At 50.0% G+C, this 72,089-nt stretch overlaps 1 protein-coding gene and 1 pseudogene across 1 annotated transcript; both read right to left on the bottom strand.

Moving 5' to 3' along the window:
- Nucleotides 1–17,172: 17,172 nt before the first annotated feature.
- On the bottom strand, nt 17,173–60,329 carry LOC139264038 (fucolectin-4-like). Its single transcript, XM_070880137.1, has 5 exons — nt 60,227–60,329; nt 40,742–40,809; nt 31,090–31,375; nt 29,257–29,433; nt 17,173–17,406 (listed from the first exon to the last, which is right to left on the bottom strand). Exons 2-4 carry the CDS (start codon nt 40,806–40,808, stop codon nt 29,280–29,282), a joined length of 507 nt encoding a protein of 168 aa, XP_070736238.1. The 5' UTR covers nt 40,809; nt 60,227–60,329; the 3' UTR covers nt 17,173–17,406; nt 29,257–29,279.
- On the bottom strand, nt 36,018–36,136 carry LOC139264849 (5S ribosomal RNA; annotated as a pseudogene).
- Nucleotides 60,330–72,089: the final 11,760 nt, after the last annotated feature.

The raw sequence follows: 72,089 nt of genomic DNA, 5'->3' as shown, positions 1-72,089 counted from the left end.
CTTAACTATCAAAAGGATTGGTAAGCATAAGTCCCTGTCTGCCCTGGAGTCTAACCGAGCTCGAATTAGGTATTGGGAGGTGGGAGGTATAATTTTACTGCAACCCCCTTTGAATGTGTAGTGTATGGTACTTTATTGAGTGATTATAAGTTTGACCTTGTACCTTTCCTTGTATTGTTCTTTGTTAGAGTGATTGTAAGTTTGGCCTTGTATTTTCTTACTAGAGTAATAAGCCTGTATTACCCTGACTGTAATAAAACCAAAGTTCTTTGCATCAAACCAGCGTCCTCTGCACTTTTGTCACACCCCACAAATAAATCCAGAGTACAGAATCCAAGGGAGGGGGAGCGATTCGAAACCGCTCAAGTTGGTCAGAAGGGAACCTGACCCCCTCATAGAGACACACAACCACCCCCCTTACAAAATGGCGACCGCAGCAGGACTCTGTACACGGGGTGTGATGTGGGGAGTGCTGGTTTGGAGCAAAGAACCAAAATGGAAGAGAGGATTTCCTCCTATATGTATAAGAAATTGAATGTAACTAAGGAATGGGTGCTTAGTCTATTGCGAGCTGAGCGTCCGGCTGACGCTGCAGCCCAGTGGACAGCAAGTAAAGATCACAAAGAAGCAGGAGAGAAAGCAATTTGGTTGGTCTGTCTACAGCGACAGGTCCAACTGCTAGACAGACTGAATGAAACATTACAGGCAGAGTTATGGGAATGTGCAGAGAACTATCAGGAAAGGGTTATTTCAGAAGAAAGATTATCAGGAGAACTCCGTAAGCTAAAACAAGAAAGGACCCAAATAATGGAAAGGTTTAAAACCAGTCAGGACTATTTTCAATGTCAGGTTACCAAGGCCAAAAGTAATGAAAAGTTACTGAGGGAGGAAAGCACTCGCCTCACCCTACAAGTAAAAGAGCTCCAGGAAAGATTAAAAGATGTGCAAGCAGCTTATAAAGTAGCTAGCACGAATGGGTTTGAATCGGGAGATCACAGTCCCTGCCAGCAACAAATTAAAAGTTTAAACCTTGCTCTGTCCAAGGCAAAAGGCATAGTATGCCTAATAAGCCCGGGTACACCCCAGGTAAACCTGGAAGAGAAGGAAGAAACTACCTGGCCACCACCTGTGGCACCGGTGACTGCACCAGTTCAGCAGCAGGAGGGGCAAATCAGTTGCAAGGATAGTGAACCACCACCACCACCTGTGGCATCAAGTTTCAGCTCGGCTTGGCCGCAGGGAGGAGAGGGAGGCGAGCCAGAACAGGGAGAGACAGAACCAGGGCCAATGTGCCTGGTCCGGCAACAGAAGTTTGGCCCGCCCACCCTTAACGGGGGTCCAGGGCCCCTGGCAAGTCAGTTTGTGGTCCCCCACACTCCCCACCAGCTTAGGGCTATGATAAGCCACCTGGGAAAGCTAACTCCAAAGGGAGACCCCTCGGTTCACTTTGTGGAAGTGGAACAGGCAGGGGATATTAATGGGTGCGATGATGCAGAAATGGCAAAGATGCTTCTCCTATCTCCAGACAGCAAACTGTACCAGTCCCTCTCTACTGAGAGCAAAAGAGGACAGAAAACACTTGCTGCCGTCCAAAAGGACATTTTAGAAGCTATGGGCTGCAATGACGGGAGTCCCTTCTCTCGAGTAGAGAAAACGGTGCAGCTCACAGGGGAAACCCCACAGGCTTTCACAGACCGACTGTGGCCGGGGTACAAAAGCGCCTGTAGTGGGGACATCGACCGAGATCACTTAAACCCGGACGAATTAGCACACTGGCTCCGAAGCCTAGTAGCTAACAGTTTACCCAGAATAAGAACCAAGGCTGAGACCTGGTTCGACCCCAGAGATCCCCAAGCCACAGAACAGGGAGTGCTTAGGCAGCAGACCCTAGCTTACAGAAACAGCAGAGGGACAGAAGAGCACCCACAAAAGGGAAGGGTTCACGAAATCCAAGACAAGATGGAATGGCGCCGCGAGGCGGGCAACTTCTCTGATACAAAACGTACCTGCTTTGGGTGCAGAAAGAGTGGGCACTGGAGAAAGGATTGTAAAAATCCTTGGAAGAATAGCGCAGGAAAGAATTCTCCAGCCCCTGCCCAAAAGACCGAGACAGATAAGCCAGTCCCTCTCCGCTCATTTGAGACCTTTTTAACTGCGCTCCGAGCCATGTTAGATGGCCCAGGGAAGGTAGCCACCACCTCCGGTACCGAAATCCCATCTGGCCCTCCCAACCTAAACCGTGACTAGGACAGGCACAGACTGTCCACCTGTGTACCCTCGAGTATGATGTGAGGAGGAGACCGACCATACAGATGGAAGTGGAAAAGGTGAAAGGGACTTACCTGCAAGACACCGGTGCCTCAAGCACCCTTGTCTATGCAGCTAACCCCGCCGCCTCACCTCTGTCTAACGGGGTCCCCTACAGCTTGGTGGGTTTCACAGGCACTGAACAGGCTGGCTCATTCTTCATTCCGTTCTCTATTCATTTAGGTACACTCCACACTAAGTGGACTTGTGTCCTGATGAAGTGGGATCAGGAAGGAGAGGGATCCTGGGGGCTGACTTCATCCTAGGCCACGGCATCCTAGTGGATTGAAGAAACCACTGTCTTTGGGGGTCAGCCTGTACAGGACAGGAGAGTGAGGTGATGGTTATCCCGTGAAAACAGGGAAAAGGGAAAGTGTGCACCATGAAACCAAAGGAGGGTTACGACCTTGAATCACTGGTCAGTAACACCTCTGTAGAATATCAAGATTATGTGAGGAAAAACCTTGCAGCTTTTGCCACTCACAAACACGATTGCTGGAGAATAAATGGGGTCGAGGTTAGCATAGATGGGGACCCCATGACCCAACCGCAGAAACAGTACAACTTCCCCAGGGAGGCGGAGGCAGACATGGAAACAGTCTTGGGTTCGCTGGTTAAACAGGGGTTATTGAGACCAATAGCTACCCATGTGAACTCTCCATTGTGGCCGGTTAAGAAACCGGACAACTCCTGGAGGGCCATGGTGGACTATCGAGTCCTCAACCGTAGCCTGTGCACCACTGTTGCCGACCTCATTGGAAGTATCCCAGCCTCCGCGACCACCTTCACGGTGCTGGATATTTCCAACGGGTTCTGGTCCATACCTTTAAGAAGAGAAGATCAGTACAAGTTTGCTTTTACCTTTAAAGGACAGCAATACACTTGGAACTGTCTCCTTCAGGGCTTCCACAACAGCCCCAGTATTTTCCATCAGTGTATGGCCAACTGTTTAAAGAGTTTCAGCAGACCCCAGCAATTAGTACAGTATGTAAATGACCTGTTCATGTTCACCGATAAGGGGGATGAGCATGGCCCACTGCTGGCTGAACTTCTGGAGCTGCTGAAAGAAGAGGGATTTAAAGTAAACCCCAAGGCGGCGCAGATCGGCCTGAAGGAAGTAAAATTCCTGGGGCTGGCTGTGCACGTTGGGGAGAGAGCCATTGACAAAGCTAGAAGGGAAGCAGTGCAGAAGTTACCCGCCCCCAACACAGTGACAGGAAAAAGATCTTTTCTAGGGCTGACCGGGTACTGCAGAGATTTCATTGAGGATTATGCAGCCACAGCAGCCCCTCTGCTCCGACTCCTACACAAGGGAGTGAAGTGGGAATGGGACAAAGGTTGCGAGGCAGCATTTATCCAACTCAAGAAAGACCTGCAGACCGCGCCAGCTCTAGGAGCCATAGATGGGGGTAAAGAGTTTTTCCTGGAGGAAGCAGCCAGTGGAGACAGCCTGAGCGCAGTACTGCTCCAAGAGCGGCATGGCCGGCTGAGACCAGTGGTCTACTCCTCCAGGGTACTCCCGGACATGGAGAAGGAATACTCCAACTGTGAGCGGCGCCTCCAAGCTACTCACTCACTGGGCTGTGAAAAGATCACTGATCTTCACAGGGGGCTCCCCTATCACACTCCTTACCCATCATATGCCCACCCAAATGCTCCTGGACAGGAGAATCAAGGACGGGACAGTGAGCAGTGCCCGCATTGCTCGCTGGACCCTGCTCCTCTCTCAAGTGGACCTAAGGGTAAAAGCTATCTGCGAGTCAAGACTCGCAGCCAACATGATTTATCAAGGGACAGCCCACTGGTGTTCCATAGAAGGGGTATGAGAAATTAACATAGGCTTTCGGGCTGGGTTACACCCCACAGGCTGAGAGATCGACGTGGACGGTTCAAGCACCGTATCTGCGGGTGAACGGCTCACAGGCTACGGAGTTTATGACCCCGAGGCAGGCATTGCCCTGGCGATTAAATTCCCCAGTACTATGAGTGCCCAGCACGCTGAACTGTCTGCGGTGGTGTATGTAGTCACACACCCCAAAGAATTCCCTACCCCATACATGATTTGCTCGGACAGTATGTTCACATACAATTCGTGTACGGAGTACCTGGCTATCTGGTCCCACCGCGGATACACATCCGTAGACGGGAGACCCCTGGCAATTAAGCCCCGACTGGAAAAGATCATGAAAGCCGTAGGGGAGGAAGGGAATATCTACATACATAAGGTGAAGGCACATTCCGCCACAGAACACCGTAGCAAGGGAAACCAGCAGTGTGACATGCTAGCCAAGCAAGGGGTCCGCACAGGCAAGCTCTGGGATCCGTACAACCCAGGACCCATCGTAGCAGTCAGGGGCAGGATAGGGACGGCAGGGAAGGCAGGGATAGCTTTGCCCCCGGACCTAAAAATAGTCCAGACCCAAGACCCCATCCTCAAAACTATGATGAACACGCTAGCTAAAGGGAAAAGGGTAGACGGTCCGTACGGCACCGCAGCAATTACCATTAAAGAAGGCATGCTGTTCAGGGGGGAGCAATGGGTAGTACCGCAACAACACCGGAGGGAATTCCTCCAGCTGGCCCACAAGGATCCAGGAGCAGGACACCCCGGACCGGAGACCACTTGGCAACGAGTGGAACAGGCAGGGTGGTGGCCAGGACTCAAGGAAGACGTCCGCGAGTTCTGTGCTAGCTATCTGGTGTACGCGGCCAACAACCCCGACCCCCAGAAAAGAAAGGTGTCTATGGGACATATCAGGAGGGTAGAGGGACCCTGGCAGTCGATCCAAATCGATTACATCGGGCCCCTACCCACTGCCCAGGGAGGTTACAAGTACTGCCTAGTATTAGTGGATGTATTCACCAAATGGGTGGAAGCCTTCCCATGCCGAACAGCCACTGCTCTGGGAACAGCTAGGATCCTGGTCAGAGAAGTGTTCTCCCGATGGGGACTACCACAACACGTGGAGTCCGACCAAGGGAGTCACTTCACCGGGCAGGTGATGCAGGAGACCCTTAAGGTACTCGGCATCAAAGGAAAATGGCATGTCACCCACAACCCACAGTCATCCGGGCCTGTGGAGCGTTTAAACCACACCATCAAAGAAAGGCTGTGCAAAGAGTCAGGGGACTCACCAAGGGTGGGTAGAGGTCCTACCACTGGTCCTCATAGGGATCCGGGCCAGCCAGTCAAAGAGCACAGGATACTACCCGTATGAACTCATGACCGGCAGAGCCATGCGAACCCTCACCCATGTGTTAGCCCCGGTACTCATGGAAGGTCAGCTTAGGGAAGCGAACCGGGACAGTTTTGTCAGGAATCTGTTTGAACAACTTAAATAGATTCACTGGCAGGCTGCTAACAATCTGGGAAAACAGCATCGGAGCAACCGACTGCTGCTAGAACCCCGCAAGCACCACGAGTGGGAGATAGGGGACCAGGTTATGGTGAGGAACTACGCTAGAGTAGGGGTCTTTGAGGCACTGTACGTGGGACCGTACCACATTATCGATAAGGCAAGCCCCATGGTCTATGCCATAAAACTGCCCCGCCGAACAAAGTGGTTCCACATAAATCAGTGCAAACTTTTCAACCCAGAGGCAGCAGCTAAACGTAAGGGACAGCCAAAAACTGTAAACCGCACTAAAGACAGGGAACCCCAGCCAAAAGCTCCCGACTGTGGAAATCCCACAGGGCACGTGGCAGACCCACAGATTGTACCTCGGGGAGCGGTGACCTGTGTTACCGGAGGAGCTGTCCCCCCCAATCATTTGGGACTCGGACGCACCCCCAGCAGCCGGAGCCTTAAGAAGGACTCCCCGCACACCACGGCCAAAGACACCGTGGTCACCAGCGCTCCAATTTGAATGGTTCAGCCCCGGGAGAGGGACCAGTCACAAAAGGGCACCTAAGGTCAGAGACCAGCCCGTGAGCAGGGACACCCAACCGGTAGCCTCGGGCAACGAGGGACCCTCAGAAGAGATAGCGGTGGACCAGCCACCAAGTCAGAGTCCCCAGCCCGTAGCCCTCAGCCAGGCAGAACCCCCAGGGGAAGAAACGAACCAGGCAGCCACCCCCAAAGGAGCGGTGTGCTGCAGCACCGGAGGGGACGTCCCCCCGATAGTGTATGACTCAAACCCACGTCCGGTCAGGGTACTTAGGGTTAGACGGTGCAGACCGATCTATCACCTACCTCACTGGACACCCAGCGGGAGAAGAAGAAAGAGAAAACAGGAATTAACCTGGCCACACGGAGACGGGTGGCAGACGTACATATATAGCGATGTGAATTTAAGGATGTTTAGCAATATGAATTTAAGAATGTTTAGTGAATACGTTTAGAATAGTGTAAGATTTATCTGTGTAATGATTAAGTATATATGTATTAATTACCGGGGTAAGGAAAAGAATCTACCTGTGCAGCTGTTAAAAGAAGCACAGGCCGGGTAACACCCGGGAGTAAGAAGAATCTACCGGTATGGCTATTAAGGAAGCACCGGTAAGATAACAAGCAAAACGGCTATGAGATAAAGTTAAAAGCAGGAATCAGTCCACAAAGAACTGAAGAAGACAGCCAGTCAATTAAAGACTATGAGCCCAACTTGGAACTCAGTCACCTTTGTCAAGCCAGAGAGCTTTCTCAGGGCTAGACAATCTGTTTCATGTGCCCCTACAGGAAAGAGGTCAGCATGAGAAGGATCCCGTTCCTGCTCGCCCTGATAAGGATGAGCAGCAGTGACCGAGGAGACGTGGAAGAATCCCTCATCTATGGGTGTTCAGGAGGGAAAGCACCGATCGTAACCGCCGGGGATGGCCCCCGAGACGTGGAAGAACTCGCTGATTACGCCCACGAGGGAAGATGGCCAGGGTGGCTGGGATCTAATTCTACCCGCTACTCCAGCCAGGAAGGCTTTACCGATGGGGAGGCCTCAGTTCCATGTCCCCGGATATGGATCATCGCTGCCCAAGTCAGTGTTGCAGAGGGAAAACGTGTGTGTTTGACTTGCAAAGGAAACATTCCCCTGGAAAGATGGTGGTGGCTCAGAAAACTCAGCAAGGACGCATGGGACCCGGAATCGGACTGGGAAAGACTTGGTAATGATACGTACCGCACCATCACGGAGACACGGGGAGGAGCAAAAGTGTGTTGGGACAAATGGTGGGAATCCCAGCAAGGAATTTATGTTTGCATGTGGGGATCAGAGAGTATTTGTCCCGCAGGCATATCGATCGCCTTCGCCAGGCAATGGCAAGATGAAGGGGAAGGGATGGGGTGGGATTCTAGCTTACACGGTGCGCGGTCCCACACTCCCCACTCCCAATTAACGCCACCGAACTAAGAACACACATGAAGAAACCCCTACCCACAACCCCGCCAATACGCACGCCAATGCCACCACCAAGGGACCTGGGAACGGATTAGTATTGGTACCGAACAAAAAGGTGTTATATCAGGGGGTACATTGTGCAGTAGCTTCAGTAATATTAAACCTTACCGAGGTACACCTGCCTGCATGGTGTCCGAAGGAAACAGAGCTGCTATACCAGGCCCTACTTAGAGACATGTTCAAGAAATTTTATGAGTTAGACTTTGGAAATGTAGACAAAGTAGACCTTTACCTGCTGTAAACCGCAACATCGCGAGTGTTGTAAGAGTGTTACTTAAATGTTTTGACTATGTACCTTTATTTTACTGAACATAAAACGTGTTTGACTATGGACCTTTTATGCGATTTGAGAATGTGTTACTATATGTTTTTATTTTACTTTACTTAAAGTTGTGTATGACTGTATACCGTCATGTTACTGTAAAAACCGAGTATCAACTCGGGGACTGCGGAGAGCAACATTCACCAGAACCCCCCACTGTGTTTGGGATCATTCGAAAGGAAATTTAATTTGGGACTATCTACCGAAAAGTTTGGAACTCTAAAGTGCTTATGAACATTAATAGAATTATGAACTTTTACAAGACAAATTCAAGCCTGTGGGCGGATCTCGGGAACAAAAGATGCCCACTTGATTATTGGAACTGTCTGGGAATGAGGACTGAGTTAACCTGTCTGGTAGAATGAGTATTTGGAAATCTTCCTCCACAAGAGACATTACCATCACAAAATCACCTAGAGGTAGCTCCCCATCAACATGGGTCTGGACAAACCATTTCAGCATATACATCACAAAGAGGCCCAATCCAGCCTGTATGCGAAAGACTAAGCACAAAAGGACATTGCAATTACCAAACTAATATTTCCATCAGGCAACAGTTTTCGAAGATCAACCCACCCAAGACATATCAACTTTAATGAGCCCGACAAAATATTACAAAGAAGAACGAAGCCCGCCAAAATTATACAAAAGATTGTGAACAGATTGGGTGGCAAGATTAGAACACTGAAATCGTATAACTGCCCCTGTTTTCAACAGAGGTTAGTGAGGGGAGAGAGGTGGTTGCTACTACCTCATCAAGACAAGGAGAGAAACCAACGGGACAGTTGTAAACTAACCTCTCCAGCCTCGAAGTCTTGAAGTCCTGAAGGATGGAAGAACATCACCATCTACCATTAACTAGCAAAAGGATTGGAAAGCATAAGTCCCTGCCTGCCCTGAAGTCTAACCTAGCTAGAATTAGGTATTGGGAGGTGGGAGGTATAATTTTACTGCAACGCCCTTTTGAATGTGTAGTGTATGGTACTTTATTGGATTGATTTTAAGTTTGACCTTGTACCTTTCCTTCTATTGTTCTTTATTAGAGTCATTGTAAGTTTGGCCTTGTATTTTCTTACTATAATAATAAGCCTGTATTACCTTGACTGTAATAAAAACAAAGTTATTTGCACCAAACCAGTGTCCTTTGCACTTTTGTCACCCCCCCGCCCCACAAATAAATCCAGAGTACAGAACCCAAGGGAGGGGGAGTGATTCGAAACCGCTCAAGTTGGTCAGAAGAACATTTGCAGTTTTCCACACCCCTTACAATCTGCAAAATTTTTGCCCACTCACTTAGCCTGTCTATATCCTTTTGCAGATTTTTTGTGTCCTTCTCACAATTTGCTTTCCCACCCATCTTTGTATCATCGGTAAACTTGGCTACATTACACTCGGTCCCTTCATCCAAGTCATTAATATAGATTGTAAATAGTTGGGGTCCCAGCACTGATCCCTGCGGCACCCCACTAGTTACTGGTTGCCAACCAGAGAATGAACCATTTATCCCGACTCTCTGTTTTCTGTTAGTTAGCTAATTCTCTATCCATGCTAATATATTACCCCCAACCCCCTGAACCTTACCTTTTATGTGGCACCTTATTGAATGCCTTCTGGAAATCCAAATACACCACATCCACTGGTTCCCCTTTATCCACCGTTCGTTACATCCTCAAAGAATTCCAGCAAATTTGTCAAACATGACTTCCCTTTCATAAATCCAAGCTGACTCTGCCTGACCGAAATATGTTTTTCCAAATGTCCTGCTACTGCTTCTTTAATAATGGACTCCAGCATTTTCCCAACCACAGATGTTACTCTACCTGGTCTGTACTTTTCTGCTTTCTGTCTGTCTCCTTTTTTAAATAGGGGCATTACATTTGCAGTTTTCCAATCTGCTGGGACCACCCCAGAATCCAGGAAATTTGGCTGATCATGCAACTTCAGTACCCCATTCCTGCTTTCTCTCCATATCCTTTGATCCCTTTAGCTGTAATCATAGGCAGTCCCTCGGAATCGAGGAGGACCTGCTTCCACTCCCAAAGTGAGTTCTTTGATGGCTGAACAGTCCGATACGAGAGCCACAGACTCTGTCACATGTGGGACAGACATTTGTCGAGGGAAGGGGTCGGTGGGGCTGGTTTGCCGTGAGCTCCTTCCGCTGCCTCTTCATGCTCCTTGCGTCGAGACTCGAAGAGCTCAACGCCCTCCCGGATGTACTTTCTCCACCTCGGGCGGTCTTTGGCCAGGGTCTCCCAGGTGTCAGTGGTGATGTCGCACTTTACCAGGGAGGCTTTGAGGGTGTCCTTATAACGTTTCCACTGCCCACCTTTGGCTCGTTTATCATGAAGGAGCTCCGCATAAAGCATTTGCTTCGGGAGTCTTGTATCTGGCATGCGAACTATGTGGCCTGCCCAGCAAAGCTGATCGAGTGTGGTCAGTGCTTCAATACTGGGGATGTTAGCCTGGTCGAGGACACTGATGTTGATCCACCTGTCCTCCCAGGGGATTTGCAGGATCTTGCGGAGACATCGTTGGTGATATATCTCCAGCCACTTGAGGTGCCTTCTGTACATTGTCCATGCCTCAGATCCATACAGGAGGGCAGGTATTACTACAGCCCTGTAGACCATGAGCTTGGTGGTAGATTTGAGGGTCTGATCTTCAAACACTCTTTTCCTCAGACGGCCGAAGGCTGCACTAGCGCACTGGAGGCGATGTTGAATCCCCGCATCAATGTCTGCCTTTGTTGATAAGAGGCTCCCGAGGTATGGGAAATGGTCCACGTTGTCCAGGGCCGCGCCGTGGATCTTGATGACTGGGGGGCAGTGCTGAGCGGCGGTGACAGGCTGGTGGAGGACCTTTGTCTTACGGATATTAAGCGTAAGGCCCGTGCTTTCATATGCCTCAGTGAATACATCGACTATATCCTGGAGTCCAGCCTCAGAATGTGCGCAGACACAGGCATCGTCCGTGTACTATAGTTCAACGACAGAGGTTGGGGTGATCTTGGACCTGACCTGGAGGCGGCGAAGGTTAAACAGCTTCCCACTGGTTCTGTAGTTTAGTTCCACTCCAGCGGGGAGCTTGTTGACTGTGAGGTGGAGCATGGTGGCGAGGAAGATTGAGAAGAGGGTTGGAGCGATGACACAGCCCTGCTTGACCCCGGTCCGGACGTGGCTTGGGTCTGTAATGGATCCGTTGGTAAGGATCACAGCCTGCATGTCATCGTGAAGCAGGCAAAGGATGTTGACAAACTTTTTGGGGCATCCAAAACGGAAGAGGATGCTCCATAGACCCTCACGGTTGACAGTGTCAAAGGCCTTTGTAAGATCGAAGAAGACCATGTACAAGGGCTGGCGCTGCTCCCTGCATTTTTCCTGCAGCTGGTGCGCTGCAAAGATCATGTCCGTTGTGCCCCGTAGGGGACGAAATCCGCACTGTGACTCCGGGAGGAGCTCCTCGGTCACAGGGAGAAGATGGTTGAGGAGAACTCGAGCGACAACTTTCCAAGTGGCTGAAAGCAGGGAGATTCCCCTGTCGTTGCCCCTTTTTAAAGATGGTCACGATCACTGCACCTCTGTGATCTCCCGGCATGCTCTCCTCCCTCCAGATGAGAGAGATGAGGTCACGTATTCACGCTAACACCGCCTCTCTGTCATACTTTAGCGCCTCAGCAGGGATTCCATCCGCTCCCGTAGCCTTGTTATTCTTGAGCTGTTTTATGGCTTTGCCAACCTCGTGTAACGGAGTTTCACTGAGGTGGTGGCGGGTCTCATGCTGCGGGATGGAGTCGAGACACTCGAGTCAAAGGCAGAGTCTCGATTGAGGAGATCTTCAAAGTGCTCCTTCCATCGGGCCCTGACAGCCTCAGTGACCTTGATGAGTGTTTCCCTGTTCTTGGCCAGGAGTGGGGTGGGGCCACGGGAGTGTGGGCTGTAGGTGGCCTTGACAGCAGTGAAGAATCATTGCATATCGTGGCTGTCGGCCAGTTGTTGTATCTCCTGTGCTTTCTCCATCCATCACCTGTTGTAGACACACAGAGAGATATCAGTGACCCCTGGACACACAGAGAGATATCAGTGACCCCTGGACACACACAGAGATTTCAGTGACCCCTGGACTGAGAGAGATATCAGTGACCCCTGGACACACAGAGAGATATCAGTGACCCCTGGACACACACAGAGAGATATCAGTGACCCCTGGACTGAGAGAGATATCAGTGACCCCTGGACTGAGAGAGATATCAGTGACCCCTGGACTGAGAGAGATATCAGTGACCCCTGGACACACACAGAGAGATATCAGTGACCCCTGGACTGAGAGATATCAGTGACCCCTGGACTGAGAGAGATATCAGTGACCCCTGGACTGAGAGAGATATCAGTGACCCCTGGACTGAGAGAGATATCAGTGACCCCTGGACAAGAGAGAGATATCAGTGACCCCTGGACTGAGAGAGATATCAGTGACCCCTGGACTGAGAGAGATATCAGTGACCCCTGGACACACAGAGAGATATCAGTGACCCCTGGACACACAGAGAGATATCAGTGACCCCTGGACTGAGAGAGATATCAGTGACCCCTGGACAAGAGAGAGATATCAGTGACCCCTGGACACACAGAGAGATATCAGTGACCCCTGGACTGAGAGAGATATCAGTGACCCCTGGACAGAGAGAGATATCAGTGACCCCTGGACACACAGAGAGATATTGGTGACCCCTGGACAGAGAGAGATATCAGTGACCCCTGGACTGAGAGAGATATCAGTGACCACTGGACACACAGAGAGATATCAGTGACCCCTGGACACACAGAGAGATATCAGTGACCCCTGGACTGAGAGAGATATCAGTGACCCCTGGACAGAGAGAGATATCAGTGACCCCTGGACTGAGAGAGATATCAGTGACCCCTGGACTGAGAGAGATATCAGTGACCCTTGGACTGAGAGAGATATCAGTGACCCCTGGACACACAGAGAGATATCAGTGACCCCTGGACTGAGAGAAATATCAGTGACCCCTGGACTGAGAGAGATATCAGTGACCCCTGGACTGAGAGTGATATCAGTGACCCCTGGACTGAGAGAGATATCAGTGACCCCCAGTGACCTCTGGACTGAGAGAGATATCAGTGACCCCTGGACTGAGAGAGATCAGTGACCCCTGGACTGAGAGAGATACCAATGACCCCTGGACACACAGAGAGATATCAGTGACCTCTGGACTGAGAGAGATATCAGTGACCCCTGGACACACAGAGAGGTATCAGTGACCCCTAGACACAGAGAGAGATATCAGTGACCCCTGGACACAGAGAGATATCAGTGACCCCTGGGCTGAGAGAGATATCAGTGACCCCTGGACACACAGAGAGATATCAGTGACCCCTGGATACACAGAGAGATATCAGTGACCCCTGGACTGAGAGAGATATCAGTGACCCCTGGACACACAGAGAGATATCAGTGACCCCTGGATACACAGAGAGATATCAGTGACCCCTGGACTGAGAGAGATATCAGTGACCCCTGGACACAGAGAGAGATATCAGTGACCCCTAGACACAGAGAGAGAGATATCAGTGACCCCTGGACTGAGAGAGATATCAGTGACCCCTGGACACAGAGAGAGATATCAGTGACCCCTGGACACAGAGAGAGATATCAGTGACCCCTGGACTGAGAGAGATATCAGTGACCCCTGGACTGAGAGAGATATCAGTGACCCCTGGACTGAGAGAGATATCAATGACCCCTGGACTGAGAGAGATTTCAGTGACCCCTGGACTGAGAGAGATATCAGTGACCCCTGGACTGAGATAGATTTCAGTGACCCCTGGACTGAGAGAGATTGCAGTGACCCCTGGACAGAGAGAGATATCAGTGACCCCTGGGCTGCAAGAGATATCAGTGACCCCTAGACACACAGAGAGATATCAGTGACCCCTGGACTGAGAGAGATATCAGTGACCCCTGGACTGAGAGAGATATCAGTGACCCCTGGACTGAGAGGGATATCAGTGACCCCTGGACTGAGAGAGATATCAGTGACCCCTGGACTGAGAGGGATATCAGTGACCCCTGGACTGAGAGAGATATCAGTGACCCCTGGACTGAGAGAGATATCACTGACCCCTGGACACACAGAGAGATATCAGTGACCCCTGGACTGAGAGAGATATCAGTGACCCCTGGAATGAGAGGGATATCAATGACCCCTGGAATGAGAGGGATATCAGTGACCCCTGGAATGAGAGGGATATCAGTGATCCCTGGACTGAGAGGGATATCAGTGACCCCTGGAATGAGAGGGATATCAATGACCCCTGGAATGAGAGGGATATCAGTGACCCCTGGAATGAGAGGGATATCAGTGACCCCTGGACTGAGAGGGATATCAGTGACCCCTGGATTGAGAGAGATATCAGTGACCCCTGAAATGTGAGATATCAGTGACCCCTGGACAGAGAGAGATATCAGTGACCCCTGGACATACAGAGAGATATCAGTGACCCCTGGACTGAGAGGGATATCAGTGACCCCTGGACTTAGAGAGATATCAGTGACCTCTGGACATACAGAGAGATATCAGTGACACCTGGAAACACAGAGAGATATCAGTAACCCCTGTACACACAGAGATATCAGTGACCCCCGGACTGAGAGATTTATCAGTGACCCTTGGACACACAGAGAGTTATCAGTGACCCCCAGACTGGGAGAGATATCAGTGACGCCTGGACTGAGAGAGATATCAGTGACCCATGGACACACAGAGACGTATCAGTGACCCCTGGACTGAGGGAGATATCAGTGACCCCTGGACCTCAGCCTTGAGCCATCTCTAATGTTGTTTTGCAGATTCCAAGTTGGCCTGTTGCTTGAAGCTCAGAAATGCTTTGTGCTTGCGATCTATTAGTTCTTCGATCTCCTGATCATTTTCATCAAACCAGTCCTGATGTTTTCTGGTTGAGTGACCAAGTGTCTCTTCACAGGCACTGATTAGAGAGGCCTGGAGGGCAGACCAAGCACTGTGGGGATTCAGCATCTTAGGGTCATCTAGGCATGCCAGATTGGCTGTGAGGCACTGGCTGTATAGGGCTCTCTTAGCTGGGTCTCTAAGTGCCCCGGCATTAACTTTTTTGCGGAACTGCACTCTGCTGCCCCCTCTGCTTTGGGGCTATGTTAATGTCGATGATGGATAGGATTAGGCGGTGGTCCGTCCAGCAGTCGTCAGCTCCTGTCATGGCGCGGGTGATGACATAGTCGAGCAGGTGCCTGTGTTTGGAGCGAGGGTCTTGCCACGATGCCCTGTATTTGTCCCTCTAGCGGAACAGGGTGTTGGTGAGGAGTTCATGTTCTAGACATTTTGTCAGGAGTAGGGTACCGCTGGAATTGGCTTTCCCTACCCCCTCTCTGCCAATCACGCCTCCCCAGAGTTCAAAATGGGTCACATCTAACTCCCTTTTGAATTTATCTGACAAACTCGTCTCAACAACTTTCTGCGGTAGAGAATTCCACAGGCGCACAATTCTCTGAGTGAAGAAGTTTCTCCTCATCTCGGTCTTAAACGGATTACCCCTTATCCTTAGACTGTGACCCCTGGACTTCCCCAACATTGGGAACATTCTTCCTGCATCTAACCAGTCCAATCCCGTCAGAATTTTATATGTTTCTCTGAGATCCCCTCTCATTCTTCAAAATTCCAATGAATATAAGCATAGTCGATCCAGTATTTCTTCATATGTCAGTCCCGCAATCCTGGGAATCAGTCTGGTGAACCTTCGCTGCACTCCCTCAATAGCAAGAATGTCCTTTCTCAGATTAGGAGACCAAAACTGAACACAATATTCCAGGTGTGAAGCCAAGGCCCTGTACAACTGCAGTAAGACCTCCCTGCTCCGATGCGCCAATCCTCTCGCTATGAAGGCCAACATACCATTTGCCTTTTTCACTGCCTGCTGCACCTACATGCCCACTTTCAATGACTGATGTATCATGACACCCAGGTCTTGTTGCACCTCCCCTTTTCCTAATCTGCCGCCATTCAGATAATATTCTGCCGCCCTGTTTTTGCCACCAAAGTGGATAACCTCACATTTATCCACATTATACCGCATCTGCCATGCATTTGCCCACTCACCTAACCTGTCCAAGCCACCATGCAGCTTCTTAGCGTCATCCTCTCAGCTCACACCGCGACCCAACTTAGTGTCATCTGCAAACTTAGAGATATTACCCTCAATTCCTTCATCTAAGTCATGAATGTATAATAAGACCCTAGGCTGCCACCGTCATAAGACCATAGGATGCAAGCCATCAGGTACAGGGGATTTATCTGCCTTTAGTCCCATTATATTACTGAGTACCACCTCCTTAGTGATTGTGATTGTGTTAAGTTCCTTCCCGCTATAGCCCCTTGACTATCCACTGTTGGGATATTGTTAGTGTCCTCTACCGTAAGAACTGATACAAAATATTTGTTCAGAGTTTCTGCCATCTCCATGTTCCCCATTACTAATTCCCTGGTCTCTTCCTCGAAGGGACCAACATTTACTTTAGCCACCCTTTTCCTTTTTATATATCTGTAGAAACTCTTGCTATCTGTTTTTATATTTCGTGATGGTTTACTCTCATAGTCTATCTTCCCTTTCTTAAATCATTTTTTTAGTCATCCGCTCCTGGGTCAGCAGTCAATTCCACCGCCCCCTCCCCTTTCCCCGGCCCTGCACCCCACTCCTCCCGCCCGTTAATCTCCAGATCACCGGGAGCGTTAAACAACGCCCCGTCATTTCTCCCCGAGCACTCGTGTTTCTGAGCGATAGAAATATCGGCGATGGGGGTCAGGGCTGCTCGGCCGGGGGGGGGCGGGAGGTCAGGCGATGAATCCTCCAGGAACAGGCCACCGAGAGTTGACAAGCCCTCAAATGTCCCTGGCCGGGAATGTCCCGGGTCCCGGACTCAGCGGTCCCCGGCGGAGTCACCACTACAGACGGTGGGATTGAGCGTGCGACCCGCCGATAGTTTCAGGCTGCCGGCTGAAGGAACTCTCAGCTTCCACACCATTCCCAATCTGACCATCCCGAGAACTCCCTTCCCCACTCAACGCCCACGCAGCAGCATTCGATCAATAACCACACAGCACGCAGGTTCAGGTCATTTTTTATTAAACGATCAGCATCCGGTAACCACAGCGCGCTGAAGGGGCAGGTCGCAGGCCGGCCGGAGAGAGGAAGACAGGGAGATGAACGTTTCCGAGCGAGCGAGAGAGAGACACACAGGGAAAGAACAGATGCGGTCCCCACGACCAGCGAATCAAACTCAATCCGCAGCAAATGGTCACCATTGGACGGGTTGGAATCCTGCTCATGGACCTGCAACTGGAACCAGGCACTTCATTAAACCAACGGAAAAACCAGACCGTGTGTGTGTGTGTGTGTCCAGGGGTCACTGATATCTCTCTCAGTCCAGGGGTCACTGATATCTCTCAGTCCAGGGGTCACTGATATCTCTCTCAGTCCAGGGGTCACTGATATCTCTCTGTGTGTCCAGGGGTCACTGATATCTCTCTCAGTCCAGGGGTCACTGATATCTCTCTGTGTGTCCAGGGGTCACTGATATCTCTCTCAGTCCAGGGGTCACTGATATCTCTCTGTGTGTCCAGGGGTCACTGATATCTCTCTCAGTCCAGGGGTCACTGAAATATCTCTGTCCAGGGGTCACTGAAATATCTCTGTCCAGGGGTCACTGATATCTCCCTGTGTGTCCAGGGGTCGCTGATATCACTCTCAGTCCAGGGGTCGCTGATATATCTCTGTCCAGGGGTCACTGAAATATCTCTGTCCAGGGGTCACTGATATCTCCCTGTGTGTCCAGGGGTCGCTGATATCACTCTCAGTCCAGGGGTCGCTGATATCTCTCTCAGTCCAGGGGTCACTGTATCTCTCTCTCTCACTCCAGGGGTCACTGATATCTCTCTGTGTATCCAGGGGTCACTGGTGTCTCTCTCACTCCAGGGGTCACTGATATCTCACTGTGTGTCCAGGGGTCACTGATATCTCTCTCTCTCAGTCCAGGGGTCACTGATATCTCTCTCTCTCAGTCCAGGGGTCACTAATATCTCTCTCAGTCCAGGGGTCGCTGATATCTTTCTCAGTCCAGGGGTCGCTGATATCTCTCTCAGTCCAGGGGTCACTGATATCTCTCTCAGTCCAGGGGTCCCTGATATCTCTCTCTCTCTCAGTCCAGGGGTCACTGATATCTCACTGTGTGTCCAGGGGTCACTGATATCTCTCTGTTTTTCCAGGGGTCACTGATATCTCTCTCAGCCTAGGGGTCACTGATATCTCTCTGTGTGTCCAGGGGTCACTGATATCTCTCTCTGTCCAGGGGTCACTGATATCACTCTCAGTCCAGGGGTCACTGATATCTCTCTCAGTCCAGGGGTCACTGATATCTCTCTGTGTGTCCAGAGGTCACTGATATCTCTCTCAGTCCAGGAGTCACTGATATCTCTCTCAGTCCAGGGGTCACTGATATCTCTCTCAGTCCAGGGGTCACTGATATCTCTCTGTGTGTCCAGGTGTCACTGATATCTCTCACAGTCCAGGGATCACTGATATCTCTCTGTGTGTCCAGGGGTCACTGATAAATCTCTCAGTCCAGGGGTCACTGATGTCTCTCTCAGTCCAGGGGTCACTGATATCTCTCTGTGTGTCCAGGGGTCACTGATATCTCTGTCAGTCCAGGGGTCACTGATATCTCTCTCAGCCCAGGGGTCACTGATATCTCACTGTGTGTCCAGGGGTCACTGATATCTCTCTGTGTGTGTCCAGGGGTCACTGAAATATCTCTGTCCAGGGGTCACTGATATCTCCCTGTGTGTCCAGGGGTCACTGATATCTCTCTCAGTCCAGGGGTCGCTGATATCTCTCTCAGTCCAGGGGTCGCTGATATCTCTCACAGTCCAGGGGTCGCTGATATCACTCTCAGTCCAGGGGTCACTGATATCTCTCTCAGTCCAGGGGTCACTGATATCTCTCTCAGTCCAGGGGTCGCTGATATCTCTCTCAGTCCAGGGGTCACTGATATCTCTCAGTCCAGGGGTCACTGTATCTCTCTCTCTCACTCCAGGGGTCACTGATATCTCTCTGTGTATCCAGGGGTCACTGGTGTCTCTCTCACTCCAGGGGTCACTGATATCTCACTGTGTGTCCAGGGGTCACTGATATCTCTCTCTCTCAGTCCAGGGGTCACTGATATCTCTCTCTCTCAGTCCAGGGGTCACTAATATCTCTCTCAGTCCAGGGGTCGCTGATATCTTTCTCAGTCCAGGGGTCGCTGATATCTCTCTCAGTCCAGGGGTCACTGATATCTCTCTCAGTCCAGGGGTCCCTGATATCTCTCTCTCTCAGTCCAGGGGTCACTGATATCTCACTGTGTGTCCAGGGGTCACTGATATCTCTCTGTTTTTCCAGGGGTCACTGATATCTCTCTCAGCCTAGGGGTCACTGATATCTCTCTGTGTGTCCAGGGGTCACTGATATCTCTCTCTGTCCAGGGGTCACTGATATCTCTCTCAGTCCAGGGGTCACTGATATCTCTCTCAGTCCAGGGGTCACTGATATCTCTCTGTGTGTCCAGAGGTCACTGATATCTCTCTCAGTCCAGGAGTCACTGATATCTCTCTCAGTCCAGGGGTCACTGATATCTCTCTCAGTCCAGGGGTCACTGATATCTCTCACAGTCCAGGGATCACTGATATCTCTCACAGTCCAGGGATCACTGATATCTCTCTGTGTGTCCAGGGGTCACTGATATATCTCTCAGTCCAGGGGTCACTGATATCTCTCTGTTTGTCCAGGGGTCACTGATATCTCTCTGTGTGTCCAGGGGTCACTGATATCTCTGTCAGTCCAGGGGTCACTGATATCTCTCTCAGCCCAGGGGTCACTGATATCTCACTGTGTGTCCAGGGGTCACTGATATCTCTCTGTGTGTGTCCAGGGGTCACTGAAATATCTCTGTCCAGGGGTCACTGATATCTCCCTGTGTGTCCAGGGGTCACTGATATCTCTCTCAGTCCAGGGGTCGCTGATATCTCTCACAGTCCAGGGGTCGCTGATATCACTCTCAGTCCAGGGGTCACTGATATCTCTCTCAGTCCAGGGGTCACTGATATCTCTCAGTCCAGGGGTCACTGATATCTCTCTCAGTCCAGGGGTCACTGATATCTCTCAGTCCAGGGGTCATTGATATCTCTCTCAGTCCAGGGGTCACTGATATCTCTCTCAGTCCAGGGGTCACTGATATATCTCTGTGTGTCCAGGGGTTACTGATATCTCTCTCAGTCCAGGGGTCACTGATATCTCTCTGTGTGTCCAGGGGTCACTGATATCTCTCTCAGTCCAGGAGTCACTGATATCTCTCTCAGTCCAGGGGTCACTGATATCTCTCTCAGTCCAGGGGTCACTGATATCTCTCTGTGTGTCCAGGGGTCACTGATATATCTCTCAGTCCAGGGGTCACTGATGTCTCTCTCAGTCCAGGGGTCACTGATATCTCTCTGTTTGTCCAGGGGTCACTGATATCTCTCTGTGTGTCCAGGGGTCACTGATATATCTCTCAGTCCAGGGGTCACTGATATCTCTCAGTCCAGGGGTCATTGATATCTCTCTCAGTCCAGGGGTCACTGATATCTCTCTCAGTCCAGGGGTCACTGATATCTCTCTCAGCCCAGGGGTCACTGATATCTCACTGTGTGTCCAGGGGTCACTGATATCTCTCTGTGTGTGTCCAGGGGTCACTGAAATATCTCTGTCCAGGGGTCACTGATATCTCCCTGTGTGTCCAGGGGTCACTGATATCTCTCTCAGTCCAGGGGTCGCTGATATCTCTCACAGTCCAGGGGTCGCTGATAGCACTCTCAGTCCAGGGGTCACTGATATCTCTCTCAGTCCAGGGGTCACTGATATCTCTCAGTCCAGGGGTCACTGATATCTCTCTCAGTCCAGGGGTCACTGATATCTCTCTCAGTCCAGGGGTCACTGATATCTCTCTCAGTCCAGGGGTCACTGATATCTCTCTCAGTCCAGGGGTCACTGATATCTCTCTGTGTGTCCAGGGGTCACTGATATCTCTCTCAGTCCAGGAGTCACTGATATCTCTCTCAGTCCAGGGGTCACTGATATCTCTCTCAGTCCAGGGGTCACTGATATCTCTCTGTGTGTCCAGGGGTCACTGATGTCTCTCTCCGTCCAGGGGTCACTGATATCTCTCTGTTTGTCCAGGGGTCACTGATATCTCTCTGTGTGTCCAGGGGTCACTGATATCTCTGTCAGTCCAGGGGTCACTGATATCTCTCTCAGCCCAGGGGTCACTGATATCTCACTGTGTGTCCAGGGGTCACTGATATCTCTCTCAGTCCAGGGGTCGCTGATATCTCTCACAGTCCAGGGGTCGCTGATATCACTCTCAGTCCAGGGGTCGCTGATATCTCTCTCAGTCCAGGGGTCACTGATATCTCTCAGTCCAGGGGTCATTGATATCTCTCTCAGTCCAGGGGTCACTGATATCTCTCTCAGTCCAGGGGTCACTGATATCTCTCTCAGTCCAGGGGTCACTGATATCTCTCTCAGTCCAGGGGTCGCTGATATCTTTCTCAGTCCAGGGGTCACTGATGTCTCTCTCAGTCCAGGGGTCACTGATATCTCTCTCTCTCAGTCCAGGGGTCACTGATATCTCACTGTGTGTCCAGGGGTCACTGATATCTCTCTGTGTGTCCAGGGGTCACTGATATCTCTCTCAGCCTAGGGGTCACTGATATCTCTCTGTGTGTCCAGGTGTCACTGATATCTCTCTCTGTCCAGGGGTCACTGATATCACTCTCAGTCCAGTGGTCACTGATATCTCTCTCAGTCCAGGGGTCACTGATATCTCTCTCAGTCCAGGAGTCACTGATATCTCTCTCAGTCCAGGGGTCACTGATATCTCTCTGTGTGTCCAGGTGTCACTGATATCTCTCACAGTCCAGGGGTCACCTATATCACTCTGTGTGTCCAGGGGTCACTGATATCTCTCTCAGTCCAGGGATCACTGATATCTCTCTGTGTGTCCAGGGGTCACTGATATATCTCTCTGTCCAGGGGTCACTGATATCTCTCTGTGTGTCCAGGTGTCACTGATATCTCTCACAGTCCAGGGATCACTGATATCTCTCTGTGTGTCCAGGGGTCACTGATATATCTCTCAGTCCAGGGGTCACTGATGTCTCTCTCAGTCCAGGGGTCACTGATATCTCTCTGTGTGTCCAGGGGTCACTGATATCTCTCTGTGTGTCCAGGGGTCACTGATATCTCACTGTGTGTCCAGGGGTCACTGATATCTCTCTGTGTGTGTCCAGGGGTCACTGAAATATCTCTGTCCAGGGGTCACTGATATCTCCCTGTGTGTCCAGGGGTCACTGATATCTCTCTCAGTCCAGGGGTCGCTGATATCTCTCACAGTCCAGGGGTCGCTGATATCACTCTCAGTCCAGGGGTCACTGATATCTCTCTCAGTCCAGGGGTCACTGATATCTCTCAGTCCAGGGGTCACTGATATCTCTCTCAGTCCAGGGGTCACTGATATCTCTCAGTCCAGGGGTCATTGATATCTCTCTCAGTCCAGGGGTCACTGATATCTCTCTCAGTCCAGGGGTCACTGATATATCTCTGTGTGTCCAGGGGTCACTGATATCTCTCTCTGTCCAGGGGTCACTGATATCGCTGTCAATCCAGGGGTCACTGATATCTCTCTCTCTCACTCCAGGGGTCACTGATATCTCTCTGTGTATCCAGGGGTCACTGGTGTCTCTCTCACTCCAGGGGTCACTGATATCTCTCTGTGTGTCCAGGGGTCACTGATATCTCTCTCTCTCAGTCTAGGGGTCACTGATATCTCTCTCAGTCCAGGGGTCACTGATATCTCTCTCAGTCCAGGGGTCGCTGATATCTTTCTCAGTCCAGGGGTCACTGATGTCTCTCTCAGTCCAGGGGTCACTGATATCTCTCTCTCTCAGTCCAGGGGTCACTGATATCTCACTGTGTGTCCAGGGGTCACTGATATCTCTCTGTGTGTCCAGGGGTCACTGATATCTCTCTCAGCCTAGGGGTCACTGATATCTCTCTGTGTGTCCAGGTGTCAGTGATATCTCTCTCTGTCCAGGGGTCACTGATATCACTCTCAGTCCAGTGGTCACTGATATCTCTCTCAGTCCAGGAGTCACTGATATCTCTCTGTGTGTCCAGGTGTCACTGATATCTCTCACAGTCCAGGGGTCACCTATATCACTCTGTGTGTCCAGGGGTCACTGATATCTCTCACAGTCCAGGGGTCACCTATATCACTCTGTGTGTCCAGGGGTCACTGATATCTCTCCCAGTCCAGGGGTCACTGATATCTCTCTCAGTCCAGGGGTCACTGATATCTCTCTGTGTGTCCAGGTGTCACTGATATCTCTCTCTGTCCAGGGGTCACTGATATCACTCTCAGTCCAGTGGTCACTGATATCTCTCTCAGTCCAGGGGTCACTGATATCTCTCTGTGTGTCCAGGTGTCACTGATATCTCTCACAGTCCAGGGATCACTGATATCTCTCTGTGTGTCCAGGGGTCACTGATATATCTCTCAGTCCAGGGGTCACTGATGTCTCTCTCAGTCCAGGGGTCACTGATATCTCTCTGTTTGTCCAGGGGTCACTGATATCTCTCTGTGTGTCCAGGGGTCACTGATATCTCTGTCAGTCCAGGGGTCACTGATATCTCTCTCAGCCCAGGGGTCACTGATATCTCACTGTGTGTCCAGGGGTCACTGATATCTCTCTGTGTGTGTCCAGGGGTCACTGAAATATCTCTGTCCAGGGGTCACTGATATCTCCCTGTGTGTCCAGGGGTCACTGATATCTCTCTCAGTCCAGGGGTCGCTGATATCTCTCACAGTCCAGGGGTCGCTGATATCACTCTCAGTCCAGGGGTCACTGATATCTCTCTCAGTCCAGGGGTCACTGATATCTCTCAGTCCAGGGGTCACTGATATCTCTCTCAGTCCAGGGGTCACTGATATCTCTCAGTCCAGGGGTCATTGATATCTCTCTCAGTCCAGGGGTCACTGATATCTCTCTCAGTCCAGGGGTCACTGATATATCTCTGTGTGTCCAGGGGTTACTGATATCTCTCTCAGTCCAGGGGTCACTGATATCTCTCTGTGTGTCCAGGGGTCACTGATATCTCTCTCAGTCCAGGAGTCACTGATATCTCTCTCAGTCCAGGGGTCACTGATATCTCTCTCAGTCCAGGGGTCACTGATATCTCTCTGTGTGTCCAGGGGTCACTGATATATCTCTCAGTCCAGGGGTCACTGATGTCTCTCTCAGTCCAGGGGTCACTGATATCTCTCTGTTTGTCCAGGGGTCACTGATATCTCTCTGTGTGTCCAGGGGTCACTGATATCTCTCTCAGCCCAGGGGTCACTGATATCTCACTGTGTGTCCAGGGGTCACTGATATCTCTCTCAGTCCAGGGGTCGCTGATATCTCTCACAGTCCAGGGGTCGCTGATATCACTCTCAGTCCAGGGGTCACTGATATCTCTCTCAGTCCAGGGGTCACTGATATCTCTCAGTCCAGGGGTCACTGATATCTCTCTCAGTCCAGGGGTCACTGATATCTCTCAGTCCAGGGGTCATTGATATCTCTCTCAGTCCAGGGGTCACTGATATCTCTCTCAGTCCAGGGGTCACTGATATCTCTCTCAGTCCAGGGGTCACTGATATCTCTCTCTCTCACTCCAGGGGTCACTGATATCTCTCTGTGTATCCAGGGGTCACTGGTGTCTCTCTCACTCCAGGGGTCACTGATATCTCTCTGTGTGTCCAGGGGTCACTGATATCTCTCTCTCTCAGTCCAGGGGTTACTGATATCTCTCTCAGTCCAGGGGTCACTGATATCTCTCTCAGTCCAGGGGTCGCTGATATCTTTCTCAGTCCAGGGGTCACTGATGTCTCTCTCAGTCCAGGGGTCACTGATATCTCTCTCTCTCAGTCCAGGGGTCACTGATATCTCACTGTGTGTCCAGGGGTCACTGATATCTCTCTGTGTGTCCAGGGGTCACTGATATCTCTCTCAGCCTAGGGGTCACTGATATCTCTCTGTGTGTCCAGGTGTCACTGATATCTCTCTCTGTCCAGGGGTCGCTGATATCTTTCTCAGTCCAGGGGTCACTGATGTCTCTCTCAGTCCAGGGGTCACTGATATCTCTCTCTCTCAGTCCAGGGGTCACTGATATCTCACTGTGTGTCCAGGGGTCACTGATATCTCTCTGTGTGTCCAGGGGTCACTGATATCGCTGTCAGTCCAGGGGTCACTGATATCTCTCTCTCTCACTCCAGGGGTCACTGATATCTCTCTGTGTATCCAGGGGTCACTGGTGTCTCTCTCACTCCAGGGGTCACTGATATCTCTCTGTGTGTCCAGGGGTCACTGATATCTCTCTCTCTCAGTCTAGGGGTCACTGATATCTCTCTCAGTCCAGGGGTCACTGATATCTCTCTCAGTCCAGGGGTCGCTGATATCTTTCTCAGTCCAGGGGTCACTGATGTCTCTCTCAGTCCAGGGGTCACTGATATCTCTCTCTCTCAGTCCAGGGGTCACTGATATCTCACTGTGTGTCCAGGGGTCACTGATATCTCTCTGTGTGTCCAGGGGTCACTGATATCTCTCTCAGCCTAGGGGTCACTGATATCTCTCTGTGTGTCCAGGTGTCACTGATATCTCTCTCTGTCCAGGGGTCACTGATATCACTCTCAGTCCAGTGGACACTGATATCTCTCTCAGTCCAGGGGTCACTGATATCTCTCTCAGTCCAGGAGTCACTGATATCTCTCTGTGTGTCCAGGTGTCACTGATATCTCTCACAGTCCAGGGGTCACCTATATCACTCTGTGTGTCCAGGGGTCACTGATATCTCTCTCAGTGCAGGGATCACTGATATCTCTCTGTGTGTCCAGGGGTCACTGATATATCTCTCAGTCCAGGGGTCACTGATGTCTCTCTCAGTCCAGGGGTCACTGATATCTCTCTGTGTGTCCAGGGGTCACTGATATCTCTCTCTGTCCAGGGGTCACTGATATCTCTGTCAGTCCAGGGGTCACTGATATCTCTCTGTGTGTCCAGGGGTCACTGATATCTCTGTCAGTCCAGGGGTCACTGATATCTCTCTCAGCCCAGGGGTCACTGATATCTCACTGTGTGTCCAGGGGTCACTGATATCTCTCTGTGTGTGTCCAGGGGTCACTGAAATATCTCTGTCCAGGGGTCACTGATATCTCTCTCAGTCCAGGGGTCGCTGATATCTCTCACAGTCCAGGGGTCGCTGATATCACTCTGTCCAGGGGTCACTGATATCTCTCTGTGTGTCCAGGGGTCACTGATATCTCTCTGTGTGTCCAGGGGTCACTGATATCTCTCTCAGCCTAGGGGTCACTGATATCTCTCTGTGTGTCCAGGGGTCACTGATATCTCTCTGTGTGTCCAGGGGTCACTGATATCTCTGTCTGTCCAGGGGTCACTGATATCTCTCTGTGTGTCCAGGGGTCACTGATATCTCTGTCAGTCCAGGGGTCACAGATATCTCTCTCAGTCCAGGGGTCACTGATATCTCTCTCTCTCACTCCAGGGGTCATTGATATCTCTCTGTGTGTCCAGGGGTCACTGATATCTCACTGTGTGTCCAGGGGTCACTGATATCTCTCTGTGTGTCCAGGGGTCACTGATATCTCTCTCAGCCTAGGGGTCACTGATATCTCTCTGTGTGTGTCCAGGGGTCACTGAAATCTCTCTGTCCAGGGGTCACTGATATCTCTCTGTGTGTCCAGGGGTCACTGATATCTCTCTCTGTCCAGGGGACACTGATATCTCTCTCAGTCGAGGGGTCACTGATATCTCTCTCAGTCCAGGGGTCACTGATATCTCTCTCAGTCCAGGGGTCACTGATATCTCTCTCAGACCAGGGGTCACTGATATCTCTCTGTGTGTCCAATGGTCATTGATATCTCTCTCAGTCCAGCGGTCACAGATATCTCTCTCTGTCCAGGGGACACTGATACCTCTCTCAGTCCAGGGGTCACTGATATCTCTCTCAGTTCAGGGGTCACTGATATCTCTCTGTGTGTCCAATGGTCATTGATATCTCTCTCAGTCCAGGGGTCACAGATATCTCTCTCAGTCCAGGGGTCACTGATATCTCTGTCTGTCCAGGGGTCACTGATATCTCTCTCAGCCCAGGGGTCACTGATATCTCTCTCAGTCCAGGGGTCACTGATATCTCTCTCAGTCCAGGGGTCACTGATATCTCTCTGTCCAGGGGTCACTGATATCTCTCAGTCCAGGGGTCACTGATATCTCTCTCAGTCCAGGGGTCAATGGCATCTCTCTCAGTCCAGGGATCACTGGTATCTCTCTCAGTCCAGGGGTCAATGATATCTCTCTCAGTCCAGGGATCACAGGTATCTCTCTCAGTCCAGGGATCACTGGTATCTCTCTCAGTCCAGGGGTCACTGATATCTCTCTGTGTGTCCAGGGGTCACTGATATCTCTCTCAGTCCAGGGGTCACTGATAACTCTTTCAGTCCAGGGGTCACTGACATCTCTCTCAGTCCAGGGGTCACTGATATTTCTCTCAGTCCAGGGGCCACTGATATTTCTCTCAGTCCAGGGGTCACTGATATCTCTCTCAGTCCGGGGGTCACTGATATCTCTCTCAGTCCAGGGGTCACTGATATCTCTCTCAGTCCAGGGGTCACTGATATCTCTCTCAGTCCAGGGGTCACAGATATCTCTCTCAGTCCAGGGGTCACTGATATCTCTCTCTCTCACTCCAGGGGTCATTGATATCTCTCTGTGTGTCCAGGGGTCACTGATATCTCACTGTGTGTCCAGGGGTCACTGATATCTCTCTGTGTGTCCAGGGGTCACTGATATCTCTCTCAGCCTAGGGGTCACTGATATCTCTCTGTGTGTGTCCAGGGGTCACTGAAATCTCTCTGTCCAGGGGTCACTGATATCTCTCTGTGTGTCCAGGGGTCACTGATATCTCTCTCTGTCCAGGGGACACTGATATCTCTCTCAGTCGAGGGGTCACTGATATCTCTCTCAGTCCAGGGGTCACTGATATCTCTCTCAGTCCAGGGGTCACTGATATCTCTCTCAGACCAGGGGTCACTGATATCTCTCTGTGTGTCCAATGGTCATTGATATCTCTCTCAGTCCAGCGGTCACAGATATCTCTCTCTGTCCAGGGGACACTGATACCTCTCTCAGTCCAGGGGTCACTGATATCTCTCTCAGTTCAGGGGTCACTGATATCTCTCTGTGTGTCCAATGGTCATTGATATCTCTCTCAGTCCAGGGGTCACAGATATCTCTCTCAGTCCAGGGGTCACTGATATCTCTGTCTGTCCAGGGGTCACTGATATCTCTCTCAGCCCAGGGGTCACTGATATCTCTCTCAGTCCAGGGGTCACTGATATCTCTCTCAGCCCAGGGGTCACTGATATCTCTCTCAGTCCAGGGGTCACTGATATCTCTCTGTCCAGGGGTCACTGATATCTCTCAGTCCAGGGGTCACTGATATCTCTCTCAGTCCAGGGGTCAATGGCATCTCTCTCAGTCCAGGGATCACTGGTATCTCTCTCAGTCCAGGGGTCAATGATATCTCTCTCAGTCCAGGGATCACAGGTATCTCTCTCAGTCCAGGGATCACTGGTATCTCTCTCAGTCCAGGGGTCACTGATATCTCTCTGTGTGTCCAGGGGTCACTGATATCTCTCTCAGTCCAGGGGTCACTGATAACTCTTTCAGTCCAGGGGTCACTGACATCTCTCTCAGTCCAGGGGTCACTGATATTTCTCTCAGTCCAGGGGCCACTGATATTTCTCTCAGTCCAGGGGTCACTGATATCTCTCTCAGTCCGGGGGTCACTGATATCTCTCTCAGTCCAGGGGTCACTGATATCTCTCTCAGTCCAGGGGTCACTGATATCTCTCTCAGTCCAGGGGTCACTGATATTTCTCTCAGTCCGGGGGTCACTGATATCTCTGTGTGTGTGTTTCCAGGGGTCACTGATATCTCTCTCAGTCCAGGGTCCCTGAGTCCCGGACTCTGTGGGTTTGTGGGGATGGATTGCTCTGACACCTACCCTGTGATTGTCCGTGCTGCCACTCAGTGGTAATGCTCGCTCCCAAACACGGTGACCTCAGCCAGGGCCAGAGACGCGTACCGGTCTGGAATCACCACGGTAACGTATCGGCCGGGCATCCCATTGCAGGCGAAGTGCTGAGTTTCTCCGGGGCCGATGGACCTGACCACTCCACACCTATCGACATAGGAAAATCGGGACGTTAGGAACGGGACGTGGCCACGCGGGCCGTCGTCGAAACTGCTCCGCAATGGCTGACCACTGCCTCACCTCCATCTATCCACTTCTGCTCCATACCCCTCGCTACCCTTACCCAAATCTATCGATCTCAGCCTTGATAGTTCGGATTGACTCCCAGCATCCATTGACCAGGGAACTTACTCGTCGGCAGAGTTTGCCTGTAGCTAGAGTTTGCCTTTCGCTGGGCTTTCCCTGTTGTTGGGGTTTGCCTGTAATAGGCGTTGCCTGAAGCTGGGGGTTGCCTGTAGCTGTAGTTTCCCCATAGCTGGGATTTGCCTGTAGCTGGGGTTTGCCTGAAGCTGGGTTTGCATGTCGATGGGGTTTGCCTGTAATTGGAGTGTGCCAGTAGCTGGAGTTTGCCTGTAGTTGGGCTTTGCCTGTAACTGGAGTTTGCCTGTAGCTGGAGTTTGTCTGTATTCGGGGTTGCTTGTAGCTGGGGTTTGCCTGTAGTTGAGGTTTGCCTGTAGCTGGGTTTTGCCTGTAGCTAGAGTTTACCTGTAGCTTGGCTGTGCTGTAGCTGGGCTTTGTAGCTGGTTACCTGTAGGGGTTTTCCTGTAGCTGGGGGTATGCCTGTAGTTATGGTTTGCCTGTAGCTGGAGTTTGCCTATATTTGGAGTATGCCTGTAGCTGGGGTTTGCCGGTAGCTAGGGTATGCCTGCAGTTTTGGTTTGCCTGTAGCTGGGGTTTGCCTGTAGTTGTGGCTTGCCTGTAGCTGGGTTTTGCCTGTAGCTGAGCTTTGCCTGAAGCTGGAGTTTGCCTGTAGTTGGGGTCTGCCTATAACTTGGGTTTGCCTGTAGCTGGGCGTTGCCTGTAGCTAGGGTCTGCCTGTAGGTGGGGTTTGCCTGTATGTGGGGTTTGCCTGTTGCTAGGCTTTGCCTGTAGCTGGAGTGGCCTGTAGCTGGGGTTTGCTTGTAGCTGGAGTTTGTCTTAGTTGGGGTTTGCCTGTAGCTGGCGTTTGCCTATAGTTGGGATTTCTAGATGGAGTTTGCCTGTAGCTGGAGTGTGCCTGTATCTGGGGTTTGCCTGTAGCTGGGGTTTGCTTGTAGCTGGAGTTTGCCTGTAGTTTTGGTTTGCCTGTAGTTGGGGTTTGCCTGTAGCTGGAGTCTGCCTGTAGGAGTCTGCCTGTATCTGAGGTTTGTCTGTAGTTGGGGTTGGTCTTTAGTGCAGTGTGCCTGTAGGCGGGTTCTGCAGCTGGGGTTTGCCTGTAGTTGGAGGTTTGCCTGTAGTTGGAAGTTTGCCTGTAGTTGGAGGTTTGCCTGTAGCTGGAGGTTGCCTGTTCGGGTTTGCCTGTAGCTGGGCTATGCCTGTAGGTGAAATTGCCTGTAGCTGGGGTTTGCCTGTAGTTGGGGTTTGCCTATAGCTGATGTGTGCCACTAGGTGGGGTTGCTTGTAGCTGGGGTTTGCCTGTAGCTGGGGTTTGCCTGTAGCTGGGGTTTGCCTGTTGCTGGGGTTTTCCTGTAGTTGGAGGTTTGCCGTTAGCTGGGGTCTGCCTGTAGGTGGGGTTTGCCTGTAGGTGGGGTTTTCCTGCAATTGGAGGCTTGCCTGTAGCTCGGGTTTGCCTGTAGTTGTAGTCTGCCTGTTGTTGCCATTTACCTTGCATTGGATTTGCCGTTGTTTTCCAGCGAGTCTCCGATGAGAATCACCGCCTCGTTGAGGGTCTCTGTGCAGCAGTCCATCCTGTTGGTGACGGACACGGTGACCACTCTGAAGGACCTCAACAGATCCAGCCTCCACCAGGGCTCCTGCTCGGCGGTGGTGATAGAGCAGGAGCCTAGGTTGCAGTTGGTGCTCGGGTTCCCATCCACTGCATTGATCGCGTTTCCCAGGTAACTGTCCAGGCTTGACTGAGTGGGTCTCCCTTGCAGAGCTAAGTTGATGTCTAAAGGTCAAACAGAGAGATTTGTGAGAGTTCCACTCGGTGTGCCCTAACCTGCCCAACACAGATAAATAGGCACTGCTCACGATGCAGTCTCCTCGACAGTAGAGAGACCAAACGCAGATTGGGTGACCGCTAAGAGTGACCCTGAGCTTCCGGTCGCCTGTCACTTTAATTCTCCACTCCATTCCCACTCTGACCTCTCCGTCCTCGGCCTCCTACACTGTTCCAATGATGCCCAACGCAAGCTCGAGGAACAGTACCTCATCTTTCGTTTAGGCACTTTACAGCCTTCTGGACTCAACATCAGAAATAGGAGCAGGATTCGGCCATTTGGCCCCTTGAGCCTGCTCCGCCATTCAATAAGATCATGGCTGATCTGATCTTAAATATGGAGACCAAAACTGTACACAATACTCCAGGTGTGGCCTCACCAATACCCTGTACAGTTGTAGCAAGACTTCCCTACTTTTACTACAGTTGTACAGGGCCTTAGTGAGGCCACCCCTTAAATATTGTGTTCAGTTTTGGTCTCCTAATCTGAGGAAGGACATCCTTGCTATTGAGGGAGTGCAGCGAAGGTTCACCAGACTGACATATGAAGAAAGACTGGATCGACTGGGCTTATACTCAATGGAATTTAGAAGAATGAGAGGGGGATCTCATAGAAACATATAAAATTCTGACGGGACTGGACAGGTTAGATGGAGAAAGAATGTTCCTGATGTTGGGGAAGTCCAGAACCAGGGGTCACAGTCTAAGGATAAAGAGTAAGCCATTTAGGACCGAGATGAGGAGAAACTTCTTCACTCAGAGAGTTGTTAACCTGTGGAATTCTCTACCAGAGTTGTTGATGCCAGTTCATTGGATATATTCAAGAGGGAGTTAGCTATGGCCCTTACGGCTAAAGGGATCAAGGGGTATGGAGAGAAAGCAGGAAAGGGATACTGAGGGAATGATCAGCCATGATCTTATTGAATGGTGGTGCAGGCTCGAAGGGCCGAATGGCCTACTCCTGCACCTATTCTCTATGTTTCTATGTTTATACTCCATCCCCCTTGCAACAGTTTCAGCCCATAATCTCTGCCCCTATTCTTTCCCACAGCAGCTGATGATGATTCTGCCATCTCCATTTACACCCTCTCTAGACTCATCTTTTGTTTCTTAACTTGTCCCATTACCATCTCCTTTTGCCCTGCACCATCATACCTTTTGTCTCTAATCTCTCCTGCTTTCCACCCTATCACTGACCTTCCCTTTTGTTATTTCCTCCCCTCCCCCCTTTCCCTGCCCCTACATTTGCTTAAAAACCTGCTACATCTCTAACTTTTTCCAGCTCTGACGAAGGGTCATCGATCAGAAACGATAACTCTGTTTCTCTCCACAGATGCTGCCTGACCCGCTGAGTATTGCCAGCATTTTCTGTTTTTATTTCAGATTTCCAGCATCCGTAGTATCTTGCTTTTGTAAAATAACCACCCTGTTGGTTCCCTGTCCTTATCTTGCTGGTGGGATACAGTTTAATTCCACACCTTGCTATTCCAACAATCTCCTGGCCAGCCTTCCACATTCTACCCTCCGTACACCTCAACTCATCCAAAACTCTGCTGCCCCGTGTCCTAACTCACACCGAGTCCTGTTCACCCATCACCCCTGTGCTCGCTGACCCGTGTCCTAACTCGCACCCAGTCCTGTTCACCCATCACCCCTGTGCTCGCTGACCCGTGTCCTAACTCGCACCCAGTCCTGTTCACCCATCACCCCCTGTGCTCGCTGACCCGTGTCCTAACTCGCACCAAGTCCCACTCACTCATCACCCCCTGTGCTCGCTGACCCGTGTCCTAACTCGCACCAAGTCCCACTCACTCATCACCTCCTGTGCTCGCTGACCCATGTCCTAATCCGCACCGAGTCCCGCTCACCCATCACCCCTGTGCTCGCTGACCCGTGTCCTAACTCGCACCAAGTCCCACTCACTCATCACCCCCTGTGCTCGCTGACCCATGTCCTAACTCGCACCAAGTCCCACTCACTCATCACCTCCTGTGCTCGCTGACCCATGTCCTAATCCGCACCGAGTCCTGCTCACCCATCACCCCTGTGCTCGCTGACCCGTCTCCTAACTCGCACTGAGTCCCACTCACCCATCACCTCCTGTGCTCGCTGACCCATGTCCTAACTCACACCCAGTCCTGTTCACCCATCACCCCCTGTGCTCACTGACCCGTGTCCTAACCCGCACCGAGTCCCGTTCACCCATCACCTCCTGTGTTCGCTGACCCATGTCCTAACTCGCACCCAGTCCTGTTCACCCATCACCCCCTGTGCTCACTGACCCGTGTCCTAACCCGCACCGAGTCCTGTTCACCCATCACCCCCTGTGCTCACTGACCCATGTCCTAACTCGCACCGAGTCCCACTCACCCATCACCTCCTGTGCTCGCTGACCCATGTCCTAACTCGCACCCAGTCCTGTTCACCCATCACCTCCTGTGCTCACTGACCCGTGTCCTAACTCACAACGGATCCTGTTCACCCATCACCCCCTGTGCTCGCTGCCTGTGTCCTAACTCGCACCCAGTCCTGTTCACCCATCACCCCCTGTGCTCGCTGACCTGTGTCCTAACTCACACCGAGTCCCACTCACCCATCACCCCCTGTGCTCACTGACCCGTGTCCCAACTCGCACCAAGTCCCGCTCACCCATCACCCCCTGTGCTCGCTGACCTGTATCCTAACTTGCACCCAGTCCTGTTCACCCATCACCCCCTGTGCTCGCTGACACGTGTCCTAACTCGCACCGAGTCCCGCTCACCTATCACCCCCTGTGCTCGCTGACCCATGTCCTAACTCGCAGATTCCCGCTCACCCATCACCCCCTGTGTTCGCTGACCCATGTCCTAACTCGCACCAAGTCCCGTTCACCCATCACCTCCTGTGCTCGCTGACCCCGTGTCCTAACTCGCACCGAGTCCCGTTCACCCATCACCCCCTGTGCTCGCTGCCTGTGTCCTAACCTGCACCGAGTCCCGTTCACCCATCACCCCTGTGCTCGCTGCTCCGTGTCCTAACTCGCACCAAGTCCCGCTCACCCATCACCCCCTGTGCTCGCAGCCCCGTGTCCTAACTCGCACCAAGTCCCACTCACCCATCACCCCCTGTGCTCGCTGACCTGTGTCCTAACTCACACCGAGTCCCACTCACCCATCACCCCCTGTGCTCACTGACCCGTGTCCCAACTCGCACCAAGTCCCGCTCACCCATCACCCCCTGTGCTCGCTGACCTGTATCCTAACTTGCACCCAGTCCTGTTCACCCATCACCCCCTGTGCTCGCTGACACGTGTCCTAACTCGCACCGAGTCCCGCTCACCTATCACCCCCTGTGCTCGCTGACCCATGTCCTAACTCGCAGATTCCCGCTCACCCATCACCCCCTGTGCTCACTGACCCATGTCCTAACTCGCACCAAGTCCCGTTCACCCATCACCTCCTGTGCTCGCTGACCCCGTGTCCTAACTCGCACCGAGTCCCGTTCACCCATCACCTCCTGTGCTCGCTGACCCCGTGTCCTAACTCGCACCGAGTCCCGTTCACCCATCACCTCCTGTGCTCGCTGACCCCGTGTCCTAACTTGCACCGAGTCCCGTTCACCCATCACCCCTGTGCTCGCTGCTCCGTGTCCTAACTCGCACCAAGTCCCGCTCACCCATCACCCCCTGTGCTCGCTGACCTACATTGGCTCCTGGTTAAACAACGCCTTGACTTTAAAATCCTCATTCTTGTTTTCAAATCCTTCCATGACCTCGCCCCTGCCTATCTCTGTAACCTCCCCCGCCCCCCGTGCACCCCCCCCGCCCGAGATATCTGCGCACCTCTAATTCTGCCCTCTTGAGCATCGCCCAATTTTAATCGCTCAACCATTGGTGGCCGTGCCTGGGCCCCAAACTCTGGGACTTCCTCCCTAAACCTCTCCACCTCTCTTTGCTCTTTTAAGTCATTCCTTAAAACCTCCCTCTGTGACCAAGCACTGGGTCTCTGCCCTAATAGCTCCCATGTGGCTCAGTCTTGGCTGATATCTTTGAGGATATAACGAGCATGGTGGATAGAGGTGTACCGATGGATGTGGTATATTTAGATTTCCAAAAGGTATTCGATAAGGTGCCACACAAAAGGTTACTGCAGAAGATAAAGGTACGCGGAGTCAGAGGAAATGTATTAGCATGGATAAAGAATTGGCTGACTAACAGAAAGCAGAGAGTCAGGATAAATAGGTCCTTTTCGGGTTGTAAATCAGTGGTTAGTGGTGTGCCACAGGGATCGGTGCTGGGACCACAACTGTTTACAATATACATAGATGACCTGGAAGAGAAGACAGAGTGTAATGTAACAAAATTTGCAGATGACACAAAGATTAGTGGGAAAGCGGGTTGTGTAGAGGACAGAGAGGCTGCAAAGAGATTTAGATAGGTTAAACGAATGGGCTAAGGTTTGGCAGATGGAATACAATGTCGGAAAATGTGAGGTCATCCACCTTGGGAAAAAAAACAGTAAAAGGGAATATTATTTGAATGGGGAGAAATTACAACATGCTGAGATGCAGAGGGACCTGGGGGTCCTTGTGCATGAAAACTCTTTTGGAGAAAAGCCGACTGCACCTGGTATTCCCAGGCAGTCTCCCATCCAAGTACTAACCAGGCCTGACTCTGCTTAGCTTCCGAGGTCAGACAAAATCAGGCATTTTCAGACTAGTGTGGCCATAGGCTCCTTATGCATGAAATCCCAAAAAGTTTGTTTGCAGGTGCAGCAGGTAATCAGGAAGGCGAATGGAATGTTGGCCTTCATTGCGAGAGGGATGGAGTACAAAAGCAGGGAGGTCCTGCTGCAACTGTATAGGGTATTGGTGAGGCCACACATGGAGTACTGCGTGCAGTTTTGGTCACCTTACTTAAGGAAGGATATACTGGCTTTGGAGGGGGTACAGAGGCGATTCACTAGGCTGATTCCGGAGATGAGGGAGTTACCTTATGATGATAGATTGAGTAGACTGGGTCTTTACTCGTTGGAGTTCAGAAGGATGAGGGGTGATCGTATAGAAACATTTAAAATAATGAAAGGGATAGACAAGATAGAGGCAGAGAGGTTGTTTCCATTGGTCGGGGAGACTAGAACTAGGGGGCACAGCCTCAAAATACGGGGGAGCCAATTTAAAACCGAGTTGAGAAGGAATTTCTTCTCCCAGAGGGTTGTGAATCTGTGGAATTCTCTGCCCAAGGAAGCAGTTGAGGCTAGCTCATTGAATGTATTCAAGTCACAGATAGATAGATTTTTAACTAATAAGGGAATTAAGGGTTATGGGGAGCGGGCGGGTAAGTGGAGCTGAGTCCACGGCCAGATCAGCCATGATCTTGTTGAATGGCGGAGCAGGCTCGAGGGGCTAGATGGCCTACTCCTGTTCCTAATTCTTATGTTCTTATGTTCTTATGTTATGTTCTTATAACGCCACTGCGAGGCGCCGTGGGAGGTTTTTCTATATTAACAACGGTATATAAAGTAGGTTGTTTCAACACACACTCACCAGACCCTCACCACACGCCCGATCTCCCAGTGTGAGCTTTGCCCATGAGCCAGGAGCTGTTATACTACCCGGCCACCAATACCCTGGTACCAACAGTGTGGAGCTACCTCTGCATCCTTCACAGGGACACGACCCTCAGTGAGCATCCAGGGGTGTGTGACAGACTGTGGACCCGATCACTGTCAGAGAGCAGGGCCCAACGGATCACTATCACAGTGCACAATTTGTCTCTCTCTCTCTCTCCCATACTCACATTTTCTCCATCTCTCTCTCTCTCTCCCATACTCATACGCTCTCCATCTCTCTCGCTCTCCCATACTCACACTCTCTCCATCTCTCTCTCTCATACTCACACTCTCTCCGTCTCTCTCTCTCGCTCTCCCATACTCACATTCTCTCCATCTCTCTCTCTCATACTCACACTCTCTCCGTCTCTCTCTCTCGCTCTCCCATACTCCCATTCTCTCCATCTCTCTCTCTCTCTCCCATACTCATACGCTCTCCGTCTCTCTCTCTCTCCCATACTCACTCTCTCCGTCTCTCTCTCTCTCTCCCATACTCACACGCTCTCCGTCTCTCTCTCTCGCTCTCCCATACTCACACTCTCTCCGTCTCTCTCTCTCGCTCTCCCATACTCACACTCTCTCCGTCTCTCTCTCTCGCTCTCCCATACTCATATTCTCTCCATCTCTCTCTCTCTCCCATACTCATACGCTCTCCATCTCTCTCTCTCTCCCATACTCACTCTCTCCGTCTCTCTCTCTCTCCCATACTCACACTCTCTCCGTCTCTCTCTCTCGCTCTCCTATACTCACATTCTCTCCATCTCTCTCTCTCTCCCATACTCATACGCTCTCCATCTCTCTCTCTCTCCCATACTCACTCTCTCCGTCTCTCTCTCTCTCCCATACTCACACTCTCTCTGTCTCTCTCTCTCTCATACTCACACTCTCTCCGTCTCTCTCTCTCCCATACTCACACTCTCTCCATCTCTCTCTCTCTCCCATACTCACATTCTCTCCATCTCTCTCTCTCTCCCATACTCATACGCTCTCCGTCTCTCTCTCCCATACTCACTCTCTCCGTCTCTCTCTCTCTCCCATACTCACACTCTCTCCGTCTCTCTCTCTCGCTCTCCTATACTCACACTCTCTCCATCTCTCTCTCTCTCTCCCATACTCATACGCTCTCCGTCTCTCTCTCTCTCCCATACTCACATTTTCTCCATCTCTCTCTCTCTCTCCCATACTCATACGCTCTCCATCTCTCTCGCTCTCCCATACTCACACTCTCTCCATCTCTCTCTCTCATACTCACACTCTCTCCGTCTCTCTCTCTCGCTCTCCCATACTCACATTCTCTCCATCTCTCTCTCTCATACTCACACTCTCTCCGTCTCTCTCTCTCGCTCTCCCATACTCCCATTCTCTCCATCTCTCTCTCTCTCTCCCATACTCATACGCTCTCCGTCTCTCTCTCTCTCCCATACTCACTCTCTCCGTCTCTCTCTCTCTCTCCCATACTCACACGCTCTCCGTCTCTCTCTCTCGCTCTCCCATACTCACACTCTCTCCGTCTCTCTCTCTCGCTCTCCCATACTCACACTCTCTCCGTCTCTCTCTCTCGCTCTCCCATACTCATATTCTCTCCATCTCTCTCTCTCTCCCATACTCATACGCTCTCCATCTCTCTCTCTCTCCCATACTCACTCTCTCCGTCTCTCTCTCTCTCCCATACTCACACTCTCTCCGTCTCTCTCTCTCGCTCTCCTATACTCACATTCTCTCCATCTCTCTCTCTCTCCCATACTCATACGCTCTCCATCTCTCTCTCTCTCCCATACTCACTCTCTCCGTCTCTCTCTCTCTCCCATACTCACACTCTCTCTGTCTCTCTCTCTCTCATACTCACACTCTCTCCGTCTCTCTCTCTCCCATACTCACACTCTCTCCATCTCTCTCTCTCTCCCATACTCACATTCTCTCCATCTCTCTCTCTCTCCCATACTCATACGCTCTCCGTCTCTCTCTCCCATACTCACTCTCTCCGTCTCTCTCTCTCTCCCATACTCACACTCTCTCCGTCTCTCTCTCTCGCTCTCCTATACTCACACTCTCTCCATCTCTCTCTCTCTCTCCCATACTCATACGCTCTCCGTCTCTCTCTCTCTCCCATACTCACACTCTCTCTGTCTCTCTCTCTCTCATACTCACACTCTCTCCGTCTCTCTCTCTCCCATACTCACACTCTCTCCATCTCTCTCTCTCTCCCATACTCACACTCTCTCTGTCTCTCTCTCTCCCATACTCACACGCTCTCCGTCTCTCTCTCTCTCTCTCCCATACTCACTCTCTCCGTCTCTCTCTCTCTCCCATACTCACACGCTCTCCGTCTCTCTCTCTCGCTCTCCCATACTCACACTCTCTCCATCTCTCTCTCTCATACTCACACTCTCTCCGTCTCTCTCTCTCCCATACTCACATTCTCTCCATCTCTCTCTCTCATACTCACACTCTCTCCGTCTCTCTCTCTCGCTCTCCCATACTCACATTCTCTCCATCTCTCTCTCTCTCTCCCATACTCATACGCTCTCCGTCTCTCTCTCTCTCTCCCATACTCACTCTCTCCGTCTCTCTCTCTCTCCCATACTCACACGCTCTCCGTCTCTCTCTCTCGCTCTCCCATACTCACACTCTCTCCGTCTCTCTCTCTCGCTCTCCCATACTCACACTCTCTCCGTCTCTCTCTCTCGCTCTCCCATACTCACATTCTCTCCATCTCTCTCTCTCTCTCCCATACTCATACGCTCTCCGTCTCTCTCTCTCTCCCATACTCACTCTCTCCGTCTCTCTCTCTCTCCCATACTCACACTCTCTCCGTCTCTCTCTCTCGCTCTCCTATACTCACATTCTCTCCATCTCTCTCTCTCTCCCATACTCATACGCTCTCCGTCTCTCTCTCTCTCCCATACTCACACTCTCTCTGTCTCTCTCTCTCTCATACTCACACTCTCTCCGTTTCTCTCTCTCCCATACTCACACTCTCTCCATCTCTCTCTCTCTCCCATACTCACATTCTCTCCATCTCTCTCTCTCTCCCATACTCATACGCTCTCCGTCTCTCTCTCTCTCCCATACTCACTCTCTCCGTCTCTCTCTCTCTCTCCCATACTCACACTCTCTCCGTCTCTCTCTCTCGCTCTCCTATACTCACATTCTCTCCATCTCTCTCTCTCTCCCATACTCATACGCTCTCCGTCTCTTTCTCTCTCTATTCTCACACTCTCTCCGTCTCTCTCTCTCTCCCATACTCACTCTCTCCGTCTCTTTCTCTCGCTCTCCCATACTCACACTCTCTCTGTCTCTCTCTCTCTCATAATCACACTCTCTCCGTCTCTCTCTCTCTCCCATACTCACACGCTCTCCGTCTCTTTCTCTCTCTATTCTCACACTCTCTCCGTCTCTCTCTCTCTCCCATACTCACACTCTCTTCGTCTCCCTCTCTCCCATACTCACACTCTCTCCATCTCTCTCGCTCTGTCTCTCTCTTTCTGTCTCTCTCTGTCTCTCTCTCTGTCTCTCAGTGTCTCTCTCTGACTCTTTCTCTCGCTTTCTCTCTCTCTGTTTCCTGTCTCTTTCCCCCTCTCTCTCTCTCTCTCTCTCTCTCGGTCTGTCTCTTTCTCTTGCTCTCTCTTGCTGTTTCCTGTCTCTTTCCCTCTCTCTCTGTCTCTCTATCTCTGTCCCGATCATAAATCAGAGCTACAGCCATTCTGGAATCCAGCTTGGGCCTTACCTGGATCCACATGGGCCTTTCCCAGTCCTGACAGCACCAGGATAACGGTACAGAGCTGGAGAAACATCCTGGGGAGACAGAGACAGATGTTCAACCCCTCATCCAGTCCCAGCTGACGAAACCTTCTTCAAACTTTTCCCAATTAACACCAGGCATGGAATACAAGAGCAGGGAGGTTATGCTTGAACTGTAAAAAACACTAGTTAGGCCACAGCTGGAGTACTGCGTGCAGTTCTGGTCACAACATTACAGGAAGGATGTGATTGCACCGGAGAGGGTACAGAGGAGATTTACGAGGATGTTGCCTGGACTGGGGAATTTTGGCTGAGGAAAGATTGGATAGGCTGGGTCTGTTTTCTTTGGAACAGAGGAGGCTGAGGGGAGACCTGATTGAGGTGTATACAAGTATACAATTGCGAGGGGCCTGGATAGAGTGGATAGGAAGGACCTGTTTCCCTTGGCAGAGGGGTCAACAACCAGGGGGCATCAATTTAAAGTAATTGGGGGGAGGTTTAGAGGGGATTTGAGGGAAATCTCTTCACCCTGGAACTCACTGCCTGAAAGGGTGGTAGAGGCAGAAACCCTCGCCACATTTAAAAAGTACCTGGATGTGCAAGGGTCAAGAATGTCTCGGAGCGGGTGCAGGGACATTTTGAAGAGGGAGGGTGAACAGCCAGTTGTCGTGGTGCATTTAGGTACCAACGATATATGTAAAAAACAGGAGAAGGTCCTACAAGACGAATTTAGCGAGCTAGTAGATAAATTAAAAAGTAGGACCTCAAAAGTAGTAATCTCAGGATTGCTACCAGTGCCACGTGCTAGTCAGAGTAGGAATCGCAGGATAGCTCAGATGAATACGTGGCTTGAAGAGTGGTGCAGAAGGGATGGATTCAAATTCTTGGGACATTGGAACCGGTTTTGGGGGAGGTGGGACCAGTACAAACCGGATGGTCTGCACCTGGGCAGGACCGGAACCAATGTCCTAGGGGGAATGTTTGCTAGTGCTGTTGAGGAGGAGTTAAACTAATATGGCAGGGGGATAGGAACCTATGCAGGGAGACTGAGGGAAGTAGAATGGGGGCAGAAGCAAAAGATAGAAAGAAGAAAAGTAAAAGTGGAGGGCAGGGAAACCCAAGGCAAAAAGGGCCACATTACAGCAAAATTCTAAAGAGGCAAAGTATGTTAAAAAGACAAGCCTGAAGGCTCTGTGCCCCAATGTGAGGAGCAGTTGGAATAAGATGGACGAATTAACGACACAGATAGCAGTTAACGGATATGATGTAATTGGCATCACGGAGACATGGCTCCAGGGTGACCAAGGCTGGGAACTCAACATCCAGGGGTATTCAACATTTAGGAAGGATAGACAGAAAGGAAAAGGAGATGGGGTGGCGTTGCTGGCTAAAGAGGAAATTAAAGCAATAGTAAGGAGGGACATTAGTTTGGATGATGTGGAATCGGTATGGGTGGAGCTGCGGAATTCCAAAGGGCAGAAAACGCTAGTGGGAGTTGTGCACAGACCACCAAACAGTAGTAGTGAGGTTGGGGACAGCATCAAACAAGAAATTAGGGATGTGTGCTATAAAGGGACAGCAGTTATCATGGGTGACTTTAATCTACATATAGATTGGGCTAACCAAACTGGGAGCAATACGGTGGAGGAGAATTTCCTGGAGTGTATAATGGATGGTTTTCTAGACCAATATATCGAGGAACCAACTAGAGGGCTGGCCATCCTAGACTGGGTGATGTGTAATGAGAAAGGACTAATTAGCAATCTTGTTGTGCGAGACCCCTTGGGGAAGAGTGACCATAACATGGTAGAATTCTTTATAAAGATGGAGAGTGACACAGTTAATTCAGAGACTAGGGTCCTGAACTTAAGGAAAGGTAACTTCGATCGTATGAGATGTGAATTAGCTAGAACAGACTGCCGAGTGACACTTAAAGGGTTGACGGTGGATAGGCAATGGCAGACATTTAAAGATCACATGGATGAACTTCAACAATTGTACATCTCCGTCTGGAGTAAAAATAAAACAGGGAAGGTGGTTCAACCATGGCTAACAAGGGAAATTAAGGATAGTGTTAAATCCAAGGAAGAGGCATATAAATTGGCCAGAAAAAGCTGCAAACCAGAGGACTGGGAGAATTTTGTAATACAGCAAAGGAGGACAAAGTGTTTAATTAAGAGGGGGAAATTGAATATGAGAGGAAGCTTGCTGGGAACATAAAAACTGACTGCAAAAGCTTCAACAGATATGTGAAGAGAAAACGATTAGCGAAAACAAACGTAGGTCCCTTGCAGTCAGATTCAGATGAATTTATAATGGGGAACAAAGAAATGGCGGACCAGTTAAACAAACACTTTGGTTCTGTCTTCATGAAGGAAGACACAAATACTAGGGGACCGAGGGTCTAATGAGAAGGAGGAACTGAAGGAAATCCTTATTAGGCAGGAAATTGTGTTAGGGAAATTGATGGGATTGAAGGCCGATAAATCCCCGGGGCCTGATAGTCTGCATCCCAGAGTACTTAAAGTGGTAGCCCTAGAAATAGTGGATGCATTGGTGATCATTTTCCAACAGTCTGTCAACTCTGGACTGGTTCATATTGACTGGAGGGTAGCTAATGTAACACCACTTTTTAAGAAAGGAGGGAGAGAGAAAACAGGTAATTACAGATCGGTTAGCCTGACATCAGTAGTGGGGAAAATGTTGGAATCAATTATTAAAGATGAAATAGCAGCGCATTTGGAAAGCAGTGACAGGATCGGTCCAAGTCAGCATGGATTTATGAAAGGGAAATCCTGCTTGACAAATCTTCTGGAATTTTTTGAGGATGTAACTGGTAGAGTGGACAAGGGAGAACCAGTGGATGTGGTGTATTTGGACTTTCAAAAGGCTTTTGACAAGGTCCCACACAAGAGATTGGTGTGCAAAATCAAAGCACATGGTATTGGGGGTAATGTATTGACGTGGATAGAGAACTGGTTGACAGACAGGAAGCAGAGAGTCGGGATAAACGGGTCCTTTTAAGAATAACAGGCAGTGACTAGTGGGGTACCGCAGGGCTCAGTGCTGGGACCCCAGCTATTTACAATATACATTAATGATTTGGATGAGAGAATTGAGTGTAATATCTCCAAGTTTGCAGATGACACTAAGATGGGTGGTGGTGTGAGCTGCGAGGAGGATGCTAAGAGGCTGCAGGGTGACTTGGACAGGTTAGGTGAGTGGGCAAATGCATGGCAGATGCAGTATAATGAGGTTATCCACATTGGTGGCAAAAACACGAAGGCAGAATATTATCTGAATGGTGACAGATTAGGAAAAGGGAAGGTGCAACGAGACCTGGGTGTCATGGTACATCAGTCACTGAAGGTAGGCATGCAGGTACAGCAGGCAGTAAAGAAAGCAAATAGCATGCTGGCCTTCATAGCGAGAGGATTTGAGTATAGGAGCAGGGTAGTCTTACTGCAGTTGTACAGGGCCTTAGTGAGGCTTCACCTGGAATATTGTGTTCAGTTGTGGTCTCCTAACCTGAGGAAGGACATTCTTGCTATTGAGGGAGTGCAGCGAAGGTTCACCAGACTGATTCCAGGGATGGCTGGACTGACATATGAGGAGTGACTGGATCGACTGGAGTTTAGAAGGATGAGAAGGGATCTCATAGAAACGTATAAGATTCAGACGGGACTGGACAGGTTAGATGCAGGAAGAATGTTCCCGATGTTGGGGAAGTCCAGAACCAGGGGACATAGTCTATGGAAAAGGGGTAAGCCATTTAGGGCTGAGATGAGAAGAATCTTCTTTACTCAGAGAGTTGTTAACCTGTGGAATTCCCTGCCGCAGAGAGTTGTTGATGCCAGTTCATTGGATATATTCAAGAGGGAGTTAGATATGGCCCTTACGGCTAAAGGGATCAAGGGGTGTGGAGAGGAAGCAAGAAAGAGGTACTGAGGGAATGATCAGCCATGATCTTATTGCATGGTGGTGCAGGCTCGAAAGGCTGACTCCTGCACCTATTTTCTATGTTTCTAAAGGGCTGCAACCTTCAGGGCTATGGAAAGTAGGTTTAGGCTGGATAGCTCTTAGTCGGCCGGTGCGGACACGATGGATCGAATGACCTCCTTCTGTGTCATACTGTTCCATGATTCTATGATTAACAATCTCATGGAGACACCCTGTAAACATTAATACACTCCCGGGGACCCCTGTAAACATTAATACACTCCCGGGGACCCCTGTAAATATTAATACACTCACGGGGACCCCTGTAAATATTAATACACTCCCCGGGACCCCTGTAAACATTAATACACTCCCGGGGACCCCTGTAAATATTAATACACTCACGGGGACCCCTGTAAATATTAACACACTCCCGGAGACCCCCTGTAAATATTAACACACTCCCGGAGACCCCCTGTAAATATTAACACTCCCGGAGACCGCCCGTAAATATTAACACACTCCCGGTGACACCCTGTAAATATTAACACATGCCCGGGGACCCCCTGTAAATATTCACACTCCCGGAGACCCCCTGTAGATATTAACACTCTCCCGGAGATCCCCTGTAAATATTAACAAAGTCCCGGAGGCTCCCTGTAAATATTAACACACTCCCGGGGACCCCCTGTAAATATTAACACACTCCCGGATACCCCCTGTAAATATTAACACACTCCCGGAGACCCCCTGTAAATATTAACACACTCCCGGAGACTCCCTGTAAATATTAACACACTCCCGGAGACCCCCTGTAAATATTAACAGACTCCCGGAGACCCCTGTAAATATTAACAGACTCCCGGAGACCCCTGTAAATATTAACACACTCTCGGAGACCCCCTGTAAATATTAACACACTCCCGGAGACCCCCCCGTAAATATTAACACACTCCCAGAGACTTCCTGTAAATATTAACACACTCCCATGGACCCCCTGTAAATATTAACACACTCCCGGAGACCCCCTTAAATATTAACACACTCCCAGGGACCCCCTGTAAATATTAACACACTCCTGGGTACCCCTGTAAATATCAACACACTCCCAGGGACCCCTGTAAATATTAACACTCTCCAAGGGGCCCCTGTAAATATTAACACACTCCCGGAGACACCTGTAAATATTAACACACTCCCGGAGACCCCTGCAAATATTAACACACTCCCGGAGACCCCTGTAAATATTAACACTCCTGGAGACCCCTGTAAACATTAACACACTCCCGGAGACCCCTGTAAATATTAACACACTCCCGGAGACACCCTGTAAATATTAACACACTCCCGGAGACCCCTGTAAATATTAACACACTCCCGGAGACCCCTGTAAATATTAACACACTCCCGGAGACACCCTGTAAATATTAACACACTCCCAGAGACACCCTGTTAATATTAACACACTCCCGGGAACCCCCTGTAAATATTAACACACTCCCAGAGACCCCTGTAAATATTAACACACTCCCGGAGACCCCTGTAAATATTAACACACTCCCGGAGACACCCTGTAAATATTAACACACTCCCGGGGACCCCTGTAAATATTAACACACTCCCGGAGACCCCTGTAAATATTAACACATTCCCGGAGACCCCCTGTAAATAGTAACACACTCCCGGAGACCCCCTGTAAATATTAACACACTCCCGGAGACCCCTGTAAATATTAACACACTCCCGGAAACCCCTGTAAATATTAACACACTCCGGAGGACCCATGTAAATATTAACACACTCCCGGAGACCCCCTGTAAATATTAACACACTCCCGGAGACCCCTGTAAATATTAACACACTCTCGGAGACCCCCTGTAAATATTAACACACTCCCGGAGACCGCCTGTAAATATTAACACACTCCCGGGGAAACCCTGTAAATATTAACACACTCCCGGAGACCCCCCTGTAAATATTAACACACTCCCGGAGACCCCCTGTAAATATTAACACACTCCCGGAGACTCCCTGTAAATATTAACACACTCCCGGAGACCCCCTGTAAATATTAACACACTCCCGGGGACCCCCTGTAAATATTAACACACTTCCGGAGACCCCCCCTGTAAATATTAAGACACTCCCGGAGACCCCCTGTAAATATTAACACACTCCCGGAGACCCCCTGTAAATATTAACACACTCCCGGAGATCCCCTGTAAATATTAACACACTCCCGGGGACCCCCTGTAAATATTAACACACTCCCGGAGACCCCTGTAAATAATAACTCACTCCCGGGGACTCCCTGTAAATATTAACACACTCTCGGAGACCCCCTGTAAATATTAACACACTCCCGGAGAGCGCCTATAAATATTAACACACTCCCATGGACCCCCTGTAAATATTAATACACTCCCGGAGACCCCCTTAAATATTAACACACTCCCAGGGACCCCCTGTAAATATTAACACACTCCCGGGGACCCCTGTAAATATGAACACACACCCGGGGACCCCTGTAAATATTAACAATCTCCAAGCGGCCCCTGTAAATATTAACACACTCCCGGAGAACCCCTGTAAATATTAACACACTCCCGGAGACACCTGTAAATATTAACACACTCCCGGAGACCCCTGCAAATATTAACACACTCCCGGAGACCCCTGTAAATATTAACACTCCTGGAGACCCCTGTAAATATTAACACACTCCCGGAGACCCCTGTAAATATTAACATACTCCCGGAGACCCCCTGTAAATATTCACACTCCCGGAGACCGCCCGTAAATATTAACACACTCCCGGTGACACCCTGTAAATATTAACACATGCCCGGGGACCCCCTGTAAATATTCACACTCCCGGAGACCCACTGTAGATATTAACACTCTCCCGGGGACCCCCTGTAAATATTAACACTCCCGGAGACCCCCCTGTAAATATTAACACACTCCCGGTGACACCTGTAAATATTAACTCACTGCCGGGGACCCCCTGTAAATATTAACACATTCCCGGAGACACCTGTAAATATTAACACACTCCCGGAGACCCCTGCAAATATTAACACACTCCCGGAGACCCCTGTAAATGTTAACACTCCTGGAGACCCCTGTAAATATTAACACACTCCCGGAGACCCCCTGTGGATATTAACACTCTCCCGGAGATCCCCTGTAAATATTAACACACTCCCGGGGACCCCCTGTAAATATTAACACACTCCCGGAGACCCCCTGTAAATATTAACACACTCCCGGAGACCCCCTGTAAATATTAACACACTCCCGGAGACCCCTGTAAATATTAACACACTCTCGGAGACCCCCTGTAAATATTAACACACTCCCGGAGACCGCCTGTAAATATTAACACACTCCCGGGGAACCCCTGTAAATATTAACACACTCCCGGAGACCCCCCTGTAAATATTAACACACTCCCGGAGACCCCCTGTAAATATTAACACACTCCCGGAGACTCCCTGTAAATATTAACACACTCCCGGAGACCCCCTGTAAATATTAACACACTCCCGGGGACCCCCTGTAAATATTAACACACTTCCGGAGACCACCCCTGTAAATATTAAGACACTCCCGGAGACCCCCTGTAAATATTAACACACTCCCGGAGACCCCCTGTAAATATTAACACATGCCCGGGGACCCTTGTAAATATTAACACACTCCCGGAGACCCCCTGTAAATATTAACACACTCCCGGAGACACCCTGTAAATATTAACACACTCCCGGAGACCCCTGTAAATATTAACACACTCCCGGAGACCCCTGTAAATATTCACACACTCCCGGAGACACCCTGTAAATATTAACACACTCCCGGAGACACCCTGTTAATATTAACACACTCCCGGGAACCCCCTGTAAATATTCACACACTCCCAGAGACCCCTGTAAATATTAACACACTCCCGGAGACCCCTGTAAATATTAACACACTCCCGGAGACCCCTGTAAATATTAACACACTCTCGGAGACCCCCTGTAAATATTAACACACTCCCGGAGACCCCCCCGTAAATATTAACACATTCCCAGAGACTTCCTGTAAATATTAACACACTCCCATGGACCCCCTGTAAATATTAACACACTCCCGGAGACCCCCTTAAATATTAACACACTCCCAGGGACCCCCTGTAAATATTAACACACTCCTGGGTACCCCTGTAAATATCAACACACTCCCAGGGACCCCTGTAAATATTAACACTCTCCAAGGGGCCCCTGTAAATATTAACACACTCCCGGAGACACCTGTAAATATTAACACACTCCCGGAGACCCCTGCAAATATTAACACTCTCCCGGAGACCCCTGTAAATATTAACACTCCTGGAGACCCCTGTAAATATTAACACACTCCCGGAGACCCCTGTAAATATTAACACACTCCCGGAGACACCCTGTAAATATTAACACGCTCCCGGAGACCCCTGTAAATATTAACACACTCCCGGAGACCCCTGTAAATATTAACACACTCCCGGAGACACCCTGTAAATATTAACACACTCCCAGAGACACCCTGTTAATATTAACACACTCCCGGGAACCCCCTGTAAATATTAACACACTCCCAGAGACCCCTGTAAATATTAACACACTCCCGGAGACCCCTGTAAATATTAACACACTCCCGGAGACACCCTGTAAATATTAACACACTCCCGGGGACCCCTGTAAATATTAACACACTCCCGGAGACCCCTGTAAATATTAACACATTCCCGGAGACCCCCTGTAAATAGTAACACACTCCCGGAGACCCCCTGTAAATATTAACACACTCCCGGAGACCCCTGTAAATATTAACACACTCCCGGAAACCCCTGTAAATATTAACACACTCCGGAGGACCCATGTAAATATTAACACACTCCCGGAGACCCCCTGTAAATATTAACACACTCCCGGAGACCCCTGTAAATATTAACACACTCTCGGAGACCCCCTGTAAATATTAACACACTCCCGGAGACCGCCTGTAAATATTAACACACTCCCGGGGAAACCCTGTAAATATTAACACACTCCCGGAGACCCCCCTGTAAATATTAACACACTCCCGGAGACCCCCTGTAAATATTAACACACTCCCGGAGACTCCCTGTAAATATTAACACACTCCCGGAGACCCCCTGTAAATATTAACACACTCCCGGGGACCCCCTGTAAATATTAACACACTTCCGGAGACCCCCCCTGTAAATATTAAGACACTCCCGGAGACCCCCTGTAAATATTAACACACTCCCGGAGACCCCCTGTAAATATTAACACACTCCCGGAGATCCCCTGTAAATATTAACACACTCCCGGGGACCCCCTGTAAATATTAACACACTCCCGGAGACCCCTGTAAATAATAACTCACTCCCGGGGACTCCCTGTAAATATTAACACACTCTCGGAGACCCCCTGTAAATATTAACACACTCCCGGAGAGCGCCTATAAATATTAACACACTCCCATGGACCCCCTGTAAATATTAATACACTCCCGGAGACCCCCTTAAATATTAACACACTCCCAGGGACCCCCTGTAAATATTAACACACTCCCGGGGACCCCTGTAAATATGAACACACACCCGGGGACCCCTGTAAATATTAACAATCTCCAAGCGGCCCCTGTAAATATTAACACACTCCCGGAGAACCCCTGTAAATATTAACACACTCCCGGAGACACCTGTAAATATTAACACACTCCCGGAGACCCCTGCAAATATTAACACACTCCCGGAGACCCCTGTAAATATTAACACTCCTGGAGACCCCTGTAAATATTAACACACTCCCGGAGACCCCTGTAAATATTAACATACTCCCGGAGACCCCCTGTAAATATTCACACTCCCGGAGACCGCCCGTAAATATTAACACACTCCCGGTGACACCCTGTAAATATTAACACATGCCCGGGGACCCCCTGTAAATATTCACACTCCCGGAGACCCACTGTAGATATTAACACTCTCCCGGGGACCCCCTGTAAATATTAACACTCCCGGAGACCCCCCTGTAAATATTAACACACTCCCGGTGACACCTGTAAATATTAACTCACTGCCGGGGACCCCCTGTAAATATTAACACATTCCCGGAGACACCTGTAAATATTAACACACTCCCGGAGACCCCTGCAAATATTAACACACTCCCGGAGACCCCTGTAAATGTTAACACTCCTGGAGACCCCTGTAAATATTAACACACTCCCGGAGACCCCCTGTGGATATTAACACTCTCCCGGAGATCCCCTGTAAATATTAACACACTCCCGGGGACCCCCTGTAAATATTAACACACTCCCGGAGACCCCCTGTAAATATTAACACACTCCCGGAGACCCCCTGTAAATATTAACACACTCCCGGAGACCCCTGTAAATATTAACACACTCTCGGAGACCCCCTGTAAATATTAACACACTCCCGGAGACCGCCTGTAAATATTAACACACTCCCGGGGAACCCCTGTAAATATTAACACACTCCCGGAGACCCCCCTGTAAATATTAACACACTCCCGGAGACCCCCTGTAAATATTAACACACTCCCGGAGACTCCCTGTAAATATTAACACACTCCCGGAGACCCCCTGTAAATATTAACACACTCCCGGGGACCCCCTGTAAATATTAACACACTTCCGGAGACCACCCCTGTAAATATTAAGACACTCCCGGAGACCCCCTGTAAATATTAACACACTCCCGGAGACCCCCTGTAAATATTAACACATGCCCGGGGACCCTTGTAAATATTAACACACTCCCGGAGACCCCCTGTAAATATTAACACACTCCCGGAGACACCCTGTAAATATTAACACACTCCCGGAGACCCCTGTAAATATTAACACACTCCCGGAGACCCCTGTAAATATTCACACACTCCCGGAGACACCCTGTAAATATTAACACACTCCCGGAGACACCCTGTTAATATTAACACACTCCCGGGAACCCCCTGTAAATATTCACACACTCCCAGAGACCCCTGTAAATATTAACACACTCCCGGAGACCCCTGTAAATATTAACACACTCCCGGAGACACCCTGTAAATATTAACACACTCCCGGGTCCCCTGTAAATATTAACACACTCCCGGAGACCCCTGTAAATATTAACACACTCCCAGAGACCCCCTGGAAATATTAACACACTCCCGGGAACCCTGTAAATATTAACACACTCCCGGAGACCCCCTGTAAATATTAACACATGCCCGGGGACCCTTGTAAATATTAACACACTCCCGGAGACCCCCTGTAAATATTAACACACTCCCGGAGACACCCTGTAAATATTAACACACTCCCGGAGACCCCTGTAAATATTAACACACTCCCGGAGACACCCTGTAAATATTAACACACTCCCGGAGACACCCTGTTAATATTAACACACTCCCGGGAACCCCCTGTAAATATTAACACACTCCCAGAGACCCCTGTAAATATTAACACACTCCCGGAGACCCCTGTAAATATTAAAACACTCCCGGAGACACCCTGTAAATATTAACACACTCCCGGGTCCCCTGTAAATATTAACACACTCCCGGAGACCCCTGTAAATATTAACACACTCCCAGAGACCCCCTGGAAATATTAACACACTCCCGGAGACCCCTGTAAATATTAACACACTCCCGGGGACCCCTGTAAATATTAACACACTCCCGGGGACCCCCTGTAAATATTAACACACTCCCGGAGACCCCTGTAAATATTAACACATTCCCGGAGACCCCCTGTAAATAGTAACACACTCCCGGAGACCCCCTGTAAATATTAACACACTCCCGGAGATCCCTGTAAATATTAACACACTCCCGGAAATCCCTGTAAATATTAACACACTCCGGAGGACCCATGTAAATATTAACACACTCCCGGAGACCCCCCCTGTAAATATTAAGACACTCCCGGAGACCCCCTGTAAATATTAACACACTCCCGGGAACCCTGTAAATATTAACACACTCCCGGAGAGTCCTGTAAATATTAACACACTCCCGGAGACCCCCTGTAAATATTAACACATGCCCGGGGACCCTTGTAAATATTAACACACTCCCGGAGACCCCCTGTAAATATTAACACACTCCCGGAGACACCCTGTAAATATTAACACACTCCCGGAGACCCCTGTAAATATTAACACACTCCCGGAGACACCCTGTTAATATTAACACACTCCCGGGAACCCCCTGTAAATATTAACACACTCCCAGAGACCCCTGTAAATATTAACACACTCCCGGAAACCCCTGTAAATATTAACACACTCCCGGAGACACCCTGTAAATATTAACACACTCCCGGGGACCCCTGTAAATATTAACACACTCCCGGAGACCCCTGTAAATATTAACACACTCCCAGAGACCCCCTGGAAATATTAACACACTCCCGGGAACCCTGTAAATATTAACACACTCCCGGAGAGTCCTGTAAATATTAACTCACTCCCGGAGACCCCTGTAAATATTAACACATGCCCGGGGACCCATGTAAATATTAACACACTCCCGGGGACCCCCTGTAAATAGTAACACACTCCCGGAGACCCCCTGTAAATATTAACACACTCCCGGAGACCCCTGTAAATATTAACACACTCCCAGAGACCCCCTGGAAATATTAACACACTCCCGGGAACCCTGTAAATATTAACACACTCCCGGAGAGTCCTGTAAATATTAACTCACTCCCGGAGACCCCTGTAAATATTAACACATGCCCGGGGACCCCTGTAAATATTAACACACTCCCGGGGACCCCCTGTAAATAGTAACACACTCCCGGATACCCCCTGTAAATATTAACACATGCCCGGGACCCCTGTAAATATTAACACACTCCCGGAGACCCCTGTAAATATTAACACACTCCCGGGGACCCCCTGTAAATAGTAACACACTCCCGGAGACCCCCTGTAAATATTAACACACTCCCGGAGACCCCTGTAAATATTAACACACTCCCGGAGACCCCTGTAAATATTAACACACTCCCGGAGACCCCTGTAAATATTAACACACTCCGGAGGACCCCCTGTAAATATTAACACACTCCCGGGGACCCCCTGTAAATATTAACACACTCCCGGAGACCCCTGTAAATATTAACACACTCCCGGAGACCCCCTGTAAATATTAACACACTCCCGGAGACACCCTGTAAATATTAACACACTCCCGGAGACCCCTGTAAATATTAACACACTCCCGGAGACCCCTGTAAATATTCACACACTCCCGGAGACACCCTGTAAATATTAACACACTCCCGGAGACACCCTGTTAATATTAACACACTCCCGGGAACCCCCTGTAAATATTCACACACTCCCAGAGACCCCTGTAAATATTAACACACTCCCGGAGACCCCTGTAAATATTAACACACTCCCGGAGACCCCTGTAAATATTAACACACTCCCGGAGACTCCCTGTAAATATTAACACACTCCCGGAGACCCCCTGTAAATATTAACACACTCCCGGAGACCCCCTGTAAATATTAACACACTCCCGGAGACCCCTGTAAATATTAACACACTCTCGGAGACCCCCTGTAAATATTAACACACTCCCGGAGACCGCCTGTAAATATTAACACACTCCCGGGGAACCCCTGTAAATATTAACACACTCCCGGAGACCCCCCTGTAAATATTAACACACTCCCGGAGACCCCCTGTAAATATTAACACACTCCCGGAGACTCCCTGTAAATATTAACACACTCCCGGAGACCCCCTGTAAATATTAACACACTCCCGGGGACCCCCTGTAAATATTAACACACTTCCGGAGACCACCCCTGTAAATATTAAGACACTCCCGGAGACCCCCTGTAAATATTAACACACTCCCGGAGACCCCCTGTAAATATTAACACATGCCCGGGGACCCTTGTAAATATTAACACACTCCCGGAGACCCCCTGTAAATATTAACACACTCCCGGAGACACCCTGTAAATATTAACACACTCCCGGAGACCCCTGTAAATATTAACACACTCCCGGAGACCCCTGTAAATATTCACACACTCCCGGAGACACCCTGTAAATATTAACACACTCCCGGAGACACCCTGTTAATATTAACACACTCCCGGGAACCCCCTGTAAATATTCACACACTCCCAGAGACCCCTGTAAATATTAACACACTCCCGGAGACCCCTGTAAATATTAACACACTCCCGGAGACCCCTGTAAATATTAACACACTCTCGGAGACCCCCTGTAAATATTAACACACTCCCGGAGACCCCCCCGTAAATATTAACACACTCCCAGAGACTTCCTGTAAATATTAACACACTCCCATGGACCCCCTGTAAATATTAACACACTCCCGGAGACCCCCTTAAATATTAACACACTCCCAGGGACCCCCTGTAAATATTAACACACTCCTGGGTACCCCTGTAAATATCAACACACTCCCAGGGACCCCTGTAAATATTAACACTCTCCAAGGGGCCCCTGTAAATATTAACACACTCCCGGAGACACCTGTAAATATTAACACACTCCCGGAGACCCCTGCAAATATTAACACACTCCCGGAGACCCCTGTAAATATTAACACTCCTGGAGACCCCTGTAAATATTAACACACTCCCGGAGACCCCTGTAAATATTAACACACTCCCGGAGACACCCTGTAAATATTAACACACTCCCGGAGACCCCTGTAAATATTAACACACTCCCGGAGACCCCTGTAAATATTAACACACTCCCGGAGACACCCTGTAAATATTAACACACTCCCAGAGACACCCTGTTAATATTAACACACTCCCGGGAACCCCCTGTAAATATTAACACACTCCCAGAGACCCCTGTAAATATTAACACACTCCCGGAGACCCCTGTAAATATTAACACACTCCCGGAGACACCCTGTAAATATTAACACACTCCCGGGGACCCCTGTAAATATTAACACACTCCCGGAGACCCCTGTAAATATTAACACATTCCCGGAGACCCCCTGTAAATAGTAACACACTCCCGGAGACCCCCTGTAAATATTAACACACTCCCGGAGACCCCTGTAAATATTAACACACTCCCGGAAACCCCTGTAAATATTAACACACTCCGGAGGACCCATGTAAATATTAACACACTCCCGGAGACCCCCTGTAAATATTAACACACTCCCGGAGACCCCTGTAAATATTAACACACTCTCGGAGACCCCCTGTAAATATTAACACACTCCCGGAGACCGCCTGTAAATATTAACACACTCCCGGGGAAACCCTGTAAATATTAACACACTCCCGGAGACCCCCCTGTAAATATTAACACACTCCCGGAGACCCCCTGTAAATATTAACACACTCCCGGAGACTCCCTGTAAATATTAACACACTCCCGGAGACCCCCTGTAAATATTAACACACTCCCGGGGACCCCCTGTAAATATTAACACACTTCCGGAGACCCCCCCTGTAAATATTAAGACACTCCCGGAGACCCCCTGTAAATATTAACACACTCCCGGAGACCCCCTGTAAATATTAACACACTCCCGGAGATCCCCTGTAAATATTAACACACTCCCGGGGACCCCCTGTAAATATTAACACACTCCCGGAGACCCCTGTAAATAATAACTCACTCCCGGGGACTCCCTGTAAATATTAACACACTCTCGGAGACCCCCTGTAAATATTAACACACTCCCGGAGAGCGCCTATAAATATTAACACACTCCCATGGACCCCCTGTAAATATTAATACACTCCCGGAGACCCCCTTAAATATTAACACACTCCCAGGGACCCCCTGTAAATATTAACACACTCCCGGGGACCCCTGTAAATATGAACACACACCCGGGGACCCCTGTAAATATTAACAATCTCCAAGCGGCCCCTGTAAATATTAACACACTCCCGGAGAACCCCTGTAAATATTAACACACTCCCGGAGACACCTGTAAATATTAACACACTCCCGGAGACCCCTGCAAATATTAACACACTCCCGGAGACCCCTGTAAATATTAACACTCCTGGAGACCCCTGTAAATATTAACACACTCCCGGAGACCCCTGTAAATATTAACATACTCCCGGAGACCCCCTGTAAATATTCACACTCCCGGAGACCGCCCGTAAATATTAACACACTCCCGGTGACACCCTGTAAATATTAACACATGCCCGGGGACCCCCTGTAAATATTCACACTCCCGGAGACCCACTGTAGATATTAACACTCTCCCGGGGACCCCCTGTAAATATTAACACTCCCGGAGACCCCCCTGTAAATATTAACACACTCCCGGTGACACCTGTAAATATTAACTCACTGCCGGGGACCCCCTGTAAATATTAACACATTCCCGGAGACACCTGTAAATATTAACACACTCCCGGAGACCCCTGCAAATATTAACACACTCCCGGAGACCCCTGTAAATGTTAACACTCCTGGAGACCCCTGTAAATATTAACACACTCCCGGAGACCCCCTGTGGATATTAACACTCTCCCGGAGATCCCCTGTAAATATTAACACACTCCCGGGGACCCCCTGTAAATATTAACACACTCCCGGAGACCCCCTGTAAATATTAACACACTCCCGGAGACCCCCTGTAAATATTAACACACTCCCGGAGACCCCTGTAAATATTAACACACTCTCGGAGACCCCCTGTAAATATTAACACACTCCCGGAGACCGCCTGTAAATATTAACACACTCCCGGGGAACCCCTGTAAATATTAACACACTCCCGGAGACCCCCCTGTAAATATTAACACACTCCCGGAGACCCCCTGTAAATATTAACACACTCCCGGAGACTCCCTGTAAATATTAACACACTCCCGGAGACCCCCTGTAAATATTAACACACTCCCGGGGACCCCCTGTAAATATTAACACACTTCCGGAGACCACCCCTGTAAATATTAAGACACTCCCGGAGACCCCCTGTAAATATTAACACACTCCCGGAGACCCCCTGTAAATATTAACACATGCCCGGGGACCCTTGTAAATATTAACACACTCCCGGAGACCCCCTGTAAATATTAACACACTCCCGGAGACACCCTGTAAATATTAACACACTCCCGGAGACCCCTGTAAATATTAACACACTCCCGGAGACCCCTGTAAATATTCACACACTCCCGGAGACACCCTGTAAATATTAACACACTCCCGGAGACACCCTGTTAATATTAACACACTCCCGGGAACCCCCTGTAAATATTCACACACTCCCAGAGACCCCTGTAAATATTAACACACTCCCGGAGACCCCTGTAAATATTAACACACTCCCGGAGACACCCTGTAAATATTAACACACTCCCGGGTCCCCTGTAAATATTAACACACTCCCGGAGACCCCTGTAAATATTAACACACTCCCAGAGACCCCCTGGAAATATTAACACACTCCCGGGAACCCTGTAAATATTAACACACTCCCGGAGACCCCCTGTAAATATTAACACATGCCCGGGGACCCTTGTAAATATTAACACACTCCCGGAGACCCCCTGTAAATATTAACACACTCCCGGAGACACCCTGTAAATATTAACACACTCCCGGAGACCCCTGTAAATATTAACACACTCCCGGAGACACCCTGTAAATATTAACACACTCCCGGAGACACCCTGTTAATATTAACACACTCCCGGGAACCCCCTGTAAATATTAACACACTCCCAGAGACCCCTGTAAATATTAACACACTCCCGGAGACCCCTGTAAATATTAAAACACTCCCGGAGACACCCTGTAAATATTAACACACTCCCGGGTCCCCTGTAAATATTAACACACTCCCGGAGACCCCTGTAAATATTAACACACTCCCAGAGACCCCCTGGAAATATTAACACACTCCCGGAGACCCCTGTAAATATTAACACACTCCCGGGGACCCCTGTAAATATTAACACACTCCCGGGGACCCCCTGTAAATATTAACACACTCCCGGAGACCCCTGTAAATATTAACACATTCCCGGAGACCCCCTGTAAATAGTAACACACTCCCGGAGACCCCCTGTAAATATTAACACACTCCCGGAGATCCCTGTAAATATTAACACACTCCCGGAAATCCCTGTAAATATTAACACACTCCGGAGGACCCATGTAAATATTAACACACTCCCGGAGACCCCCCCTGTAAATATTAAGACACTCCCGGAGACCCCCTGTAAATATTAACACACTCCCGGGAACCCTGTAAATATTAACACACTCCCGGAGAGTCCTGTAAATATTAACACACTCCCGGAGACCCCCTGTAAATATTAACACATGCCCGGGGACCCTTGTAAATATTAACACACTCCCGGAGACCCCCTGTAAATATTAACACACTCCCGGAGACACCCTGTAAATATTAACACACTCCCGGAGACCCCTGTAAATATTAACACACTCCCGGAGACACCCTGTAAATATTAACACACTCCCGGGGACCCCTGTAAATATTAACACACTCCCGGAGACCCCTGTAAATATTAACACACTCCCAGAGACCCCCTGGAAATATTAACACACTCCCGGGAACCCTGTAAATATTAACACACTCCTGGAGAGTCCTGTAAATATTAACTCACTCCCGGAGACCCCTGTAAATATTAACACATGCCCGGGGACCCATGTAAATATTAACACACTCCCGGGGACCCCCTGTAAATAGTAACACACTCCCGGAGACCCCCTGTAAATATTAACACACTCCCGGAGACCCCTGTAAATATTAACACACTCCCAGAGACCCCCTGGAAATATTAACACACTCCCGGGAACCCTGTAAATATTAACACACTCCCGGAGAGTCCTGTAAATATTAACTCACTCCCGGAGACCCCTGTAAATATTAACACATGCCCGGGGACCCCTGTAAATATTAACACACTCCCGGGGACCCCCTGTAAATAGTAACACACTCCCGGATACCCCCTGTAAATATTAACACATGCCCGGGACCCCTGTAAATATTAACACACTCCCGGAGACCCCTGTAAATATTAACACACTCCCGGGGACCCCCTGTAAATAGTAACACACTCCCGGAGACCCCCTGTAAATATTAACACACTCCCGGAGACCCCTGTAAATATTAACACACTCCCGGAGACCCCTGTAAATATTAACACACTCCCGGAGACCCCTGTAAATATTAACACACTCCGGAGGACCCCCTGTAAATATTAACACACTCCCGGGGACCCCCTGTAAATATTAACACACTCCCGGAGACCCCTGTAAATATTAACACACTCCCGGAGACCCCCTGTAAATATTAACACACTCCCGGAGACCCCTGTAATTATTGACAGACTCCCACAGTAAATGACAGTGCCCTGTGTCACTCTGTTGTCCTGCCATACTCGGTGTATTTCTCAGGGTTTACAGAAAGGAGCGGTGTTGGAGGTTTGAATAGGTCCCTCTTACCTGCAGAGTTTTGGTCACGGTGTGCAGAGAGCTCTGTGGTGAAAGTGCTGGCTGTCCCCTCCTGATGAATTTATACAACCCTCATTGTTCTCGTTCCCACTGTTGCCCAATCTATTGGTCTCTGGCAAAACCCTGCATTCCGATGCATTGCAACAGAGAGGAGGACAGGACAAGTGGGGCTGAGAAATTACAAACACTTGTCTGTTCTCCGAAACTGAGATAAGGAGAGAGAGAGAGAAGGATCGAGAGGGGAGATGGGTGGGACAGAGGGATAGATAGACAGAGAGAGAGAGACAGAGACAGACAGAGAGAGAGACGGACAGAGATAGAGAGAGAGAGAGAGGGGGGACAGAGAGAGAGAGAGAGAGAGAGGGACACAGAGAGAGACAGAGACAGAGAGAGAGAGACAGAGACAGACAGAGAGAGAGACAGACAGAGACACAGAGAGAGAGAGAGACAGACAGAGACAGAGAGAGAGAGAGAGAGACAGAGAGAGAGAGGGAGAGACAGACAGAGAGAGAGAGAGAGGGAGAGAGAGAGGGACAGAGAGAGAGAGAGGGAGAGACAAACAGAGACAGAGAGAGAGAGAGGGAGAGAGAAAGGGACAGAGAGAGAGAGAGAGAGGGGGACAGAGAGAGATAGAGCGAGAGAGAGAGAGAGGGAGAGACAGGCAGAGAGGGAGAGACAGACTGAGACAGAGAGAGAGAGAGCGACAGAGAAAGAGAGACAGAGAGAGAGAGACAGAGAGAGAGAGAGAGGGGGACAGAGAAAGACAGAGAGAGAGAGAAAGGGAGAGACAGACAGACAATGACAGAGAGGGAGAGACAGACTGAGACACAGAGAGAGAGAGAGAGAGGGACAGAGAGAGAGAGAGATACAGAAAGAGAGAGGGAGAGACAGACAGAGAGAGAGAGGGAGAGAGAGAGGGACAGAGAGAGAGAGAGGAACAGAGTGAGAGAGAGAGAGAGCGACAGAGAGAGACACAAAGAGAGAGAGAGACAGAGAGAGAGGGAGAGGGACAGACAGAGAAAGAGAGAGAGAAATATTCAAGATACAGAGAGAGTTATCCCCGGTGTCCTGGCCAATATTTATCCCTCAATCAACATAACAAAAAAAAAGATTATCTGGTCATTAGCTCATTGCTGTTTGTGGGAGCTTGCTGTGCACAAAATGGCGGCTGCGTTTCCTACATTACAACAGTGACTACACTTCAAAAGTACTTAATTGGCTGTAAAGTGCTTTGAGACATCCGGTGGTTGTGAAAGGCGCTATAGAAATGCAAATCTTTCCTTTGTCTTTCACTTGGACTGAGCCCAGCTCACTGCACTCCGATCTGCCGGGACCCCCTTGTTTACATACATTAGGGGCTACGATGTGTTTTCCATGCCTGCCAGGGACAAATAGCGCAGGCTAATATGGTGTCGGCGGCCCCACCAACGATGTCTCCGCAAGATCCTGAAAATCCCCAGGGAGGACAGACGCACCAACGTTAGCGTCCTCGACCAGGCCAACATCACCAGCATTGAAGCGCTGAGCACACTCGACCAGCTCCACTGGGCAGGCCACATTGTCCGCATGCCTGACACAAGACTCCCAAAGCAAGTGCTCTACTGGGAACTCCTGAACAGCAAGCGAGCTCCAGAGGAAATGTTACAAGGACACCCTCAAAGCCTCCCTGGTAAAGCGCAACATCCCCACCGACACCTGGGAGTCCCTGGCCATAGACTGCACTAAGTGGAGAGAGTGCATCCGGGAGGGCGCTGAGCACCTCAAGTCTCGTCGCCAAGAGATTGCAGAAACCAAACGCAGGCAGCGGAAGGAGCGTGCGGCAAACCTGTCCCACCCTCCCCTTCCCTCAACCACTGTCTGTCCCACCTGTGACAGAGACTGTAATTTCCGTATTGGACGGTTCAGTCACCTGAGAACTCACTTTTAGAGTGGAAGCAAGTCTTCCTCGATTCCGAGGGACTGCCTATGATGATGGGTGCAGGACCTTGGTTCCCAGCTTTGGCCCTGGTTGTTATGTATGTAATTATGTAATACTTGCCACCAGAGGGAGCAACTGTTGGAGTCCTAATGGTCACCTGCACACATGTGCAGGGCCAGTATAAAAGGTTGGCTGCCATGTTGTTTAGGCACTCTAGAGTTGTAATAAAGACTAAGGTTACTGTAAGTTTAGCTCACAGTACTCAGTCTCGTGGAGTTCTTCTATACACAATAATTGGCGACGAGTAACAGAACCTTCACGCAACCATGGCTGCCATTGGAATATTAGAGAGATTTATGGAGGGTGATGATTGGGAAGCCTTCGTCGAGCATCTCGACCAGTACTTCGTGCCCAACGAGCTGGAAGGAGACACTAACGCGGCCAAGCGCAGGGCGGTTCTCCTCATCGTCTCTGGGCCTAAATATACGGCCTCATCAAGAATCTGCTCACACCGACAAAACCAACGGAGAAGGAATATACAGAGCTGTGCACGCTGGTTCGGGACCACCTCAAGCCGCAGGAGAGTATCCTCATGGCCAGGTATCGTTTTTACACGCACCATCGCTCCGGGGGCCAGGACCTGGTGGATTATGTCACCGACCTGTGCAACGATGGGGCACCTCCAGCGAATGTGCAAACGTGCTGTGACATACCACGTGGCAGAGGATGATCGATCCGGTGTGGATCACGCAGCACAGGCAACTCAACCCGAGGAAGAAGTGTATGGGGTACATACCTTCACCACCCAAGAGCCCTCCGATAATGCTGAAAGTCAAATTAAATGGAGTTCCAGTATCCATGGAGTTGGACATGGGTGCGAGTCAGTCAACAATGAGCCAGAAGGCTTTCGAGAAACTGTGGGGCAATAAAGCACAAAGGCCCAAACTGAACCCGATTAATGCAAAGCTGCGTACCTACACCAAAGAGCTCATACCAGTCATTGGAAGTACAGAACTGAAGGTATCGTATGATGGAGCTGTGCATGACCTATCATTGTGGATTGTTCCAGGCAATGGCCCAATGCTGTTCGGCAGAAGCTGGCTAGAAAAGTTTAGATGGAATTGGAACGACATCAAAGCACTATCTTCAGTGGATGACGCCTCGTGTGTTCAAGTGCTGAACAAGTTTCCCTCGTTATTTGAACCAGGCATCGGCAACTTCACAGGCGCCAAGGTACAGATCCATCTAGGCCCCGATGCACAGCCCGTCCATCACAAGGCTCGGGCGGTTCTGCACATGATGAGGGAGAAAGTCGAGATCGAACTGGACAGACTCCAACGCGAAGGAATCATATCGCCAGTCAAATTCAACGAGTGGGCCAGTCCAATTGTTCCAGTGTTGAAAAGCGATGGCACGGTCAGAATCTGCGGAGACTACAAGGTAACGATTAACTGAGTCTCACTACAGGACCAGTACCCACTACCCAAGGCGGACGACCTGTTCGCAACGTTAGGGGGGGGGAAGTCATTCATCAAGTTGGACTTAACCTCCGCCTACATGACACAGGAGCTGGCTGAATTTTCAAAAAGACTGAAGTGTATCAACACACAAAAAGGGCTGTTTAGACACCACAGGTGCACTTTCGGGATTCGTTCGGCTGCAGCCATTTTCCAGAGAAACGTGGAGAGTTTGCTGAAATCTGTTCCGCGCACCGTTGTGTTTCAAGACGACATCCTGATCACTGGTCGTGACACCATCGAACATCTACACAATCTGGAAGAGGTTCTAAGTCGCCTAGACAGAGTGGGACTCAGGCTGAAATGCTCCAAGTGTGTTTTCCTGGTGCCAGAAGTCGAATTTTTGGGGCGAAAGATTGCAGCAGACGGCATCAGACCCACAGACTCGAAGACAGAGGCCATCAAGAATGCACCCAGCCCACAGAATATGACGGAGCTGCGTTCGTTCCTGGGACTCCTCAACTATTTCGGTAACTTTCTACCCGGGTTGAGCACGTTGTTAGAGCCTTTGTTGCTACGTAAGGGTGATGACTGGGTTTGGGGCAAATCTCAAGACACAGCCTTTGAGAAGGCCAGGAAACTGCTATGTTCAAATAAGTTACTTGTACACTATGACCCATGTAAACGTTTACTGCTAGCTTGTGACGCCTCACCGTACGGGGTCGGCTGTGTGTCACAGCAAGCCAATGTTTCGGGCAACCTCCAACTGGTTGCATACGTGTCTAGAAGTCTGTCTAAGAATGAGAGAGCCTATAATATGGTCGAGAAAGAGGCGTTAGCATGTGTATATGGGGTTAAGAAAATGCACCAATACCTATTTGGACTTCGGTTTGAGCTTGAAACTGACCAGAAGCCGCTCATTTCGCTGTTTTCAGAGAGCAAAGGTATAAATACCAATGCTTCATCCAGCATCCAAAGATGGGCACTAACATTATCCGCTTATGAGTTTGTTATCCGCCACAGACCAGGCACTGAAAACTATGCTGATGCTCTCAGCCGGCTACCATTACCCACCACTGGGGTTGAAATGGCGCAGCCCGCAGACATGCTACTGGTCATGGATGCTTTTGAGAGTGAGGGTTGACCCGATCAGGACCTGGACCAGCCAAGATCCTGTGCTATCATTAGCAAAGAGTTGCGTCCTAAATGGAAACTGGTCGGCCGTTCCCGGGGAAATGCAAGATGAAATTAAGCCGCTTCACCGACACAAAGATGAAATATTCATCCAGTCGGATTGTCTCTTATGGGGTAATCACGTGGTTTTGCCAAAAAAAGGCAGGGAAACGTTTATACGCGATCTACACAGTACCCACCCAGGCATTGTCATGATGAAGGCAATTGCCAGATCGCATGTTTGGTGGCCCGGCATTGACTCGGACCTGGAGTCATCCGTGCATCAGTACAACACTTCCTCGCAACTGAGCAATGCACCAAGGGAGGCTCCACTGAGTCTGTGGTCATGGCCCTCCAAACCGTGGTCCAGGATCCACGTAGATTTTGCCGGCCCCTTTCTAGGAAAGATGTTGTTCGTAGTTGTGGACGCTTACTCCAAATGGATTGAGTGTGTAATCACGTCATCCAGCATGTCCACAACCACCATTGAAAGCCTCTGGGCCATGTTCGCCACCCATGGCTTGCCCGACGTCCTTGTCAGCGACAATGGACTGTGTTTCACCAGCTCAGAATTCAACGAGTTTATGACCCACAATGGCATTAAGCATTCAGTTCTGCTCCGTTTAAGCCCGCGTCTAACGATCAAGCGGAGCGGGCAGTCCAAACAATCAAGCAGAGCATGAAATGTGTGACGGACGGCTCCCTGCACACCCGCTTGTCTCGCATTCTGCTCAGTTACCGGATGTGACCCACTCGCTCACCGGGATTCCCCCGGCAGAATTGTTAATGAAGAGATCCCTCAAAACCAGGCTCTCCCTAGTCCACCCGGATCTTAATGATCACATGGAAACCCGACGACACTGGCAGAACATGTACCACGATCGCGCGGCTGTTTCACGTGACATTGATGTTAACGACCCTGTGTTTGTCCTGAATTACTGTCATGGTCCCAAGTGGGTTGCTGGCACTGTTTTGGCCAAGGAAGGGAAAAGGGTGTTTATAATCAAACTGTTAAATGGTCAAATGTGCAGAAAGCATTTAGGTCAGACCAAATTGCGATTTATTGACAACCAGGAATGACTTGAAGAGGACACCATCGATGATCCACCAACACACACCGAACCAGCAATCGACCTCGCTGTCAATCACGAGGATGAACCCACTGTTCCCGACAGTCCGGTCAGACCAGCCGCAGTGCAGTACAGCAATGGTCCGGCCAACTCACACACCCCAGGGTTTGAACTTAGACAATCAACCAGGGAGCAAAGGGCTCCGGATCGCCTCAACTTGTAAATAACTTGTACCGAAGACTCTTGGGGGGAGTGATGTTATGTATGTAATTATGTATTACTTGCCACCAGAGGGCGCGACTGTTGGAGTCTTAATGGTCACCTGCACACACGTGCAGGGCCAGTATAAAAGGTTGGCTGCCAAGTTGTTTAGGCACTCTGGAGTTATAATAAAGAAGACTAAGGTCTCACGAAGTTTAGCTCACAGTACTCATGGAGTTCTCATGGAGTTCTTCGATACACCACACTGGTGGTGTTTGTTCTCCGCCCGATTCCCACAGTGTGACCCGATCAATGAGATATCATTGCTAACCCAGAGTCTCGGATCACAGGAACAGTCCCCAGTCCAGGACAGCTCACCTTCTGTGTTCAGTACATTGTGAATTGGGCAATAGAAACATAGAAAATAGGTGCAGGAGTAGGCCATTCGGCCCTTCTAGCCTGCACCGCCATTCAATAAGTTCATGGCTGAACATGCAACTTCAGTACCCCATTCCTGCTTTCTCGCCATACCCCTTGATCCCCCCCTAGTAGTAAGGACGACATCTAACTCCTTTTTGAATATATTTAGTGAATTGGCCTCAACAACTTTCTGTGGTAGAGAATTCCACAGGTTCACCACTCTCTGGGTGAAGAAGTTTCTCCTCATCTCGGTCCTAAATGGCTTACCCCTCATCCTTAGACTGTGACCCCTGGTTCTGGACTTCCCCAACATTGGGAACATTCTTCCTGCATCTAACCTGTCTAAGCCCAGGAGATGCTGAGATAGCAGCTGAGTCATTGACTGTCAACAATAAATAGTGTGAATGAAACTCTGCACAACACAACTGGTAATTGTACTGGGAGTTATCAGAACAGGAAAAGCATTGCTACAGGGAGAGGGTCAGGACAATCATTGCAACATTTACTGGAAGATCAGCATAAGTACCTGAAGCAAAGACTTACAGGGAGAGCGCGGGGCAGTGGGATTAGTTTGGGATTGATACAAAGCTATGGGGACAGCGGGGCAGTGGGATTAGTTTGGGATGATGCAGGGTTATGGGGTGAGCGGGGCAGTGGGATTAGTATTGGATTGATACAGGGCTATGGGATGAGCGGGACAGTGGGATTAGTTTGGGATTGATACAGGGCTATGGGGACAGCGGGGCAGTGGGGTTAGTTTGGGATTGATACAGGGCTATGGGGAGAGAGCGGGGCAGTGGGATTAGTTTGGGATTGATACAGGGCTGTGGGGACAGCGGGGCAGTGGGATTAGTTTGGGATTGATACAGGGCTATGGGAAGAGAGCGGGGCAGTGGGATTAGTTTGGGATTGATACAGGGCTATGGGGAGAGAGCGGGACAGTGGGATTAGTTTGGGATTGATACAGGGCTATGGGGAGAGAGCAGGGCAGCGGGATTAGTTTGGGATTGATACAAAGCTATGGGGACAGCGGGGCAGTGGGATTAGTTTGGGAAAGATACAGGGCTATAGGGAGAGAGCGGGACAGTGGGATTAGTTTGGGATGATGCAGGGTTATGGGGAGAGAGCGGGGCAGTGGGATTAGTTTGGGATTGATACAGGGCTATGGGGAGAGCAGGGCAGCGGGATTAGTTTGGGATTGATACAAAGCTACGGGGCAGTGGGATTAGTTTAGGATTGATACAGGGCTATGGGGAGAGAGCGGGACAGTGGGATTAGTTTGGGATTGATACAGGGCTATGGGGTGAGCGGGGCAGTGGGATTAGTTTGGGATTGATACAGGGCTATGGAGAGAGAGCGGGTCAGTGGGATTAGTTTGGGATTGATACAGGGCTATGCGGAGAGCACAGGGCAGTGGGATTAGATTGGGATTGATATAGGGCTATGGGGAGAGAGTGGGGCAGTGGGATTAGTTTGGGATTGATACAGGTCTATGGGGAGAGAGCGGGGCAGTGGGATTAGTTTGGGATTGTTACAGGGCTATGTGGAGAGAGCGGGGCAGTGGGATTAGTTTGGGATTGATGCAGGGCTATGGGGAGAGAGTGGGGCAGTGGGATTAGTTTGGGATTGATACAGGCCTATGGGGAGAGAGCGGGACAGTGGGATTAGTTTGGGATTGATGCAGGGCTATGGAGAGAGAGCGGGACAGTGGGCTTAGTTTGGGAATGATACAGGGCTATAGGGAGAGAGCGGGGCAGTGGGATTAGTTTGGGATTGATACAGGTCGATGGGGAGAGAGCAGGGCAGTAGGATTAGTTTGGGATTGATACAGGCCTATGGGGAGAGAGCGGGACAGTGGGCTTAGTTTGGGATTGATGCAGGGCTATGGGGAGAGAGTGAGGCAGTGGGATTAGTTTGGGATTGATTCAGGGCTATGGGGAGAGAGCGGGGCAGTGGGATTAGTTTGGGATTGATACAGGGCTATGGGGAGAGAGTGGGGCAGTGGGATTAGTTTGGGATTGATACAGGGCTATGGGGAGAGACTGGGGCAGTGGGATTAGTTTGGGATTGATGCAGGGCTATGGGGAGAGAGTGGGGCAGTGGGATTAGTTTGTGATTGATACAGGGCTATGGAGAGAGAGTGGGCAGTGGGATTAGTTTGGGATTGATACAGGGCTATGGGGAGATTTGGGATTGATACATGGCTATGGGGAGATTTGGGATTGATACAGGGCTATGGGGAGAGAGTGGGCAGTGGGATTAGTTTGGGATTGATACAGGGCTATGGGGAGATTTGGGATTGACACAGGGCTATGGGGAGAGAGTGGGCAGTGGGATTAGTTTGGGATTGATACAGGGCTATGGGGAGATTTGGGATTGACACAGGGCTATGGGGAGAGAGTGGGCAGTGGGATTAGTTTGGGATTGATACAGGGCTATGGGGAGATTTGGGATTGACACAGGGCTATGGGGAGAGAGTGGGCAGTGGGATTAGTTTGGGATTGACACAGGGCTATGGGGAGAGAGTGGGCAGTGGGATTAGTTTGGGATTGATACAGGGCTATGGGGAGAGAGTGGGGCAGTTGGATTAGTTTGGGATTGTACCCCGGATCGTATGGAGAGTGAGGTGCACTGATGGGAAGGGCAGGTGAGACTGAAGCCAAAGAGCTGCCGGGCAGTAGTTGATAATCTGACCCATACTCTCCGACTGTTTGCCCCATTTGCTCATTTTCATTCAGGTAACTTCTGGTCAATATTTTCCGAAGCAATTAACGTGTTAAATATTGAGCAACACCCACAATGGCTGCTGGGAAATCGAGCGGGAGGGCAATGGTTAAGCCTGACCACAGATATTAATCCTGTCCTTCGATCCAGGGCCTGACACAGGAGAACCTTCCTCAAACACCAACACAAAATGCAGCCCGCAGCCAGCCAGCCACCCCACTATCAAACATCGCAAATCATTAACATCACATCATTGCACAACTCCCAAATCCCCAGAACCTTGCACAACACCGCCACGATATTCCGCAATGTTATTTTTTGCAAAAAGCACATATTTTCCTTTCAGTGAACGTTACCGCTTATCAGATGATGCAAGCGCTCGGCACACCGTGTCCCAACAAACACTCTCAGGGCAGGTACAGCACAGGTTAGATACAGAGTAAAGCTCCCTCTACACTGTCCCATCAAACACTCCCAGGGCAGGTACAGCAGGGGGTTAGATACAGAGTAAAGCTCCCTCTACACTGTCCCATCAAACACTCTCAGGGCAGGTACAGCACAGGTTAGATACAGAGTAAAGCTCCCTCTACACTGTCCCATCAAACACTCCCAGGACAGGTACAGGGGGTTAGATACAGAGTAAAGCTCCCTCTACACTGTCCCATCAAACACTCCCAGGGTAGGTACAGCACGGGTTAGATACAGAGTAAAGCTCCCTCTACACTGTCCCATCAAACACTCCCAGGGCAGGTACAGCAGGGGGTTAGATACAGAATAAAGCTCCCTCTACACTGTCCCATCAAACACTCCCAGGGTAGGTACAGCACGGGTTAGATACAGAGTAAAGCTCCCTCTACACTGTCCCATCAAACACTCCCAGGGCAGGTACAGCACGGGTTAGATACAGAGTAAAGCTCCCTCTACACTGTCCCATCAAACACTCCCAGGGCAGGTACAGCACGGATTAGATACAGAGTAAAGCTCCCTCTACACTGTCCCATCAAACACTCCCAGGACAGGTACAGGGGGTTAGATATCGAGTAAAGCTCCCTCTACACTGTCCCATCAAACACTCCCAGGGTAGGTACAGCATGGGTTAGATACAGAGTAAAGCTCCCTCTACACTGTCCCATCAAACACTCCCAGGGCAGGTACAGCACGGGTTAGATACAGAGTAAAGCTCCCTCTACACTGTCCCATCAAACACTCCCAGGACAGGTACAGGGGGTTAGATACAGAGTAAAGCTCCCTCTACACTGTCCCATCAAACACTCCCAGGACAGGTACAGGAGGTTAGATACAGAGTAAAGCTCCCTCTACACTGTCCCATCAAACACTCCCAGGGCAGGTACAGCTCGGGTTAGATACAGAGTAAAGCTCCCTCTACACTGTCCCATCAAACACTCCCAGGGCAGGTACAGGGGGTTAGATACAGAGTAAAGCTCCCTCTACACTGTCCCATCAAACACTCCCAGGGCAGGTACAGCTCGGGTTAGATACAGAGTAAAGCTCCCTCTACACTGTCCCATCAAACACTCCCAGGGCAGGTACAGCACGGGGTTAGATACAGAGTAAAGCTCCCTCTACACTGTCCCATCAAACACTCCCAGGGCAGGTACAGCACGGGTTAGATACAGAGTAAAGCTCCCTCTGCACTGTCCCATCAAACACTCCCAGGGCAGGTACAGCACGGGTTACATACAGAGTAAAGCTCCCTCTGCACTGTCCCATCAAACACTCCCAGGGCAGGTACAGCACGGGTTAGATACAGAGTAAAGCTGCCTCTACACTGTCCCATCAAACACTCCCAGGGCAGGTACAGAACAGGTTAGATACAGAGTAAAGCTCCCTCTACACTGTCCCATCAAACACTCCCAGGGCAGGTACAGCACGGGTTAGATACAGAGTAAAGCTCCCTCTGCACTGTCCCATCAAACACTCCCAGGGCAGGTACAGGGGGTTAGATACAGAGTAAAGCTCCCTCTACACTTGTCACATATGTACCTTTGGGATCACGAGCCACTAGATGGCGTCACTGTTGGAGGCCATTGGGCCGCACCCACATGTGTGCAGCCCAAGTATAAAAGGCCAGCCATTTTGCACATTAGTCACTTTGGGCCTTAATAAAGCAGAGCCAGGGTCATACCTCTTGGAGTTAAACAGTACTCAGTCTAACAGTTATTGCATGCACAACATTTGGCGACGTGGCAACAAGAACCTTTGCATGCAAAAATGAGCACAATTGGATTGTTGGAGCGATTTGTGGAAGGAGATGATTGGGCAGACTTTGTGAGCCGTTTGAGCCAGTTCTTCGTGGCCAACAAAAGGAGAAGGTCAGCGACGCAGATCGGCGCCGGGCGGTGTTCCTCACGGTGTGCGGTCCAAACATTTATGGTCTGATAAAGAATCTACTCCTGCCTGTGAGTCCAACAGCGAAGACATATGAAGAATTGTGTACACTGGTACAGGACCACTTTAAGCCAGACGAAGACATCATCATCTCGAGATACAGATTTTACACGCACATTCGCTCAGAGGGCCAGAATGCGGCGGAATTCGTTGCTGACCTGAGACGTCTAGCGGGACCGTGTAAATTCAGGGCAGTCACACTGCGGGACTTCTTTGTAATCGGCATCAACCAAGAGGTGATCCTGCATAAACTACTGGCAGTGGAGACGTTGGACTTGAACAGGGCCATCACGATCACTCAGTCATGCTTGACGACGGATAGAAGTCTAAAGCAGATATCAGTGAAAACTCGAAACTCGGCAAGTACTGTTAATATGATTGATTTGGCGTTCGGCAGAGCGGCACATGGCAGGGCCTACCCGACTGCGTACGCGAAACCTGTGGCTGCCCAAAGTCCGCCAGCGGGAATGCATCCGATTTCT

The sequence above is a fragment of the Pristiophorus japonicus genome, chromosome 5 (assembly GCF_044704955.1).
Source record: "Pristiophorus japonicus isolate sPriJap1 chromosome 5, sPriJap1.hap1, whole genome shotgun sequence".
Lineage (NCBI taxonomy): Eukaryota > Metazoa > Chordata > Chondrichthyes > Pristiophoridae > Pristiophorus > Pristiophorus japonicus.
This window is presented reverse-complemented; position numbering and strand designations above follow the sequence as displayed.

What these genes read in the sequence shown, in the direction of transcription:
- LOC139264038 (XM_070880137.1), bottom strand. Translation starts at nt 40,808, where the DNA reads ATGTTTCTCCAGCTCTGTACCGTTATCCTGGTGCTGTCAGGACTGGGA. An exon ending in AAAGGCCCATGTGGATCCAG is followed by an intron (nt 31,376 to 40,741) that starts GTAAGGCCCAAG and finishes TTTGACCTTTAG; the next exon opens with ACATCAACTTAGCTCTGCAA. An exon ending in AACGGCAAATCCAATGCAAG is followed by an intron (nt 29,434 to 31,089) that starts GTAAATGGCAAC and finishes CTATGTCGATAG; the next exon opens with GTGTGGAGTGGTCAGGTCCA.